General features: G+C 37.0%; 7 protein-coding genes and 1 long non-coding RNA gene across 14 annotated transcripts in view; 5 read left to right on the top strand and 3 right to left on the bottom strand.

Annotated features, from left to right (window-relative positions):
• The first annotated feature begins 11,422 nt into the window (after positions 1-11,422).
• On the top strand, positions 11,423-14,428 carry LOC117626251 (scarecrow-like transcription factor PAT1). Of its 3 annotated transcripts, none has more exons than XM_034357916.1 (3): positions 11,423-11,698; positions 12,469-12,567; positions 12,658-14,428. In XM_034357916.1, exon 3 carries the CDS (start codon positions 12,677-12,679, stop codon positions 14,291-14,293), a length of 1,617 nt encoding a protein of 538 aa, XP_034213807.1. In that variant the 5' UTR covers positions 11,423-11,698; positions 12,469-12,567; positions 12,658-12,676; the 3' UTR covers positions 14,294-14,428. The 3 variants fall into 3 exon arrangements, with proteins under 3 accessions (XP_034213807.1, XP_034213806.1, XP_034213808.1); XM_034357917.1 differs by having other exon boundaries at positions 11,426-11,698; positions 12,683-14,428; XM_034357915.1 differs by having other exon boundaries at positions 11,424-11,698; positions 12,469-14,428.
• A 5,170-nt stretch (positions 14,429-19,598) lies between these two features.
• On the bottom strand, positions 19,599-20,948 carry LOC117625480. Its single transcript, XM_034357030.1, has 2 exons — positions 20,741-20,948; positions 19,599-20,200 (listed from the first exon to the last, which is right to left on the bottom strand). The coding sequence occupies exons 1-2, from the start codon at positions 20,946-20,948 to the stop codon at positions 19,599-19,601; spliced, it is 810 nt and encodes a 269-aa protein (XP_034212921.1).
• Positions 20,949-22,968: 2,020 nt separating this feature from the next.
• On the bottom strand, positions 22,969-28,667 carry LOC117626250 (probable WRKY transcription factor 20). Of its 2 annotated transcripts, none has more exons than XM_034357914.1 (6): positions 28,179-28,667; positions 26,471-26,635; positions 25,377-25,914; positions 25,113-25,278; positions 24,872-25,030; positions 22,969-23,764 (listed from the first exon to the last, which is right to left on the bottom strand). In XM_034357914.1, exons 1-6 carry the CDS (start codon positions 28,419-28,421, stop codon positions 23,275-23,277), a joined length of 1,761 nt encoding a protein of 586 aa, XP_034213805.1. In that variant the 5' UTR covers positions 28,422-28,667; the 3' UTR covers positions 22,969-23,274. The 2 variants fall into 2 exon arrangements, with proteins under 2 accessions (XP_034213805.1, XP_034213804.1); XM_034357913.1 differs by having other exon boundaries at positions 24,872-25,033; positions 28,179-28,645.
• A 1,579-nt stretch (positions 28,668-30,246) lies between these two features.
• Positions 30,247-34,354, bottom strand: LOC117626249 (FRIGIDA-like protein 1). Of its 2 annotated transcripts, none has more exons than XM_034357911.1 (3): positions 33,207-34,354; positions 32,299-32,474; positions 30,247-32,209 (listed from the first exon to the last, which is right to left on the bottom strand). In XM_034357911.1, the coding sequence occupies exons 1-3, from the start codon at positions 34,255-34,257 to the stop codon at positions 31,670-31,672; spliced, it is 1,767 nt and encodes a 588-aa protein (XP_034213802.1). In that variant the 5' UTR covers positions 34,258-34,354; the 3' UTR covers positions 30,247-31,669. The 2 variants fall into 2 exon arrangements, with proteins under 2 accessions (XP_034213802.1, XP_034213803.1); XM_034357912.1 differs by having other exon boundaries at positions 32,299-32,384; positions 33,207-34,345.
• A 7,106-nt stretch (positions 34,355-41,460) lies between these two features.
• LOC117626257 lies at positions 41,461-44,126 on the top strand. Of its 3 annotated transcripts, none has more exons than XR_004585530.1 (4): positions 41,461-41,629; positions 42,531-42,612; positions 42,719-42,765; positions 42,906-44,126. It is a non-coding gene; the product is annotated as an uncharacterized LOC117626257 (long non-coding RNA). The 3 variants fall into 3 exon arrangements; XR_004585532.1 differs by having other exon boundaries at positions 42,719-42,808; XR_004585531.1 differs by lacking the exon at positions 41,461-41,629 and adding an exon at positions 41,787-41,845.
• An 8,125-nt stretch (positions 44,127-52,251) lies between these two features.
• LOC117625479 (receptor-like protein 6) lies at positions 52,252-54,899 on the top strand. Its single transcript, XM_034357029.1, has 3 exons — positions 52,252-53,056; positions 53,431-54,428; positions 54,630-54,899. Exons 1-3 carry the CDS (start codon positions 52,252-52,254, stop codon positions 54,897-54,899), a joined length of 2,073 nt encoding a protein of 690 aa, XP_034212920.1.
• A 3,116-nt stretch (positions 54,900-58,015) lies between these two features.
• LOC117625478 (putative receptor like protein 25) lies at positions 58,016-58,759 on the top strand. The gene has a single exon (XM_034357028.1). It carries the CDS (start codon positions 58,016-58,018, stop codon positions 58,757-58,759), a length of 744 nt encoding a protein of 247 aa, XP_034212919.1.
• A 10,914-nt stretch (positions 58,760-69,673) lies between these two features.
• LOC117626252 (probable serine/threonine-protein kinase WNK11) overlaps positions 69,674-70,349 on the top strand; it is a 1,632-nt gene continuing 956 nt past the window's right edge. Inside the window, exons 1-2 of the mRNA XM_034357919.1 lie at positions 69,674-69,873; positions 70,111-70,349. The exon at positions 70,111-70,349 is cut by the window's right edge and continues 259 nt beyond it. Of these exons, the coding sequence (XP_034213810.1) occupies positions 70,111-70,349 (239 nt within the window). The 5' untranslated portion in view covers positions 69,674-69,873. The remainder of the gene's footprint in view (positions 69,874-70,110) is intronic.

Raw genomic sequence — 70,349 nt, 5'->3', positions numbered from 1 at the left:
TTTATTTTTTATGCTTTGGTTGTGGGTTGTTTTTTTTTTATGCTTTGGTTGTGGTTTGTTTATTTTTTTATGCTTTGGTTGTGGTTTGTTTTTTATGTATGGAATGTTTTGAATAAAAAGGAATTTTGTTGAATATTTTCTTTATTGACTAAAAGAAAAGCAATACAACTAATAATAAAATAAAATACATGAATTAAACAAAACAAAAAATACAATGAAATCAAAGGTACATGAATTAAACAAAAAAAAAATACAATGAAATCAAAGGCAAGTAAACTAAGACATTAAAGGCAAACAAACTATTTTAATGGTTTCCATCATTTAACCAATCGGTGTTGCTAGGTCCATCGTCACGAAAAAGTCTTCGTCTCATAACATCCCTTCGTTCTAGCTTCCAAAATTGTTTTGTTTCGGGAGACATATGGCTTGTATCCATGGCCATGGTTTCCCGATCTTTTTTTTCAATGTTTTGTTCGCGTGCATACTCCCTTTCTTTGCGTGCATACTCCCTTTCTTTTGCATATTCTGCTTGAACTGCCATATCGTGCTCTTGTTGTTTCAAGTCCATTTCAATTCTCATGGCTTGGTGCTTTGAAAGTTCCTCCAAAAATTGAGATGCATTCTTGCTAGAATTACTCCCTCTCTTCGCCTTCGCCGCCTTCCTCCCAATAGGCCTTGGAATATTTTCAATGGGTGAGTCGGTACTCATCGGAGAATCCATAGGTGAATCCGATGCCGGCGTCTCATGAAGTGGAGTCTCGTTCAAGACTACCGTCGGACCGGTTGGAATAATTTGGAATCTCTTACAAGTCTTCACCACCTCCCAACAATGGGTATGGTTGAAACTTTTTTTCCCTTGGCCGGTAGCACCAAACCACATTTGTGCTTGTATAATCTATAAAAAAAAAAAAATGGAAATACAAGAGAATTTTTAAAATATTGGCAATACAACATGTAAAAAAAAAACTAATGGAAATTAAAGAAATAATAAAAAAAATGCAACATGTATTAAAAAAAAAATAGAGACATATTAACAAAATATATAAATTGCAAGAAACATTTAAATAAAAATTAATATGACATAGAAATTAATAGAAGAAAAATGACAAATAATTTACCTCATTGCTAAGATTTTCTCCGCTTCGTTGGTTGTCAATCGCTTTTGCTAAAGCATTTCTCCATTTCCCCAACTCTTTATTAAGAACTTTCCACCTACTGGATAATGCCATTTCTGTACGTGTAGAACCAATTGCCCTTTCACAAAATGCTTGATGAATTTTTTTTCCACATATGAGAAAATTTAATCTCATTGCCCGTTACTGGACAATGACTAACTTGGACCCAAGCCTCACACAAGCTAACATCTTCTATCATGCTCCATGCCCCTCCATTTTCATTAGAAGAACCCATAATATGCTAGAAAAAAATTACAACTTCAAAGTGAAAAAATATTGAATAGAAAGTGAAAAAATTTTGAGGAGAAAGTGAACAATAGTAGAAGGAGAAGAAAATATATGAGGATTTGGTGTTAAAAGTGAAGAGTATTGGTTGGTATTTATACACAAAAAATTCTGTAATTTTTGTGTATTTTTTAAAAAAAAAATTCGATTTTTTTTCAATTTTTTTGGGCAGAAAATTTCGCTGCCGTTGGATTTCAAAAAAAATTCCAATCGGAGCGACCAGAGGCCGCCACGTGTCAAAGAGCCGTTGGCGGCACTGTAGCGCTGCGTTGAAATTTTTTTTAACGTTGGCGCGTGCAATGCACGCGCCAACGGTAAAAAAAAATTCGAATTTTCAGGGTCTATTTTGTCCTGGACTTCGGTTTGGACCTCGGGCCATTTCCGCCTTCGGGCCTGCCCGTTTGGTGGCCCCCACGAATCGCCTGGGCTGGACTTTTGCTACTGGAAGCCCTTTTTTGACCCAAACCCCCCCCAGCCCGAGCTCGTCCAGCACTGCTGGACTTGCTCTAAGGATGGAAGCAAAATATGCAAGGGTTGCCACCAATCACGTAAATAGTGACAGCTCTTGCCTTGCCCTTGCCCATAGAGGTGGAAGTGCTTTTAGAAATTATTTTACATAGGGGCAAATTTGCCTTTAAAATTTTGAGAATAAAGTGGGTGGGGAAATAAAACAGAGAGTCTTTAGTATATTATTGTCTCACAATAGGAAAGGTCTTCATAGATGAAAAGTTTCTCAAAAGCCGAATTCAAAAAAATCATCCAATTTTGATCCTTTTGTTGACGGTATTTTTTGTATCATATCAGCAAATGCTCATGTTCCCTTGTAGCAAAATCCAATGAACATGCTTACGAATCATATGTTATTTTGCGGTAGACTGAGATCTCAAATAAGACTTTTAGTAGTTGATTATTTAACTCAATAACAGCTTTCACTCGTCCATACAATAATATAAGCGGAGCTAGCTAGGTCGTACAAAAAGCCATGTGTCTCTGTTCACAAGGAAAAAAAATTACCTATAACAGGGATAACACTGTTTTGCAATCCCCGACCAATAACATAATGATACGTGAAAAAGTTATCCTACGTGTCACTATCTACGTTCTTGGTCGGGAATAGTAAAAAATGCTATCCCGTTACATGAGAGTCTCTCCTTCAGAAGCTATCTTCTCTTACTTACACACCAATACAATATTGGGTTATCTTTTTCTTTCCTTTTGGCTCTGGTTGTTTTTGTGCTAATGCAGACAAAATATTACCCTTACAAACACTTCAAGCAACTCAACTGCAAACGAGATTCTTGCTTTTGCTCAGAAGAATGATTAATACGAATCCACTATCTGTACAATTCTACTTGCAAAATGATAAAGGTATGTTAACCAAAAATTAATTGCACAAAATACAATCTCAATCCCAGCATAATTATACAACCTTCAACACACAATCCCAAGAAGTCAGCCATGCGTGTTTCCTAGGTTAGAGACTTCCCTAACAAGCCTTGCCAACACTCCCCCTCATTGACGTATTTGAATCTTTCTCACAACTTTTTGACTGGCACTGTAGAACATCTTCGTTGGAAAAAATTCAGTTATCTTAACCTTCGCAACAATAGAGCTTCCAATTCTACCACCTTCCACATATTTCTTTTCCATATCAAACAATCAATTCACTAGAGAGATGCCTCCAGCCATTTGCAGCTTGAGTATCCTTCAAATCCTTGATTTGTCCAATAATAATTTGAGTGGTAAAATTCATTAATGCATAGGGAACTTCAGTAAGAGCCTCTCCGTTTTGGATCAATGGAAGAATAAATTTCATGGTGTGATTCCTAAGGCATTTTCTATGGAAAATGTTTTGAGAAATCTTGATCTTAATGGATATCATTTGGAATGGCCGTTACCGTCATCTTTGTTCACATATAGAGAGTTAGAAGTTCTAGACCTTGAAAACAACAAAATTCATGACACATTCCCAAGTTAGCTGGAATATCTTCCAAAGTTGCAAGTTCTTATCTTGAAGACCAACCAATTCCACGGTGAAATAGGCCATCCGAAAACTAAGCTTCCATTCCAAAAATTGCATATCATGAACCTCTCCCACAGTCAGTTTAGTGGTCCTTTGCCAACCAAATATTTTAAACATTTGAAGGCCATGATAAAATTATAAGAATAGAAATTGAAATATATGGGAGACTACTGTTATCAGGACACTGTAGTAGTGGCAATTAAAGGCTTCAAAATTGAAATGCTGAAGATCCAGACTTTCTTCACAACTATTGATTTTTCAAACAACACTTTCAAAGGAGAGATTCCAAACGTAAACGGTAGGCTTAAGTCATTGAAGGGGCTTAACTTTTCTCATAATGAGCTTACAGGTACAATTCCACCCTCGTTTGAGCAATCTTGAATGTTAGATCTTTCTTCAAACGGGCTTGTTGGTGATATTCCAACATATTTAGCAAATTTGACATCACTTGCAAAGTTCAACGTTTTAGAAAACCAACTTGTCAGACCCACACCTCATGGCAAGCAATTTGATACATTTGAAAATAATTTGTATAGTGGAAATGTCGAATTGTGTGGAAATGTCAAATGATTCGTATACATTTGAAAATGATTCCAGTTGCAAAAACATGTATTCCATATCCATCAATGCCATCATCATTACAACAAGAAGATGATTTGGAGCATGGGAGTTTATTTGATTGGAAGGTAGCGTTGATGGGTCCAGTGGGATATCTTGTACTTTCTAATGAAACACAAGATTGGCTTGTGAAAGTGGTTGAAAGAAAGCAATGGCTATCCAAATCGAGACCGATCGCACTAGGTCAGACCGGTCTCCGGTTCACCACCATCTTCTAAACCGATGGATTCAGCAAATGAATAGTAAGTTTTCCAGAGTTTATGAATTCATGTATGAGCAAATGAGTTTTTTTTTTTCCTTCCAATTAATGATTTATTTTAGTGTATAATATGGTATTGTTGATTATGCATATTAGATAGCTCAGAAAAGATGTGAGGTATGTGGAGGGTCAGGGCTTGTTTTGACCAATGAATACGTCAAATGTCCTGGATGTGTATGCTTCAGATACTTTGCTTTACCAAGTTATTTTTCAAGGGGCTGAAAAGCTCTGTTTCTTATTTTAATTTTAATTTTTTTTTTCTGCTTAGATCGAAAAACTCTCTGTTTTTTGTCAAGTTAATTGACATTATATTCTTCGTAAATTTTTATAGCAGGTGGATTTCTCCCTTGGAAATCATGGAAAATATTCTTTTCTGGCTAAGCCTAAGATACTGTTTTTTTTCCTAGCTTTAATACATTTTGCATACGGTTCAATTGGGGACGTTTTATTCCATTTTATGCTTCAACAACACCATCTGGTTCTTCAATTGGGTAGGCCAAGAGGAATGGAACAAACATTAACAATGGGATTTTGCAGCACAGGAAGAGGAATTCTATGTGCACTCAACTTTGGACATCCATTGAATTTTTATGTTATTTTATAAGAAAATAACAATTATATACTCATCTGTAAAATTACAACACTAGACTCAATGACTTCTATCAAAAAAAACTAAAAGTAAATATGTTGGTTACCCAAAAATGTACAACCACCAACTAACTCTCATTTCACCTCTTTGTCTAACTCTCTAACCATTAGGCATGTTTGGTAAGCCAGATGGAACTGAATTAGATTAACCTTTTTATATTATACTGGATTGATTGGAATATGATTGGATTTTAAACAGTTATTTAGTGCAATACAACACAGAAGTTGAGATTAGTTTGGACTACCATTTTTTCATTGAATGCTGCTACACCAACCCTAAAATTAACCGAGTACACCCTACTACCAAACTACTTATTGAATTACTAATTTACCATAATATAAAATGACCAAAAAGGATATAATGAATTGTGAAATAAATACAAATTTAATAAGTACACCCTACTAATGACCACATTCAACCTTAATCAAGGGAACGCTCATCACTTTAACCTAATGTATGTACCCTCACCACCCTTCTTAGAAATTGACATCCTTCTTCTCCTGGCCTTTTGGGTTCATATATGGATGGGCGTAAGATATAGATGACCACGAGGTTCCATCTTCTGCCCCATAAGTTTTGCAGAGAAGTGGAGAGGTATACCTCGTTGAAATGGGATTTGAGATCTAATCTCAAATGGCTCCAAGCGAGGGTTGCTACAATGATTAGTTGGATTTCTATATATATATATATATATATATATATATACAAGCTATGAAGGACTAAGACGAGCTTTGGCTAGATGTGCTGACTGTAACTAAGGACACCAATTACAATGGCCAAAAGGAAGCCATTAATTACATGATCTAGGGGCAAATTAGGGCTCATCAATGGGCCCGGCCCAAATTTAATGAGTTTGGGCTAGGCCGGGCTTGGCTTTAAAGAGGAGAGAGAAAATATCAGGCTGGGCTGGGCCAGATTTGTTTAGAAAATTCAAAGCTCAAGCCCGACTCATGAGCCGGGCTTGAGAAAGCCCATCGGGCCGGGCCGAGCTAAACCCAACGGGCCTGGCCTAAACGGGCCTCCTTCATTAAAAAAAATCATAAACTTAATCATAAGGGCATTTTAGTCCAAATTTGAGATTAAACTCACTTAATTCCAATATTTTTACATCAAACCAAATTCATAAAACACCCAATAAAGTCATACAACTTATAAGATTTTCTACAAAAATAATAAAACCAAGTATTATTTTTGAGGTTATTACATAATTAGATCGTAATACGTTTTAAGAAATAATTTTAAAAAATAATAAGTAAAAAAAAAAAATCTTTTTAAAGGATGGTATGAATAAATATGCAAATATTTGGTGATGTGTTCAAGAAAAGCATGATTATATTTGGTGGTACGATTATGTTTCGTGATATGATTATATTTGGTGATGTGATATGTTGTTCATCTTATATATATATATATATAATTGTTGAATTAATAATTGACACAAATTAATGTGCTAATCATCCAATTATAAACTAGGAATAAGTAAATAAAAGTAAATGAAATGAAACAAATTATATATGTGATTTAAGTGATATAATCATAAACCTAAACTCTTATTTATACATAATTATATATGTATGCGGGCCTAACGGGCCGGGTTTTTGTGGGCGGGCTGGGTCGGGCTTTCTTGGGCTTAATCGTGTCAGGCCTATGGGCCAGACCAGGCTTCAGACACCCAAGCCCAAGCCTAGCCCGGCCCAAAGCGGGCTGGGCCATCTCAAAGCCCATAAAGGGCCGGCACGGGCTTTTTTTCTATGGGCCGGGCGGGCCCCCATTGGCCCATGAACCCGCGGGCCAAATGATAAAGCCTAGGGCAAATTTTGTCCTTCGCCATTTGTATGGGGTTCTGGTGGAGATGGGTTGGTTTCAATTTCAGGATTTTGAGATTTTGGAGGTGGGTTTTCTCTATTTAGATGGGATTTTGAGGAGGATGGGTTGGTTTGGAGGGCAACAAGTTCAATCCAAAAAATAAGAAATAAATAAAGAAAATCACAAGAATTTACAAGAATCAAACTTCGAATTGAATGAGCTAGCAAGTCTATTCCCACAACAGCTTACGAATCAAAATCTGAATAAACAGCACGGATTCATGTAAAAAGAGAAACGTAGATTGGTATTAGGGTGTTGTGTGATAGAGTGTATTAGGGTGTACCAGGGGTATTTTTGGTAGTTAAATAGGGTGTACTTAGTTAATTTTATATTTTGATTTAAATATTAAAGTGTACTTAGATCATATGGTGTACTCAGTTAATTTTATGGTTTGTTTAGCAACACTCTTTTTATTTTTATTTTTATTTTTATTTTCATTTTCAATTTTTATATTTTCATTTCCAAATTGATTACAGCAAAATCTATTTTCAATCCCAAAAAAAAAAAAAAAAAAAAGATTTTCAAACTCTCAATAAGTCCTCGCTCATCTTTAGACCTCTTCTTGTCTGCTACCTCCCTTCATATCTAAAAGAAGAAGAAAAAAAATAGCCACAAAAATTGCAAAATTAAAAAATATATATAAATAAAAAGAGGCAGAAGTTTTGAATCTGCCTTTCACCATTTTGTTTCTTCCACCATATGTCTTTCATCCAAGATCTGAGGTCAAGATGTTACATTTTTTTAATGAAAAAACTGAAGCTTCTCATATCTGCATCAATGGTTTCAAGATTGAATTAGATATGACAGAGGGGAAGAGAGAGAGGAGAAGAGAAAACCGAGAAGAGAAAGAAGAAGAGAGTAGAGGAGAAGAAGAGAGAAGGCTGAGGAGGCGTGCTCTCTATTGATGGTCACTTCTAACGATGGGTTACGAAGCCCCGTTGTGCACTTAAAGCACACCAAACAACAGACTGGACCCATATTCATTTTAATTGATTTTATCCAATCCAGTCTAGCCCACAAAACAAACCAGCTTACCATTTTCTCTAACTCCATGACCCCCAACTGACGTATATATATCTACCTAAATTGTGTTGGAAGAGAATAATGGAGTAGTAAATTATCATCTAAAATAATTCTTATGAGAATAATACTTCTACGTTTTGTGTACATTTTTAGTTTGATTTCTTTACTTTGAAAAATTTATGGTTTCACGGCACATGCAATGAACTGGAACCACACCACACCCTCAAAAACTTGCGGCCACCTGAGACTGTACATCAAGGACAATTACACAAACTTCCGGTGTCTTTCCGAAATTTATAAACTTTTGGATGTCAAAGAATGTTGAAGCTTTATAATATAGGTGTCTAGGAACATGTATTTAGTGGTGACAGAAACAGAAACGTAAACGACATCAGAAGTTTAAGACACACTTCTAGACGGAGCTTTTGAAACGGCAATCAACTAAACACTGTTTTCATTGACATTGAGCCCAATTGACTTTTCCTTTTGGTTATTGGCTTGTGTGAAATAATCCTAATCAATGTTCCAAATTGATGTCTTTTGTCAACTTCCTTTACATAATGCGGGTGCTAAAAGTCGCCAACATGATCAGAGCTTTTGTCCTTTGGAGATATAGTGCACTGACTTTGAAGAGCTCCTCCCAAAAGCTCAAGCCATTAACAATCCAAAAATTCTATCAATCTGTGAAGAGTACGTCGCAGAAAGGTTTGATTTCTTGCTAAACATTCTATCTTATGTCACTTCATGCGCCAAGAAGAATGTTATTATTTTTACTTTCCTTTTGGCAGCATAGCTACTAGAATGTTTGATTAAGCAGAGTCCATTTGCAGTCATCAGCGCAGGAATTACTGATTTGACTTTCATATTAAACAAACAAGTAGTTGATGACGGCACCTACCCTTAAGACCACATTATTAATTCATGCTTAAACCAAGGGCTTTAATTAATACGATATTATGATAGTGATTTTGTGAGTGTATGTACTCGGTGCTAGAGAAGTTTATCCTTAGATGCACTATCAAAGAGCTCTCCATCTCAATCAATTTTTTTTTATTTTTTTACCCTCAGATGAATAGGTCAAGGTTTATTATATATTGGGAATTAATGCTCTAAAATAGAACATAAGGCCACTTAAAATGCTTTTTTGGTCATTGAGTTTTACATGAAAATTCAATTTGGTCACTGAGTAAAAAAATTAGCCAAATTAGTTATCGTGTTTTTCAAAGTTCACAATTATATACATTTTGTTATCTTCAGTTAAGTGCTGTTTTTATTTTTATTTTTTTAGGAAGCACCTGCAGTTTTCTTCCTCTAAGGGTTTAACACATTTGGGGAAATTTTAGAAAGAAGATAACGAAATGTCTATAAATTGTAAACTTTAGAAAACACGGTGACTAATTTGGCTAAAAAAAATTCTCAGTGACCAAATTGGATTTTCTTGAAAAACCCAATGACCAAAAAGGTATTTAACCATGCAATTTTAGAGCATTTTCATGTATGTGAATAAAGTTTGAAACATTTTCTACTTGGTAGCTTCTTCTCAGCCTAAATCCAAGACATTGTTGCAATTCCATGTGCAGCTTTTACGTTGTTTAAAAGATAAACACATAATTGTAACTTGTATTGTACACAACTGGACGAGGGATGAAGACGAGAAAAATTCATGTCATAGAAAATAGTAATAAATTAATAATGAAGGAAACACATTCCAGTTATATTGCAACAGCATGATGTTCTGCCGACGTGAAATATATATATTTGCAGTTTGAACGCTGTGAAAACATTTAGTCCGCAATCGAAACCGCAACGAGATAAAACAAATATGAAAATAGAACGCAGCATTCAGCCCACTTTCCCCAATCAGATGTGGTCCTTGCTTTCAAAAGGGCCATTGGTTTCCTTCCGCACGTACGTACGTTCATTGTCATGTAGTGCATAAAAATCAACGCAAGAGGTAGACAAATCCTTATCTTGACTTAACCTTATCAACACCACAATTATGTCAATCCTGCCTATTTTGTTTTTGCATGGAATCTGAAACGAACCGCCTTTGCTGTACAAAGTTAATTAATTAGTTGGTTAGCATACTCGTTGAGGCTATTAAATAAAATGGTTCGGTAGATAGCACTTCCATCACTGTCAAATTAATTTTTTGAGTTTGGACAAAATGATGCGATACAAAAGCCGTGTATGAAGCAAATTTAATGTATGTTTGATTAAAACGAAAAACACATTGTTGTATACAATCGGTGATTACGAACACATCTGTACGTATAATCGATGATAGTGAGCAGACGACTTTATTGGCTCGTGTGATAAATGGTTATCATCAAGATAAGCAATTATAACAAGTGTTTTAGATTGCAAAAGTATATATTAGGAAAGGTATATGATACACAAGACAAATTAAGAAGCGCTCCTCTGTCTATCTATTCCTTCTTTGCTGGCCTTGATCAACGTGATTACACCACACATTTATTTGGGTTTGACTTGTCAAAAACGTGGACAAAAGAAACGGTTTTAGTTGGATATATGTGCAATTAGTCAAAACAGGATATATAAAACAAAATTATTCCATTTTGTATAGCAAAGTTGACTCCCAATCATGGCTTCATTAATGGCTTTAACACCATGCGATTTCAATTTTGAAAATTTTAATCATTTTTAATGAAGGGGAGAGTTTTATGTAGACGCAATCAAGTTCTATATGACAAAGAAAAGATTGTTAAGAAAAATAGACGCAGTGGTTACGATTCGGGTTCGTTGCAAATATTTAAAAAGACAAAAATGCCCTCACACGTGGCGGTTATAATTTTAGCTCTAATTTCATCTTACACTTAGGACTTGATTGCAAACTAAACTAATTACATGACTAAAATTGACAAAATCAAAATAACAATGACCAAATTGAAAAATAAGTAGATATACAAAGACCAATATGCAATTCAGCTTTAATTTGTGTATAGGTTTAGTTTCAATTAAATGATGTTGTGTTTATTCCAACTTGCGATCATCGACTCACATATCCTAACTTTACTCTTATGCCACACAAAAGAAAAAATTAGTTCACTCCGATATGAATACCTCGTTCCGCCGACCATTGTATATATACACTTTAAATAAAAATCTCAAGGAAAAAAAAATTTTTTGAATAAATAAATAAATCACATACTCCTTCCTTCACGTGTGGGAGGTGTAAAGGTAACAATTTCCCAGCGACATGTTACCTCGAAAGAATCTTGCAGACATCATTCTTGTATGTTCCAAGTCAAACAAACATCATTGCTCCCTTTGCCTTTGGTCTTTAATTGTGACCAAAGCATATGACTAATTGAGGCACATAATTCCACGGAAAAGGATAACCATCAGGGACTCCAAAATTTCAGCATTTTCCAAGACATTAATGTTTCCTAATTTCCTTAGATGGTCTCTCACGTCACAAGTCAAACATGACCACAAGTAGGTCGTATATAATACAGGAGGATGATCAACAACAAGAAGAAGAAGAAATAGGATATGGAATATCTCCTAATATTAAAATAAATTTTTTGGGCTGTAATGTAGTATTGTCAGTGGCAGCAGAGTAATTGATGGAAAGATTGAGGTTTTGAATTAAGCAGCATTGCCGTACCTGTAAGAGTGAGATATTTTTTAGGTAGGAGACAATGTTGTAAAACCAACAAACTTTGGATCTTCATATGAACTCAAAAGAAGCAAAGGAGAAGACGAAAGCTGAAGGCTGCAATAATCATATACCATTCATATGTCAAAAACCCAACTGGGTTTTCACCAAATTCCTTGTGAGTCTTATTTTCAATCTTTTTGTGTTCTTCAAGTTGGATTTTTTACTATAATGTTTGCTGCACTTGCATATGTTTCTTCAGATTTTGTACGGATGAATGCATTTTGTGGATAACTTGGTGGTAAATTTTGTAGCTTTGAATTAGTTATTTAAAGCATGGATTTTTGTTCTGGGGTAGTAATTTATGGGTTTTTAAAAGGTGGTTTGTGGCTTGGCGTTTGAGTTGTGAATTCTTCTTATCTGTTTGTTCGAATGAAGATATGGTGACGGGTGATAGCTTCAGAATTCCAAGTGAAAGCCTTGTTGTGTGTTTTAAAGTTTCTCTGTTTCCAAAATCTTGAATGCTAAGGTTAAAATCCAAGGTCTAGACTATTTGTTCAAAATAGAAAACGAATTTCAATTCGGAGGGGATAAGTACCCTCACAATTCAGAGAAGAAAGTCATAAAGAGCTGGAATCATCAAAAGGCTCTCTCTCTCTCCCCCCTTATCTGGATATAAACTGAGAAAACTGTACAGTACATTCCTAGATATCTATAAGATTCTCCTCCTTTCCCACTTTACTTGTTTGAAAAGGATGAATATTTGTGGTATGAAAGCAGTTCTATACTTGGTATCGCAGATAGAAATTTTGTTCACAAAATGTAGGTAGAATGTGCTGCTATGATCTCACATGGGTTTTGCTTCAATATTTTTCACTACGAGTGTTAAAATATTCTTTTCTTTTTCCATCTTAATAACACTACTTGTCTTGTTACCTTTCTCTGCAGAACATGTACTCTCTTTAATACACCACCAAATCCAAGCACAGTTTTCTTTGAATTCTCTGAGATGATTATGATGCATCTGCATGATTTGAAGTAGCCAAGGTTCGCTCTATATGACAACAGAGTTTTCAGTTAAATTTGAGAAATTGTGTGCCATAACAATTTATTAGTATATACGTTGGTTGCAATCAGTCAAACGAATTGGCTGAAAATGCAGGAATCACAGAAACATATAATCCCAAATGTTTCTCACGGATGTGGAGAACAGCCTGTGGAAGAACCAGAGTCCTACTCTTGGCCTCCTATCCCCAGTGTTGACCACCAAGCATCCTCTGATGAGGTTATACAAGGAACACAGCTTTCAGTTCAACACTTGGCACAGTACTGCACCCATGAATCTTCGTCAGGAACCAGTACTTACCACCCTGTTCACAGTTCTCCATCTAGTATAGGTTTCTCAGCAAATGGAAGTCCAACATCACATCCAGATTTGCAGAACTACCAGTCTTGTGGCTCCCCTGTCAACCAGTCGTGCTTATCAAATGATACGGATGACTTGGGGCACAAAATGAGGGAACTGGAAAGTGTTTTGCTGGGAAATGATTTAGATGCCTTTGATATGTATGCCATCACAGATGAGCTTGGGCCTAACCAGCTTTCTTCAGAAGCAGAGAACTGGGAACAAATGATGGAGATGATCTCCAGAGGTGACTTGAAAGAGGTCCTTTGCGCTTGTGCGAAGGCATTGGCAAATAGTGATATGTCAACAACTGAATTGTTGATGTCAAACTTACGTCAGATGGTGTCAGTTTCAGGTGAGCCAATCCAACGATTAGGAGCTTACATGTTGGAAGGTCTTGTTGCAAGGTTGGCTTCTTCAGGAAGTTCTATCTATGCAGCCCTAAGATGCAAAGAGCCTGCCAGTGCGGAACTCCTCTCATACATGCACATACTTTATGAAATCTGCCCATACTTCAAGTTTGGGTATATGTCAGCCAATGGAGCGATTGCAGAAGCTATGAAGGATGAAAGTAGAGTTCATATAATTGATTTTCAGGTAGCTCAAGGCAGCCAGTGGATTACTTTAATCCAGGCTTTAGCTGCTCGGCCTGGAGGACCCCCACAGATTAGGATCACGGGCATTGATGATTCCACATCAGCTTATGCACGGGGAGGAGGACTTGGTCTTGTGGGACAGAGGTTGTCAAGGCTTGCAGAGTCATGTAATGTACCCTTTGAGTTCCATGCAGCTGGAATTTCTGCTTCTGAGGTTCAGCTTGAGAACATTGAGGTTCGACCAGGAGAGGCAATTGCAGTGAATTTTGCCTTCATGCTGCACCACATGCCAGATGAGAGTGTGAGTTGTCAAAATCATAGGGACCGGCTGTTGAGGCTGGTTAAGAGCTTGTCTCCCAAGGTGGTGACTCTTGTTGAGCAAGAATCGAACACCAATACAGCCCCTTTCCTTCCCCGTTTTGCTGAAACATTGAGCTATTTCAGGGCTGTCTTTGATTCAATTGATGTGGCTCTGCCAAGGGAGCATAAGGAGCGGATCAATGTTGAGCAGCATTGTCTGGCACGAGAAATTGTTAACATTATAGCTTGTGAAGGGATGGAAAGGGTAGAACGTTACGAGCTTCTCAGTAAGTGGAAGTCAAGATTTATTATGGCTGGCTTTTCACCTTATCCACTTAGCTCCTTAGTAAATGGCACTATCAAGACTCTACTGCAGAGTTATTCTGAAAAGTATACGCTTGAAGAGAGAGATGGAGCTTTATATCTTGGTTGGATGAATCGAGTACTGGTTGCCTCTTGTGCATGGAGGTAAAAGCACACATGAATATATGCGTGTCATGGTCCTATGGAACCCCGAGATAAAACTCTTCCTAAATTAGCTTTACAATGTTGTAAAATTATGCTTCCTCAGTAATAAACTTTTCACTAAACATCTTTAGACCTCCAATCTTAAAATCCCCCATAAAACTATTTTTTTTTTTTTTTAAAAAAAAAAATGCAAATCTAATACAAATCTGGTAAGCTAAACTTGATATACTGTTTTGTGCTACATAATGCCTACTGATGAAAACAAGAGCTGTGCTTACAAGCAACATATCAGGTGAAAACTATGACAAAACGGGGAAGCACAGCACAGGGTTTCCTCTCTGTCAAATATTCTGAGGTAGGATCCAGGTTTTGGCTTCCAGTTGAATCATACTCTTCAGTTTCCTTGTCTGTCATATTAACCATGCTCCCTGCAATTGTCCTGCAAACTATTACAGCCCTTTTTATCTTGTTCCTCCTAGTAATGGTAATGGTGCTTTCACCGAATTCCTTGCTATTTGTACTCAATTGAATCTCATTCTTCAGTCTATTTTCTGTGTCAAAGTTTGATTGAATTATCCTGCAAACTTGACAAGTCTGGCCCTTACAAAGCTCAGAGATTCGCTTCGACTCTCCATTGCGACGTACGAGCCGCTTCCATGGAGTTCCTCACCTGCAGGGCGCTTTTGATCCTACTTGATGGTTTTGAAGGATTCATAACTGCTCCTTGGACGGTCACCTCAAGGATATTCCCTGACGGGTTTCCAATGTCACCTTAGACACTAATTCCAAGCATTGGCAAATGCATAGTCGTAGGTGTATAGCTATCTAATCTAGATAGGACTTCAGTCATATGTAGCTGAAGGCCTCCAAATACTTCAGCATGTCCATAACTTGAAAGGTTGCAAAAATTTAACCTTCTTAAGTGCATGCAGAAGTTGACTAGTGTTAAAAACTAATTTCAAAAGCTTTAGAAATTTGAATATGGTACCGAAATACATACATAGGCTTTTTATCACAAATGGTCCTTCACGTTTACGAAATTATCACAATAGTCCATGAGGTTTTTTTGTGACACTAATAGTCCTTAACGTTTGGGTTTTTTTATCACAAATGGTCCCTACCGTTATAAATTCTGTTAAGCGTGATGTGGAAGATAAGTGGAGCCCATCTGTCCAATTACATTGTGACATGTGGATAAAAATAATTAAATAATTTTTTAATGAAAATTCCATTTTTTTGTCTGCAACTTTTCTCCCCCTCTGCCCTCTCTCTCCACCCTTTTCTCTCCATCTCCTCCCTGTCCTCTCCTTCTCCCTCTGTTTTTTTCTTTCCCACTGCCACCTGCAAGAAAAAAAATATAAGATATACAGTTGGTCTCCACCCTTCGCTCTCCATCTCTTCTCGCAACCCGCAACCCGCAACCCATGCCCAACGAATCTCTTCGTACAGTTGGTCTTCAACTTTATAATTTACAAGCTTACATGAGCTGTGTTGTCATTTTGCCCATATCTGATTGGTATTGCCATATTTAAGGGCACATGGTACTTGAAAGCCACATTATTTTCCTTCAAATACAGAAACCAAAACAAGAATTGAACAAGAATCGACAAATTCCTTAAATAAATAAAAATAGGTATTTACCAGGTGGAGAGATGGGATCATGCCCCAAAAAACTTCTGCAAAAGTTTCCATTCTGTCTTCTTGTATCTACCAAGGTGAGAAACAAAAATTTGAAGAGGCATGATATCAATACACAGCCTACTAAAAGAAAATTCCTAGCCAGAAAACAAAACAATATAGGAAAAGAGGTGACCGAGGCATAGTTTACATGATTGGTCTCATCTTCCTCTTGGATTCACTATTTGTGAAAAAACTGCACTTGTGTTTAAGTCTTCTACAGTAGCCTCACTTGCAGTGCTCTCTTCCTCGATGGTCAATGTGGAATTGTGAATTGCATAAGCATCATTTGCTTTATCTTGAGCAACAACTGCTTCTCCATCAGGGTTTTCATGCAGTTGAAGTGCGAACTCGTGGTTCCAAAGTACGTCACCCATTGAAGGACGTTCAAGTCCATGATCAGCTAAGCACTTCTCAGCTGTCTCTGAAAACTTGTTCGGACACTCAGGATTTATAGGGGGTCCTGCCTTAAGATGTGGATCAATAATTTCGCCGAGAATTCCCTTTTTTCGACAATGTATAGCCCAATCTGCAAGACTAACTTGTTCCTTTGGCAATGTAGCATTGAGCGCTGGCCTTGCACACAAGAAGAGATGCGATGGAGATGGGTTGCGGGTTGCGAGAAGAGATGGAGAGCAAAGGGTGGAGAGCAACTGTATATCTTATATATTTTCTTGCAGGTGGCAGTGGGAAAGAAAAAAACAGAGGGAGAAGGAGATAGGGAGAAGAGATGGAGAGCAAAGAGTGGAGAGCGAGGGCAGAGGAGGAGAGAAATGGAGTACGGAAGGGGGATGAAAAGTTGCAGAAAAAAAATAATATTGAATTTTCATTAAAAATTTATTTAATTATTTTTTATCCATATGTCACAATGTAATTGAACAGGTGGGCTCCACTTATCTTTCAGGTCACACTTAACAAAATTTATGAGGGGTGTCATTTTAGACTCAAAAACTGCATAAACCAACTGAGATATTATCACATTTGAACTAAACAAACGGGAAAACCAACCGCAATTTGCGAGTTGAGGAACCGCACTGCAAGTGCGATTGCGGTGGCGGTTTGGAAAATTCCAAGTTTGCGGTTACCGCAAACCACAAACATTTTTTAATTAATAATAAAAATATGTATTTTTAATTAATTGATAGCCGTTAGATGAATCTAATGGTTATGATCATACCTAATCTAATTGATAAATACATAATTATTACGTTATTTACCCTTTAAAATTTGTTTGCTAATAATTAATTTGGCTAAGTTGGTGTGTTTTAAGTTCTATTTATTTTATTCCAATATTCTCACTGCTTGGGCTTAGAACCATGGGAACCTTTATAGACCTTTAAATAGGCTATAAGCATGGCATGCAGGGTAACAGGAGATGAATCTAGCAATGTGACTGTATGACTTTCCTTTCAGTTATTTCCTAAAACGTTAATTGACTCTGTGGAAGATTGGACTCAAAAGGCTTCAAAAGAAGCTTCAAAGTTAGGCTTCAAAAGTATGGAAGATTGGATTTTTATAACACAAAAAGATCCAACTTAAAAGACTTAAAATTGTATAATTAAGGCACAAAATATCTCAATCGGTTTAAACCGTTAATTCACGGCAACCAACTGAAATTGTGGTTTTACCGCAAAACGTGGTCGATTTACTGTTTTAAAAAACACCAAACGTAAATAGTCGGTCGGTTTACAGTTCGGCCAAAAAATCGTGATAACCGAACCGCAACCACCCCTAGAATTTATAACGGCAGGGACCATTTGTGATAAAAAGACCAAACGTTAAGGACTATTAGTGTCACAAAAAAACCTCAATGACCATTCGTGATAATTTCGTAAACGTGAATGACCATTTGTGATAAAAAGCCTACATACATATAAATCAAAATGAGAGCAAAACATTTATTTACCATATAGCTGTGATGTGTAGCTTCTCTGGTATGCCGGTTACCGAGTCGGAATCTCTCTGCCATGAACAAGTAGTGCAGGAGGTTTACTATCAAATTTTACCTTCCCTAAAGTAGTGTTTTGCTTCTTTTGTTAGATCTTTCAGCTGGCCGGCCAATCTGCCACCTTGTTTCCAGTACACTTCGCATTCTACTTCAATGATACCCACATTGCATGCATTATTTCTGTGTGACTGAGCGAGAGAGTGTTGCACTATTTTATCCTTGCCAGTTGCAGATTTTTAAAGTTCTAATACGAACAAAATAACCCATAATTATACCTTGTACCATCCTGTTATTGTTAGTCACATTTATATTTTATACACATACTGATAACTGCGGACCTGAATCAATTTTGAGAAAGAAAAAAAAAAAACAAGAAAAATATATATTTTTTTTTATACAAGTGACAACGGGTGAGGGGGAAAAATTGAAGCTTAAACCTTACACGCAAAGGTAAATATTCTTAACCACTTGAACTACAAGCCGCTTGCAGAAAAGCCTATTTTGTTCTATTTAATATAAAATTGAATATAATAATAAGTGTTGATTTTCTCACTCCTATTTTGTCCACTTACGTACCGTATTTTCTTAAATTCTTAAAATACTATATTTTCCCAAAGCAAGATCTTGGAATCCAAACAGCATTGTGTCTTGTTTTGCTTGAAAATTAACTTGCACTAATGAAATATAGCAGTGGAGTTTTAGGCTACAAACGTGGCGGCATGCTGATACATTGTCCATTGTCCACTAAGCAAAAGACAAATGTGTGAATTAAGGAATGTTGTGTCTTATATGAAAAGACCAAATCTGGATGCTGCCGGCCAATCTTTGAAAGAAGCCAAAAACCCGGTTGCCCTACGTCCCTTTTTTGTCAAGAGTCCTGGTTTCTTGTGCAGTGATTTTTCATCTAGTTTTGGTAAATTCTTACATTTTTGCTCTGTTTGTATTTCGTTCTTTTGTATATTTGTTGGGTCCATATAATTGACCTAAAGGGACACTTTTGATTTGATCCGTGTGACTCATAGATAGCCTTGTAATTTGTTAATTGCTTCGTCAATTGTTTGTTTCTATGCAGTCTGCATGTATATGAGGATATTCAAAACCTATTGTGTGGTAATTAGATTACCAAGTTGCTTCACAGGCTTGTAAACAAGTAGCTGCAAATTTTTTGCTCCAAAACAAGCAGCTGCAGCAGGGTGCTTCACTTGTGGAAAAGGGCCTTCACTTGCAGACCAGTGAACTCATGTTCGAATCTCCATGACACTTTGAGAAAACCACCCTCCTCCTTGTAGTTTAAAATATCACTTGTATTATAAAAAAAAAATAAAAACACATGAACATTTGTGTCTTTTGGTCTTGTATATGGAACCCTGAGGAGGAACCTCTGGTCTTCTGCTCTAATTTGTATTCTTGTTTTTTCGTTTTCTTTTTCTTGGTTGGACAAGATATCTTTTGTAGAGTGACAGCTTTACTATGTTAGAAGATTATGCTTCATCAATAATACATGGAACTTTTTCCATATACATCTTCAGACCTTCAATATCAAAATCCCTGATAAAACTGATTAAAAATCTCGATGGAAGTTCAATACAAATCTGGTAAGCTAAACTTGATATACTGTTCTGTGCTACATAATGCCTACTGATGGAAATAAGGGTTGCGCTTACAACTTACAAGCAAATACATATCAGGTGAAAACTACGACAAAACAGGGAAGTACTGCAGAGGGATTCCTCACTATCAAATATTCTGAAGTGGAAAGCAGCTTTTGGCTTTCAATTGAATCAGACTCTTCATATTCCTTGTCTGTCATATTAACCATGCTCCCTGCAATTGTCCTGCAAACTATTACAGCCCTTTTTATCTTGTTCCTCCTTGTGATTATAATGCTGTTTTCACCGAATTTTTCACTACTTGTACTCAGTTGAATCCCATTGCTCAAGCTATATTCTGTGTAAAAGTTTGATTGAATTATCCTGCAAACTTGACAATTTGGAGCTTTACAAAGCTCAGAGACTCGCTTCAAGTTGCCACTGCAGCAGGCTACCGTTGTGCCATAGAACCTCAACAGCTCGTTTCCATCTACCGTGCTTCTTGGATGGCTCATATATCCCTCTTTGGCCATCTTCTTTACCATCTCTCTGTACTTCTCAAACCTTTCAAGCGTTTCTATGGAGTTCTGCACCCTCAGGACCCTTTTAATCCTGTTTGATGGCTCTGATGGATTTACCGTTGCTCTGCGGACAATCATCTCAATGACATTCCTCGATGGGTCTCCAATGTCTAGCTCTGATTAAAGAATTAAGACAAGAAGGACATGTACCTTAAGAAACAGTAATTACAAGCATTGAAAGGTAGTCCTAGGTTTATAGTATCTATATAGGATTTCATTCCAGTCTACATGAATAATTCCAGAAGAAGAGAGTAATAAAGCAAACACTGTAAAATATGATAATGGTGTTTGCTTTGCTTGTCATATATTTGTGGTCGTTACCTAACACGTTAAGCTTATGGGGTCTAGTGGTTGTCTAACAAGTGGAACTTAAAAATGGAGATGAAAAGCTACTTGATTACGTTGTATCTTGTTTAACGAGGTTTCATGAAAAATTATAAACAACATCTGTCTCCATCTAAAACCTCACTCTATGGACTCTTGCAGGGAGTAAGGAAGAATTTACGCCATTTATAGTTCTCCCTATCGCTTCGAAGATGGCTGCTGCTGCAACGATATGATGCAGCAGTTTACTGCTGAAAACTTAATTCAAAATCCTTAAAGATCTTTGTCATTGGTAATATAAAGCAAAACCAGAGCAAAGCTATGAGACTTACCATATAGCCGTGCTTGTGTGTAGCTTCCCCGGTGCATCAATTCTTGGGGCGGAGTCTCTTTGCCATGAACAATTTCACCACCAGAATTTGCCTTTCCTGAACTGCTGTTTCTTCTGTTACGTATTTCAGATGCCCGGCCAACTACATCTGCCACCTTGTTCCCATTGCACCTGACATTGTCCTTCAAAGACACCCACAAAGTATGCATCTCTGTTTGATTGACCGAGTGACTGAGTGAGAGTGTGTTTGTGTGAATTCTAGTTAACTCGTACTGATGCGGTATTTTATCTTTGCAAAGTTGCAGATCTTTCTGAGTTTAAATCAAACAAATGCACCCATAACTATACCTTATACTTGATACTGTTGCTGATGTATAAAAGAATATGCGACTTGTTACTATCTTTTTTCATTAACAAGAGGCAGGACTGGAGCCACGGTAATCGCAGTAAAAATTAAAATAGAATAAAACTGATAGTTTTTTGTTTTTTCCTTCTTTTGAAATAGATCACTTCTTTTATCCTCCGTTTGAATGGTTGATTTTTTGGGGGTGAATAGTGGAAAAGTTGACAGATAAGTCACTCTTACTGTCACTCTACAGAACCGTACATGAGATTTTCACCTCATACGGCTCCTCGTTCAATTCTTTTGAGAATGAAAGAATTTGGATCTGACAATAAGACTAAAATTGCTAAAAAACAATAACTGCTAAAAAACGATAATCACATTAAGTTGAATGTAATCGTAATCGAAATTACATTAATCACTCTTTTCTATAAGCCACTAACACGTTTTTCTCACTAATCTACCAAAAAAAGGGGGTCGCCTTCTTTTTCTTTTTTTATTTCTCTTCAACACATTGTCTCCCTGTTATTCTTTTTTCTCCCAAAATATTTCTTATCAATACAAACATGCTCTGGTGTACGGCTTTAAGCTCCAATTAAACATTCTATATTACACATCTACATCCATACTATTTTGAAGCCAGAAAAATGCATATACAAAAAAAGTTTAGTCCTTTATTTTCATGTCAAACAAATATCTACAGAGAACATTTTAATTTTCGTCCCGGGCATTCAAAAGTCGAGCACCAGCCATGCTGAAATGGATATTATACCAAAACAAAATACTAAATGACATATTCATAAATAAATATAAATTAATGATTAAGATGAAACAAGTCCTTAAGAAGAAAGAGCAAAATACTACCAAAATACTTTCTTTTTTTTTTTCTTTTTTTTGGGGAAGAAATTGAACTTGGACTGAGCATGGGTAAAACAAATTAATTGTGTACTTTGAAGGGGCCTTCAGGGCCTTCAGGGCCTTCAGGGAGTGGAGTTTTGGGCCACAACGTGGCTGCAAGAGTGCATGGTGCTACATTATCCACCAAGCAAAAAGACAAATTATGTATTTAAGGAATTTTGCATCCTATTAAACAAATACAAATGCATTTAAAGAGCAAGTTAAAATGCTGCCATGCCAGCCACCAGAACAAAACTACAAATAATTCTCCTCTCCACAATTTATCTTCTTCTGGCTTCATCTGTAATGATTTTTCTTTTTCTTTTTTTTCTTTTTTGTTACATTGGAGTTCGAACGGTTCAAACTGGGGTGGAATGGGGGAAAGGGGAAGCCACCACCACCGTGGTGGGAACCCATTGGCTGTGTTCACTGTTTTGGTAAACTTCTTACTTTTCACTGTTCTTTTTTCTTTTCTATTTAGAGTCCAGAATTTTTACCTCACAGATTTTGATCCATGTGATTTGTTGCCTTGGTCAATTAATAGATTCTATCTAGTCTAAACGTATGAGGAAATGAAAAACTACTTGTACTTCTGTGTGGTGGTTGGATTACCAAGTTACTTCACAGGCTCCAAAACAAGTAGCTGCAAATTTTTTACCCCACATTGAAAGGCCTATAGAGAACCGTTTGTCCTTCTCTCCTGGAGAATGGAACAATTAAAGCTCAAACCCCTCTACACAGCAGGACAAGAGTCCCAGCAGTTCACAGGGTCAGCATTGATCTTCACATTGGGACCATTCTACAATGACAGGCATGAGTACAATTTATCTTTTATCTCGTCGTTTTATTGCAGCAACAATTTCGCAATCGTCAGACGCCCCCGGCATCTACATTGCTCAAGCTTTAGCAACAGGGTTCACAATGCCAAGCAAATTTAAGACTCAGGAGCTCAATAAGCTCATCACACAGGCCAAGTAGAGAAACAAAACTTTCTTATAAATATTGTAAAATTTAAGCATTTGATCGAATTACAACACATGCGGTCAATGACTCTGAATATAGTATCAGTATTAATTCATATTTGTACATAGTATTCCCTGACAAGTAAATGTTGCACATACATTAATCGGACAGAGAAGGAATTTCGCAGCAGGCACCTATACCACATCTTTGAAATAGGCAAAGAAGAATACCTTTTGTTTCTTTCTTTCAAATTGAGATGCCCTTTGACCTTCACCCGTGGCCAAAAGAAGGGGAAAAGTAGCTTATTTCTGTTGGCTTCATCTTAAGCAATTCTATGGACCTGTTAGTACCCTTCCCATGTTCTGTGGATATGGATAAGAGGAATGATTTAAAGGTGGAATCTCGATGCTACGTGATTCACTTGGATTTTCTCTAGATCCGTACTGATTCATGCCACTATTTAAAACACCGTAGTATGTTGAAACAGGGGTAGTTTGAATGGCCTTAAAATTGGAACTAGTGTGAGATTGGCGTTCCATTAGTTCAGAGTGCAGTTGCAGGTGCTCGTTGGATTTATTTTCAGCAGCAGAGTTGATTCCAACACCAAGATCGAGGCTTATGGTGTCACTTTCTTCTGATCTAATCCTTGATGGGCCATTCACAGTTGTTGGTCCTGAAGTGTCATGGCTACTATTCCTTGCAGTTGGGACGTCATGGTTATGTTTCCCCTCATATGTAGTTATGACTGCTTTTGGATCATGGGATGCCCTCTCCACATGTTTTCTAACAGGGCATCCAGCATTGGTGCACTTGTAATAGCTCCTGCATAGCATGTGAGAACGATGAGAAACCCCATAAACCAGTTGGAAAAAAGTATCAGTTTAAAAAAGGCTAGAGCCAAATATTAGCCACACGATGAACATGCACATATGGGAGATACACGTAATAGAACCACTTCCTAGTTATTCAGAAGCAACATTGTAATTACAAAGTTAGCAGGGTACATTTACATATATGATAACCAAACACACTACACAAGCATGATGCAGGTTTATCTCTAACCCAACACAATCCAAAATAATGAGGTTACATTCCAAGGTAAATAATTTATAGGTCGGTTCAATTACAGAAAGAGATCTAGAATACATCTATAATTTATTCTTTTGTTCCTTTAAGTTTGACGTTTAATGCAATTACTGGGGTAAAACATCAGGCGAAATTAGCAATATTCCAAATACCCCAACCATCTGTGCTGAAGGTGCCACTTCTCAGGAGTCCTTTATGAATAAGCAGGGTCTGCACAGCCCTCTATTTTCTTACATGAAAATGGGAAAGTGGCTAAGGGAGATGGTGGAAAAGTTCCAGTTAAACTAAATGAGAAGAATTGCAACAGTAGCAAAAAAGAATTGCACAATTACCTACACTAAAACTTAATTTTGATGCAAACAGTCACTTAAAGAAAGAGAAAAAAAAAAGGAAAAGAATGGAAGGCTAAAAGTTCAAATTTGAAAGACATCAATTTTTCAAATCATAGCTATCAACTGTCAGACTAAGTTCTTATACTGGATTTAAGAACATCCGTATTTATTCCTTGAGTGTGAAACGGCCAGAGGGTGGGAGAGTGAACTACCAAAATCCGTCCTTACAATACCGTGTTCCATTGCAGAGAGATTGGGATTTAATTGTTTGAATAAATGTTATCATTAGCTCAATATTTTTCAGAATAATCCACTAACCGTCAGAGAAAAAAGCCCAACTTTTGTATGAGTATCAGAAAGTTATCAAATTCCATTAATGGTCAGAGAAGAACGCCCAGCAATTTTATGAGCATTCACTAAGTTATCAAAGAGGCACTAAAGCTACATGTTGAAACAGATGAAATGACTAAGAATTATTGTTGAAAACCATCTGCCTGATGATAAACTATACCTTGGATTAGGATTTCCCCTCACCACTTTCTGACCATATTTCCGCCAGCGATATCCATCATCCAATATATCAACCTCACTCAGAGTCTGAACAACAACTCGTGGTTCCCGGATAGGTTTAACAACTGGTGTGACATCAACCCCACCAACATCCATCCTCCTGCTTAACAAGTTTGACACTTTGTTAGTTAGGGAACATGAACAACACAGGAAAAACATAAGCATTTCTTGAATCTCTATACCTCCTTTTTGAGAATGGGTCATCGTCATCAATCTCCTCGGCCATCCTATTAGATAGTGAACCTGTGCCTTCTACACTATCATCATTTACTGTGACAGGAGATCGTTCAGGAGTACTATTTGGCTCATTAGTACTCGACATTTGCCCATATATGCTGGATGGCTTGTCTACAGAAAGGAACAAGATTATTGGTAGATATCTACTGATAAAAGATTATTGCCCATATATTCATAAAATAGCTAAAGAAAAATACTCCGATGCTTACCATCACGGCCGATCAAAGAGGAAGCCTTTTCAGATCTTTCTTCCTGGATAGGCATCATAGCACCAGTATTATATCGTCGACTAGGTTGAGGCTTAGGATGATCATGTGTACCCTTGTAGATAATTTCTGTTATCTGTCCATCATGAGATCGCTCAAACAGCTTCTTCACTTCACAACTAGGATGGGTACATTTATAATAACTGCGAGGAAATTCACTTCCTTTAACGTGTTTTTGTCCATATTTTCTCCAGTTATACCCATCATCAGAAGATATGACTGAAGGCCCACTTCCTTTATGATCAAACTGTGATGTTTGGACCCCAGGATTTGGATGTCCCCTCTGACTTAAGTCATCTGAATCACCTTCAGGAGGTGCACTAGCTCCTGAAGTGACCATGCAAACAGGTGCTGACAAACTCAATTCATTTGAGGAGACCGCCATCTCACTTTTAACCAAAGGTGGAGACACGAGTGATTGAGGCTGAGCTTGACCTTGGACTAACTGGTCATTTCTCTGGTGGTTATAATCTGTAGTAACCTTGAATAAATGTGAAGCATTAGGCAACTAGTACTTTACAACGACTTTGACACACTTTCAGATATATAATGAACTGAAATCAAGATATATCATTGTTCTATAATTCAAAAAGAAATATGAAAGTCCATCTCGACAAAGAGATTCATCTACCACCTTTTGTTTCAATTCTTCTTCCAGTTTCCTCAGAAAACATTGGTTCTCTATAAAGCATTTTCAGAAAACAACTGTAGAAAACTTAATAAAGTATTAGTTGACACAAGAAAACCAATCCAGTACTCATCATATAGCGCTTGAAGCACAGAGGAAGTATGGAAGCAATACCGTAGCAAATTAGTTAAGCTTTAGAACAGGGACTTAAAAGATTTTGAGGCATTAAGTAGACATCCACCGATATTGCAAGTTTAAGTTAGTGCACAAAATAGGCCAAAGACCAATCAGCTAAACTTTGGATCTAGGCCACCATTTAATCAGTATCTTTCACTACATAAATAAAACGTAGTCCTCATAGATGCAACTACTAAAAGGATAAATGACCAACAATTGATAAAGAAATTACCATAGTTGATCCAGCATGGGGCTTAAACTCGAAACTTCCATAATTTCTTTCATCAAAGGTATCGAAATCAGAGCATATTGTGGTTGCTGAATATGTAGTAGAACTCAGAGAACCGTACATCATTTGAGGCTTCAAAAAGGACCCAGTAGTTGGGGAAGGTTCTGCCTATAAAGATCAGAAACAATATATTTTCATTCAGGAATTCCTGATCCAGAAGACTTTTGATGGACCGAAGAGGCATGTACAGAAAAAAGAAAATTTGCGAAAGAACAAGAGAGAGAGATGGCCAAGAAGATTCAGAACAATTTCCAACCCCTTTTAATGTGGCAATACTTAAACATACTGTTACATATCTGTTCAATAACAGGAAACTCTGACAACTACTCAGGCATTCTTCTGATTGGCATCACTTAACAGAGATGTAATTTGTCCATCCATCCTAGACTACCAAAATAACTCTAACAAGTTCCTTCATTACCGATGCAAATGAAACAAATACTAGTAAATAAAAGATAAATTTCTTAAGTAAATCCACTAAAGATTGGAAGAGCAATATATTTATATGGATTACCCACATAACTGAAGTTATTGCAAACAGCTTTGAACAAGAACAATCATCTCTAATCACAATCAGCACAATGAAGGTCATATCCTCCATAAAACACATGCCAATGACGACTTATATCAACACCTTGACCCACAAACTTTCTAGCCTTCCTATTCCTTCCCTGCTGATGCATTTATTCCTTATTCTACATACACAAATGTAAACGTTTTTGTCGTACTTGCATCCACTGCCACCGTTAAACAAAGACAAACAAAAAGGCTAAAACCCACCACCAAAGCAAAAAGAAGAGAAGAAAGATTCATTATGTGAAAAAACAACACAGTCGATAGTAATAAAGAACAACAAAGTTCAAAGAGTTGTAAATGAAAGCCCCATATTCCCAAAGCATTGCTGTCGAACAATCCATACAGGCATAAAGAGAAAAGACCCAATAGGCCAATACTAGCATTACATTACTCTTAAACAGCAACAAAGCATCAGAACCTTCGGGTCCCATCCTAAGCACCCACATATAAAATCCCACTGGTTTATTGAAAAATAAAAAGAAATAAAACATTCGCAGCAAACCCATTTAATTAAATTCACTGTTATGCCACAAAACAAACGGAAATTGTAATCAGAATTTTCGAATTTGGCTGAAGGGAGGAGCATCTTTTTAGCTCACTCATCATCAACATCACATCAATTTTTTAAGTCCACAAAATTCCCTCCTACAGCATATACCACGGGGCAAAATCTCAGGCCGTTAGACCCAGTTCCCTATATACCCCATGTTTGGTCACCAAGAAAATGCCTGAGAAAAGTTCAAAATTAAAACTTTTTCACTGCAAAGTCAATCTCAGTTGCTCAGAGCAGTAGAATAACTTTAACACTCCAATTACCAACATTTCCTTTTCTCAGCAACCAAACAGAGCCTTACATTTAATTCAAACCCCAAAAAAAAAAAAAACTTCAAAATAAAAATTAGAAGATCATGTTTATTTTTTATGTATCTTCCCACTTCCCACACTTCACTGAGCAAGCCAAACACAGCATAAGATTCAAAAAGAGCATTTGCTTTTCCTCAGCAGCCAAAAAGAAAATAAAAATCAACAATAGAAAATAGAACAAGGATCGAAACAAAACGACGTCGAAGCAGACCTTCATGTTGGAGAGGAGGACGGGGGACTCGAGAAACGACGTCGGACTGAGGCCGGGAGGGATAGTGAGGCAGGGGGACCTCGAGATCGGAAGCTTGGCCGGGGACATGAGCTTGTACTTGGCCCCACCACCACCACCAGTAGAAGAAAAAAGGGTCGGGTCAGACCCGGGATTGAAGTCGGTTAGACCCGGATCGAAGTCATCGGAGGGTCCAGAGGGGTGGTCGAGTGTGGTTGCATCCATTGAAAGCCGGTGGGTTTGGGTGAGGGGCGAGTCAAAACACTGTCAAAGGGAAAAGGAGAGAGAGTGGGTTCGTTTTTGTTCAGAACAGGGGAAGAGGAGGGAAGGGCAGAATGGTAATCTTCGGGGTGTCTGTTGTGTTTTGGAAGGTTTTGTTGTCAGAGAGAGACGTGGGTTGACTTGTGGCAATGGATCTGAGTTTCATCTGCGGACTGAGCCACTCAGAGACTGAGTTTGAGTCATTGAAGACGTTTCCCCATTTCTCATGGTTAAAAATAATATTTAAAAAATCTTATAGCCATACGAGTTAAATTTAAACTTAACTAAAACATTCATACGAAAGTTAAGGAATGTTTACGTAATCTTAATTTTAGTCGTTGGATTATATTCATTAAATATATTAGTAGTTTTAAAATACAATTCAACAGTAAAGATTAGAAATCTATAACCAATCTTTAACTTAAATATAACTATTCAATTTCAAGATTGCATTGAGTTGGAATAAATTAAGTGGCTCCAAGTGTTGACTTGTGAGCCTATTAAGGAAATCTTATGAAGAGGCTCATCACAACTTGGAACCACTTTTGATTTATCTACTCAAATTGGTATTTTTACTGCCAGCATTGATTTTAGTCAAGACTACTATAGGAAAAGAAAAAAAAAAATGCAAAGATACTCTCATCAGATTTAATAGGTGAGAATTTATGTAACCAACTAAACACATTTGAGTTATTTGATTTTCATATCCCTAATCGTCAAAGAAATGGAGAATTTAAAAGCAAAGAGGGAAACTAGGAAAATTGAACCATCTATAAAGAGACTAATGATTTACGTTCTCAATGAGTTCTCAATTAGTCAAGGCTTAATGATTTTTAGTTTTCTTTTGATTTGCTAACAAGCAATAATTATTGAACATGCTACAAGACCTTTTTTACATGTTGATTTGCTAACACCCATATTTTACATTGATTTTAAAACTTCATTTAGATAAGACAATCGTTATATGGTCTTTTTTCCCATCAAAGTTAGAAAGGGGGAGAAGGATTTTCTCTCCCACACGCACTGCCAATCGTTATGTGGTCTACTAAACATTAGTTGAGCTCATAGACATGATTTAAGTTTCTTTTTCCCTTACTTTTTTTAAATAAAAAAAAAAAAAACCGATTAAGAGTCACCTGTAAGTTCGACTGATGATAGCATATCTAAAAGATACGAGTAACATCAATAGAGTAAAGTTTTAACTTCATTTCATTAGTCATTAAATTAGGCTGATACGAGACTTTAGAGGTTTGAATAACTCAACCCTTTCATGTAGTTTAATTGACTTCAATAAATTGGTTCGAAAGAGTATATAGTCTTAAAGAGGCAATCCAGAAGTTGTCCTTGTGCTTCCAACCATTGGAGTAAATTGTATTGTAACAAAAACAATGCATTTTGTATCATAACTGACCGAGCAGAAGAAGAACGAACCAAAAAGAATAGCCTAACTACATTATACATGTCACACCCCAAATTTAGCAAAACTTACCGTCTTCCAAAATTTAGGTGTGATTTTCTTTTGAAAATAAACAAGTTTATTAATTTTATTTTTGTAGAAATAAGTTATTTTACAACCAACACCACATACTATTTATTCCAGATTATAAAATTACATGAAAAACCTCAAATAATGAAATAAGGTTCACCAGAGTTGGTAGCCTAAATTTATAATTATACAGTATTTATTTTGATTATCTCACAATTTATACATTGTCAACAACCTAGAAGTTCATAAAATAATATAAAAAAACAAAAAAACCCTAGAAGAATAAAGGCAGGCAAAAATAAGTGCAGAAGAAGAATGCATATCTTGATCCCCAACCCTAAATAGAGCTTCGTTCAACCATAAGCTATACAAGTCCAACGGGTCAAATAAAATGAAATTAAAAATTGAATGAACAGATTTTCACTAGATGCAGGAAGAAGGGAACATCCATAAAGTGACCACATGTAGAAAACGAAAAGCTCCAATGGCGACTAAAGAAAAAATTGATAAAAGAAAAACATGAACGAAATAAGCCCCAGAAACAAGGTTTCTGGAAGAAATCCTAACTTTCCTTCCCTGGTACCCATTTAATATCTAATAGCAGAACAACTCCATTAGGAGTCGATAATGGAGCCTATCTGAAGACCCCTACTCATAGGAAGGAGTTGTTGCTATGCCGTTAGGCTGCACGCCATTGGCCAAAAAATCGTTACATCCAAATGGCAACGGTACACATAATAAATAAGAATGGAGGAGCAGCACAAAGCTTCCATTCTGTTTTACACCAGCTCTCGTGAAAAAAAAAGGAAGGAAAAAAAAAAAAATCTATCCAGAGATGGATGTTACACAAAGATGAATACTTAATAGGGCAACCAAACACTTTCCTTCTACTCAAACCTCAGAAACAGAAGACAGCCCCATTTTTTAGGCATATAGGGGGATTTATGCTTTCAACGAGCAGCATCTACTATTGAAGAGGAGCTAAAGTTTTGCAAGCTACCAAAGAGGTCAAGATGGGGACAAAACAAGTCCCTTCAAGCAAAATTAATGAAAAAAGACTTCCTATTTCTTAAAACCAAAGACAGGAAAAAAGACGATTACTTGTTCACCAACACTACTTGCTCTGCAACGATTTGTTGATCACAATGATCAACCTAAAACCAACATTAAGTTCCTATTCAATATAGGTAAAAGTCATCACCTCTTTCTGAGACAGAAAAAGGGAATGCACCTCAAGTTCCTTCGGTGAAAGGCAGAGTACTTCTGTTGTCCCTGTGAAATGGCAGCACAAGGAGGAGAACCCTAAAACAGGTAAAAACATGAGCATGTCTTTCCCATTTTAGGAAAAATGCTCCCGGGGAAAGAAAATGGATGAAAAGGTCCTAAAAGTAGACTGTTCACAAGAATTAGTGCTAAAAAATGATATAAAAATCAGCTTTTCTACTTTCAGGCTGATTAGTTTATTAAACACCCAGAAAAAGAAAAAAAAAAAAATTTTAATGGATGACGCAAACTACTCGGAAGCAAAAAATTTTGTTCACGGAAGTAGACATGTGATGCCATACATGCAACCACTGATCTTAATTACCAAGTCTTGTTGCTGAACTACAATTATGGTGAACAAAAAAGCAGACTTTGCTTTTTTGATAACCAGCATTGTAAAAAAAATGCAAAAGGCATCACACCATCCAAAAGTATACTATCACAGAACAAAGAGTAGCAAGCACTACTGAGGATAGTGAGATGGAGGATGGTACTCAGGGGGTACACCATATCCACCATAGGCAGTTTGCCTGTTATAATAGCCCGACGGCACATAATGGTCGGATGAGTATAAATGGTTACTAGCAGGGCCCGGGTTCCCAAGAAAACCCATCTGGCCTCCTGCAAAACCATACAGCCCAGCTGATGAACCCGCATAAGGGGGAATTGGAGGAGCAGTGCCTGACAAGGCATAGGCTGGCAACAAACCTGCTGCATTGATACTATTTGAGACTGTTGCAGGGCCAACTGGAGCAGTCATTCGAGGATGCTTGTTTTCATACTGCTGCTGCTTCAGTTTTTGCTGCTTTGCTGTCTGCTGTTTATGTTGCTGAGGCTTGACAGCAGGAGCTTCTGCATGGCGTTTTCTGTTTGCTTTCTCTTTCTCCAGCTGCTCAAGTCGCTTTTGAAGAACAGCCGGTGGATACTCAGATTCGAGCTTGAGGTCTTCAATAACTTTGATTACTGATTTCAAAGCACCGGTTTCTTTGGCTGTGGCCTCATTCTACAAAGAAACTTAATGAATTGTACGCCGCAGATGAACTATTAGATTTTAAGAGAAATTAGGTAACATATAAGAGAAAGTGAAATTACCATTGACTTGCGGGAGTTATTTCCATCCTTACAAACTTTCTTAGCGAGCTTCTTAGACTCTTTCAAATAGGACTTCAAGAGGGGAACTGGTGGGAACTTATCAGTCAGATCAAATTCAGAAATGAATTTAACAGCCAAAAGATGTTTTCCCTTACTTACAAGTTTCTGAATGAGATCTGCGAGCATAACATTTTACAGTTAAAATCAGAATCTACCCTAAGCAAAATAACCAAAAACTGTGCAATTGGGCAGTTAAATAGGTCCATCCAAAAGGCAAACAACAATCCTACCATACAATGCCCTCTATGGAAAGTATGATGCTAAGCATTGCCACTCCTCCCCCCCATAAAAATATGCGACGTGTTTACACATTGAGAAAAATAACTGGATCTGTAGCTCTCCCCAGCACATTTTTTTTCGCCTCATGCGTATAAAGTTCCATTAACCCTTCTAAGTAGTAAGACCATACAAGCTCTACTCTCTCTTCATACTTCTTACTCAGCCTTCTCCTACAGCTTATTCATAGAGGCTAAAAATCCCAAACCTTAGTTGTTCGCCATTATGTATAAACTGCCCTCAGTAACCAAAGTCATTATTTGAGCTTATTTATCACTCTGCCTCAAGTTTGTACACTACATGATTAACAATCAACTCAAGAATTCATTCTTCCCATGAATAATAATCTATATTTCAAACACAAATAGCTACTTAGTAACTAGCATCCATTACGAACTCTGACTGCAACATCAAAGCAATGCAATTTGATAATGCTAAATTGAAAGATACACCAAACACAATCCATTAGCTATGACTATGAACATTTGATAACACCAAAACTTATTTATCAACATCGAACATAAATTAAATAAAAAGCCAACTTGAATGTTTCCACTAACAGAGAACTCTACCTGCAATCTTATCTCCCAAACCAATTTTCTGGCACAATTCGATAGCTTGCCTATACCGCGCAATAATAACAAAATGATCAACAAGCTCATCCATCTTGAATTCAGACTGCAGTCCATAAGCTGCCACCAAATGCAAGAATCCCAACGCCTCAAACGGGTTTTCACCATCCATACTCACCTTCCCTTTCCAAGCCAACGCCAACTTCTTGGCTCTCTCTCTCACTTCGAATCCTACATCCGGTGAAACCCCCATTAGCACTTCCAATAACAGCACACCACTTCTCCTCACAGCAAACAATTCCGGGTCCTTATCTCCCTTATCCCTCCCGTTCTCACTATAAAAGTCATCTACTGCATCTAAAACCATCGCAGCAGGGTCCTTGGCGTACCGTATAGCTCCCAGGAGCTCGGCCCGGATGGTGTTTCGGTTATCCAAGGTCTCATTCATATACTTTCTCAACCCCATTGCATCCATTCGCTCACAAAATGCCACCAACTCTGGCCGAGGAGGAACTGAAACCGACTGAAGACTCGTACCAAGCTCAACCGTGTTCCGGGTCGGAGGGTTTGATAAAGAAGGCTCCTTTACCACCTCGGTCGACGAAATTGATGAAGAAGGTGGGTCCTTTTTTATCCGGGTTAGTGTTTTGGTGTCTTCCGTTATCTGGGCCAACGTCAACGATGACAAAGACGGGTCTCCTGCTATATGGGTCGGTAAATTCGACGAAGAAGAGGGGTCCTTTGGTATCTGACATGAAGAAGAAGAAGGGTCTTGTGGTTTCTGAGATGGAGGGTTTGATGAACAGGGGTCTTGGGGTATAGAAGAAGAAGGATTTGAGGATTGGGACTCGAGGGTTTGGAGGAGCTGGAGTTTTTGGTTAAGGGAGTCTTTGATGGAGGTGAAGTGGGAATCGAGGTCAGACCAGGTGAGATTGAAGGAGGAGAGGACGTTGTAGTGGGCTTGAAGCTCATCGAAGGCCTTCTTTAGGTTCTCTTTCTTTGTCTCGATCAGTTCAATGGCCGCTGACATTGTTTCCACTGTCGTAGCCATTGTTTCATGAAACTGAGTTCAGCCAAAACCCCTGTTGAGAAATTGCCAATGCACAATGGAAAACGCTAGTCGAAGAACTGAATGCCGAAATAACCCCAAAACCACATTTTGAAAAATAAATAAATAAATAAACAAATAAAATTTCAAAACAAAAACAAAACAAAGACAAAAAAGGAATAAAATTGAATCTGGATTTCCTTTGCTATGATTTGCTTGATTTCTCTTCTTCGCTTCCCACCTCATTTTTAAATTTCATTTATAATCACATCAAGTGGCTACAAAATTGGCATATCATCTATATATATAAAGCAAAAGGCAGAGAATGGTGAAACATTCAAAATGCCAGAAATTGCTCTTGGTTAATGCAAACATTAAGAATTGAAATTATTAATTAAATGAGGATAATATGGTAAATTCACACTTTTTTATATTTAAAAAAATTTAAATTAAAAGAAAAATCAGATAATGGATCCTATTTTTATGGAACACAACTACCCATTATCTTTTTTAATTCTAAAATAAATTTATTAAAAAATAAAGAATAAAAAAAAGAGCCTCTCGCACGCGCGAAAGCGCATGCGGATAGGCTAGTACATGAATTAAAAAAACTTTTAAAAAATCAATTAACTCACACTTAGCCTATGTTATATGTATACAAATGCGGGTACATTGATATGATAAAGTATAATACGTCAAATATCAAAAATCTAGAATACGATTAGACAAGAACACAACAATTAAAGTAATATACTATGAGTCTTTTAAGTTGGAACTGCCGAGGGCTTGGGAACCCTCGGACAGTTCAAGATTTACGATGTTTGGTCGTTGCAAAATATCCTATGGTTGTATTTCTTTGTGAAACTCGTTGTAAGCAGCGTAATTTTAATTCAATAAAAGAACAATTGGGTTTTGATTATTGCTTTGTTGTTGATGCTATAGGACTGTCTGGGGGCCTCTGTCTATTATGGAAATCTGAGTTGAACTTAGCTATTCGATCCTCTTCCACCCACCATATCGATGCTGAAGTAGGAGGTATTGGAGACTCACTACATTGGCATCTCACTGGCTTCTATGGCTATCCAGCTACTGAAGATAGACATCTCTCTTGGAACTTACTTCGTGATCTTGCTAGCGAATCCCGTCTCCCTTGGGTTTGCATGGGCGATTTTAATGAGCTTCTTTACGCCAATGAGAAAGAAGGGGGTCTTATACGCCCTGTCCGACAAATGTTGGCTTTTCGAAAAGCTATTTCGGATTGCCATCTTGATGACATGGGCTTTGAGGGGGCAACTTTTACTTGGTTTAGCACAAGAAATGGCGGAATAAAAGAAAGATTGGATAGGGTGCTAGCTAATTTTGAATGGTGATCACTCTTTCAGCAAGCGACAGTTCACCATCTCCCCATTCTCCTAGAAGCTTCGCCGACTATGAAGCCATGGCGAAGAAAGAGTTTTTTCCGCTTTGAGAGTATGTGGACACAACACGAGGACTGCAAAAGTATTATTGCCAATGCATGGAATACTTCTTTTACAGGCACGCTCATGTACCAAGTGTGTGAGAAGATTAAACCACCAGGATCCAACTTATGCAATGACAACGATCAATGTTTGGTACAACCAAGGCTGAAATCCAGCGGGTACGTAGCCAGTTAGATGTGGTGTGGAGACAACCCAATTCTGAGAACACAACAGCAACATACCATCTCCTCATGTCCCAACTTGATTCTCTTCTCTCTAGGGAGGAAGCTTTCTGGAAGCAGTGATCTAAAGTCTCTTGGCTAAAAGAAGGAGATAGAAACACACGTTTCTTCCATCAAAGAGCAAGAAATCGAAAGCAACGAAATTATGTTAAAGGCTTGAGGAATAATACTGGAAGATGGCGTGAGGATGAACATGGCCTTCAATATGTTGTGTTGGACTATTTCACACATCTCTTCACTTCATCTGCCTCTGGAAGTGAGGGGGAGATCATTGATGCTGTGGAATCGAGAGTCACACCGGATATGAATAATCTATTACTCACAGACTATTGTGATGCAGAGATTCACGAAGCAGTTTTTCAGATGTACTCAACCAAAGCGCCAGGTCTCGATGGGATGCCTCCAATTTTTTTCCAAAAATATTGGCATATTGTTGGATCAGATGTCACAAGAGCTATCAAGGACTTTCTTTCTTCAGGTCGCCTGCTTCAAAAAATAAATTTCACTCATGTTGTCTTCATACCAAAGGTGAAGCACCCAAAAGACATGTCCCAGCTGCGCCCGATCAGTTTATGCAATGTTTTGTTTAAAATCGCCACGAAGGTTTTAGCTAACAGATTAAAGCTTATCCTTGACAAAATCATATCTTCCAGTCATAGTGCATTCATTTCCGGAAGGCTTATCTCGGATAACACCATCCTTGCAGCTGAAATAATTCATTACCTTCGTAGATGTCGGCAAGGTAAGAAAGGATTCATGGCGCTAAAAATGGATATGAGCAAAGCTTATGATCGCATTGAATGGAGTTTTCTTGAAGCTATTATGCGAAAATTGGGTTTTGCAGAGCAGTGGATTCAGTTAATGCTTACTTGTATCTCAACTGTGAGCACAGGTGATACCAATCTATACAATGAGCTGTTTTTTATTACCTAAATATGTCTGCGAGGATCTCAACAAACTGGTTGCACAATTCTAGTGGAATAGCTCTACTGAAAACAAGAAAATTCATTGGATGGCTTGGGACAGGTTATGCACTCCAAAAGAAGAGGGAGGCCTGGGCTTTAGAAATTTGCACGCTTTTAATCTAGCTTTGTTGGCCAAACAGGGGTGGCGCCTTCTCCATAATCCGGACTCCCTGATCACGAGAGTACTTAAAGCCAACTATTTTTCAACTCGTTCTTTTCTTGAAATTGCGGTAAGTCCTCATGCCTCTGTTGTGTAGAAAAGTCTTTGTGAAGCAAGAACAGTTATTATTCAAGGCTCCAGATGGCAAGTGGGGAGCGGGGATACAATTGGCATATGGGAGGATCGATGGTTGCCACAACCCAATAGCTTTCGGATCTTCTCTCCCAAGCGTGAGCACAGTGCTATCACAAAAGTATCAGACTTGCTGCAAAATGTTTTCTTTCCAGAAGAAGTGATGCTCATTTGCTCTATCCTGCTAAGTCTGCGTTTGACACCCGATATGTTGGTGTGGCATTATGATAAAAAAGGTATGTTCACAGTTAAGAGTGCCTACCACGTAGCCAGATCTTTGTATTCCTCCACTGGCAGGGCATCCTCCTCAAATTCGGATGCAGTCGCTAGGAATTGGTCTCTACTTTGGAAAGCCATTGCGCCAGCCAGAGTCAAGACATTTTGGTGGCGTGTTATCTCTGGAATATTACCTACGAAAGCAAATTTGGCACGAAAAAAGGTGTCTCTAGATGAGGAATGTATGTTATGTGAGGGCCCAGTCGAATCTTCAATTCATATCCTTTGTGACTGCCCGTTTGCAATCTGTGCTTGGCGTAGTTCGACATTAAGTAGTAGCAGGTGGAACAATGACGCTCATTCACCCAAGGATTGGGTATTTCGCTGTGCAGAGCAACTAAGCTGTCATGACTTTGCAAATTTTCTCATGGTTGGTTGGGCAATTTGGGAAGCACGAAATGGATTGCTATGGAATAATAAGAAAAGTAGGCCTGAACAAGTCAGCTTGCATGCATCTCTGAGGCTACAAGATTTTTTGCGGGTTAATAATTGCTTAGGGTCTCAAAGTAGGCAAGGTCAAATAAAACAAATGTGGCAACCACCACATGATAAGAGTCTTTAAATAAATGTGGATGGTGCTTGGAAGCCAGGGACCACGGAGAGTGGCGTTGGTGTGGTTGTGAGAGACTCCATGGGCAAATTTGTGGCAAGTTGTGCAACTAAATTGACTAATGTTTTCTCTGCGCCACAAGTAGAGGGCTTGGCTGCAAGAACAGGTACAATATTGGCGATGGAAAGGGGTTATCAAAATGTTGTTTTTGAAAGGGATGCTCTCCAAATCGTTACAGCACTTCGAAATCACTCCATAGATAGGTCCGTCATAGGACCTGTGGTGGAGGATATCAAGAGCTTGCTGACACAGATCACTGGGGAAGGTTTTACTATATTCGTCGTAGTGCTAATGGTGTGGCTCATCGTTTAGCCTGTTTTACCTTGCATATTGGGGGTTCTTTATACTGGTTCAAGGAACCTCCTGATTTTATTTCTGATATATTGTACGAAGATTGTAATTCGTGACCAAGGAATTTCTTTTGCCCGTGATACGAGTTCAAACTTCTTGTATTGCCTTTTTTACATCAATAATATTCTATCGCTTATCATCAAAAACCCAAAAAAAAAAAAGAAAAAAAAAGTAATATATTTAATTAATTTTATATAAACTATTATTGAAATAACATATTAGTTCTATTAATTAAAGAGTGATGTTATTTCTACCGTTGTCTTATTTCCTCGTCCACTTTATTTTCAAAATTTTATGGACAAATTTACCCCTTTGTAAAATGACTTTTAAGGACTTAGGAAAAAAACATCAACCCTAAAATAAAAACTCAATTTCATAAGAATTTAAAAATAAAATAAAATTCCTTAATTAAACAAAGAAACGCTAAACTGCAGCTCTTTTTTTCATATTAATCAAGCCATGTCTTTTCCAATCCCGCAAATATGAACTTCCAAGACAATATAGACCAACCATAGACACCTTGGTTCCCACATGTACCTATTATTGTAGCAAGTTGTTCACTCGTTTTTGATCTGATCATGTGAAGGTAGGATGAAGTTCCCTATTGACTCGAAAACTATTGACTGGTCAACAAGCCAACTCTCTTTTTGTGTATGAGTGTGCCAATGCTAGCCATAAAAATCCTAGCAGACTTTGAAAATAGATAACTTGCGCCCCAAGTTACTGATTCTAAACAAGCGATTGTGAATTTGGGTAAGGAATATCTCCTAAGTAAGTTCTTTTCCTGCCTCAGACTGGTGAGGACTTTCACAATTTTTCACAGTACAAAAATTGGTAGTTCTAGCTAGAATAAATGATAAGAAAGTAAACTATTTTAGACAGAACTACCTATTACAAAGCTTAGAAAAATAAAGACCAACTCCAAAAAAGACAAAAAGAACGTTGGACTTCAATTTCTGCCTGGATAGCTGCTTTTGATCTGGACTAGACTGGATGTATTTGTGCTGGATTGGACCATCAACACCTTCAACTGACAAGTTTCAGCTGTAAATTAATACCAACGTTCGAGTTTGGCAGAGCCTTAATCTATTTCAAGCCCTGGAAGGCTTTTTGAATTGGCAAAATTGGAGCCTCTTCAGTCTGAAATGGGCAGAAGTGGCTGGATTTAACGATTACTGAGCTAGAGCTACACTATAGTACCTGTTTTTCTTGATTAGGGCTTTCCATAAATTTGTTGAGGTTTTCATGTTGTGAGAACCCACACTCTGCTTGATTTGGCCTTGTGCTAAACCAAATTTGTAACGAGAGAAATCTCGCTTTGTGAAATTGTTTATCTGAACTAAACTGAAACCAGAGATTTGAGTTCTAGCTGACTTGTTTCTTGTGGCTCAATGAGCTTTGGTTGCTTCAGTGTTTGAAGGTTTTTGAGATCAATGGATCTTTTTGAGTTTGTCAATTGTGACTTTGAGAGTTTTTGTCTTGATTGATTTTTTTGCTGTCTTTTGTTTGTTCACCTTCTATCTTATTTTGTAGGAAATGCTGGAATGGGGTTTTTAATCTTTGAATAATGGGCGGCAGATCCTTCTAAAAGATCTTTTCTTTTAAAATGCCACAAAAGTGGACGCTATCTATTCTGGCAGTGAAGAACCATCAGTAGCCGGTTCCCATGGTGACCTTTTTCCTTGCTTTTACCAAAAAAAGAAAATCAACTCCTTTTGCTCTCTATTTGTTCTTTGTAAAGAAGGAAAGACACAATCTGCCATGATGATCAGTTTGCTTTTTCTGTTTGAACAACTCCCTTACTTCTTACTTATCTCTTGAGAACATAGTTTGCTTATCTCTTGGACAGGTCACCTGTTTTGGTGCTGAGTTTCTTTGTATATAAAAAGGGATTTTGATCTTTTTGGCTGCAAAAATTTGGAGAAGTCTTCCTTTTATACCTGCCTTCATTAACTCTCTATCAACTCCTCTATGATAGTTGAAATTTTTGAATTTTCAAAGTTAGGTAGTCACGTGGGGCTCTTCTGGGAAAACGTTTTTTTAGTAAGAAAAGATCTGGTGACTTGCTTTCAAGATCAAGTGGTGAGAATTCTTCAGAAGCTGAGCTTAATCCAATTTCTTTAGAGGTTTTCGACCTGTTTGGTCATGAATTATCATTTAATTGGTAATTTTATTTATTATTATTTTTTTTGTGTTTTTTAAATCTCTGCAAAAACTTGGGCTTCTAATTGCTTTCTGGAGCCAATGCCCATTCTTCTTCCTTTTTTTGTTTTCTTTTTTGTTTTTTTTTGTTCATGGGCCTCTTCTTCAAAAATGGGCTGGCGTGTGGAATTCTTAGGCCCAAACACAAGTTATTTTGATTTTGCACCATTTATGCCTATAATCAAACTCAAATTAAACGAACTTGACCCCTAAAAAAAATAAAATTATTCGACAGTTAAATAAACACAACCAAAAAAAAGAAAAAAAAACTTCACTTTACAGTGACAAAACTACTCAATCAAAAGAATAATGTAAAGAAAATATAAATCCCATGTTTTTATTATGAGAAAAACCAAATGAAAGAGAATTTGTTTGAATTAATAATTAAAGGGTATTTTAGGAATAATGGTGGGTGAAAATATAAGATTGTATTTTTTTCAAACTTACATGGTGGGTAAGAAGATGATGTGGGTGGGGAAATAGGAGAAATTATACAATAATTTCTAGGGAAATAGAAAAAAAAGGTGGAAATAACAGCACTCTTAATTAAATATATATTTGTACTGGGTATGAGCTAAAATGTCAAAAGTGTTTTATTAGTTGTATATATTTTGATTTTCCCACTCCTCTTCTCTCCACTTATACCCCCATTTTACTTTTTAATTAATTATGTTCTTTTTTTATTTTATAATTTTATGTTAATTTTTCCTTTAAAGGTTAATGAATATTTTAAATCAATAAAAAAATAACTATAAATACAAGAAGTAAATTGACAGACACGGACTAAATTTTCCAAAGAGGTCAAACACAGGAACCAATGTGACAGATCCCGAGTCCCTGCATTTATAATCTATGCATTTTCTTGTATTTCGCTTAACACAGAAGCCATAGCCAAAACCAGGCAGGCGACCACCACCTCCTAGTCAAAGTATTTGCACAACTACCATTACCTTATAGACGAAAAAGGAAGAAACAGAGTGAGTTCTTTTTCTTATCTGTTTTCCTCTTCTCTTCCAAATTGTATCATGTCTATTTGAATATGCTGCTCTTGGTACGAATACTTTTACTGGATCTGGAAATTTCATTGCCACATTATTTATTTGTCATCTTTTTTCAATTTATGCTTTTGGGTGGTTTCAAATTCAGCTCTGGGTTTGTTTTATAGCTTTGGTATTGGGTTTCTAAGTCTGAAGGTTGGTTTCCTTTGTGGAATTATTTGAGGATTTATTTCGATAATATGTTTTGTTTATGGGTGCACATAACTGGGTGGTTTTCTGGGTAGGCTTTTGACATATTAGGTTCATTTATTGGCACCTTAAAGAACTGATAAGAGTATGGATTCTTTAAAGTTCCTTTTTTTCTTTCATTTCAGATTCATTCCTGATAAAAATTTGTAAAATTTCATTTCTGTACACTATATTATATTTGTTCCTTTTCTTTGAATGTTTTCAATCATGGCCTGCTGCTACCAGTAATTGAATCTGGTTCTGGTTGGTACTTGGCTGTCTGCTGCTGAGTATGTGATGTTAGGTTTTGTTTGAGTCCTCAGCCTTCTTTTCGTATTGTCTCATACTTCTGTAACTTTAGGATTCAGTCTTAAGGAAGTTTTTATGTGTAATTCTTTTCTTTATCTGTAGATGTTTACTTTTGATTGGACTCCTATCTTTTTTTGTATCTTAATAATCTTTGTTCTCCTTTCCATTGTAATCACAAAAGGTTCCTTCTTCACACAAACCACTTCTATGGAGTTCAATGCTTTTTGGGTCCATATTTTTGAATTAAATATTCATGTGTTTCCTTCTCTCAGCTCTTTGGCTTGTGCTTGTCTATTATAAAACCATCATCGTTTGAAACATTCAAATTGTTAAAATGTTTCAGGTATAAATATTTATAATATGGAAGGTATTGTAGTAAGAAGGGCTATTCCCTCAGACAATAGTTGCCTCTTCAATGCGGTTGGGTAAGCTCCAATACAACCTTCTATTCTATCCATTGTCTATTGCAATGAACTGAGCTGCATCATTTAAGGCCAATTTTTCTATTCAATAGTCACCCTTCATTTGTAGGTATGCTATCGACCATGACAAGAAAAAAAGCTCCTGAGTTGAGACAGGTATATGGACATTCAGGGATTATAAGTACACCAGTCATTTAAGGTCAGTTTTTGTGCATATATAGCTCCATGTTTGTATTAAGCATGCATAAGTGCGATACTTACTTCCTGATCATTTTGTGGTCATCCATGATGTGAAGGTTATAGCAGCAACAGTAGCAAGTGATCCAACTAAGTATTCTGAAGCATTTCTAGGTAAACCAAATGAAGAGTATTGTTCTTGGATTCTTGACTCTGAGAAGTGGGGAGGTTTGTTAAAAATAAATAAACTTTCCTTTTCCTACGTATATGAATATTGGTTATGAAACAAAATGCACAATGAAAAGCTTTTCTTGTGAAAGTTTTGGTTATTTCTGATAGCCAACTAAGTATCCGAACCTTAATTATACAATACTGACTTATGTCTTCTTTGACAGTATTGCACATTGTTGATATATTTGACAAAGTTTCTGCGCCTTGACTGTTCAAGAAATAGTGTGTGTAGCCACTTGTCTATAAGATTGACTGTTCAAGAAATAGCATTAGTAGTGAGTTCTCATGTATATTAATCTTGTCAGTTCCATTTCGGAATGTTTATGCTCATTTTCGTATGGGGTACTTTTGACAAGAGAAGTATTCCGAAAGGGCTCTGCTGATCCAAGATGGGCTTCATTACGATGCTTTAGCTGTATGTGGTTCTGATGATTTATGTTAATTTTCTGTTTATGAATTTTACTGGTTATCAGTGTGGACGGATAAGTAAGAAGTGGCTTCACTATGGCCTCAAGTAGGGCCAATTTTTTGGAAATATGTGGTTTCCTTGTTTTACCAAAATGCCCTTAAATAAATCCCAATTTTCAACACCCAACCAAGTTCTCCTATGTTTTTTGAGTTTTTAACGCCAAACATGTAAGCACATAGGACTCAAATCGCCTGAGAGCCACACCTCTGTATCTCCCTAACAAATCTAATGTTAATCTCTTTCACAACAACACAGACTGCTCAATGGCTATTGAATCTTCCCTTTTTCCCATGCTCTCTTTACCTATGTGCTGAGAGACTTTGCCTCGTAGGTCTTGGCTTTTGCTCTTTTCGAGTTGTACTTTTTCATGATTTATAATTGATGTGAATTAATTTTCAATATATGTTAAAACAAAGATAGTTACTGATATTTAAGCTATTTTATTTCTGGACATTTGCTCTCCTCTGTTTCTAATTAAGGTTAAATTTTCCCAGTTAATGGTCATTGGTTTCTGCATCATATTGTCTCAGATGTCACCCCTTGAGGGAGCTCCAGAGGAGTTTGATCAGACTATATTTGCAGTTAAGGACAGTACCATTGGGCCAGTTGAGGGGCTCGCTCTTAATCTTGTGAAAGAAGAACAAAGGTAGTGCTTATGGTTTCATGGTGGCTTCTATCCATAGTGCACATACAAACACTACTACACATAATATGTGAAAACATTAAATGTTCCTTGGGCTTTTAGTCTGGAATTAGCATGTTGAGATGATAAAAAATACAGAGCATGTGATTTAGGGGATTATTTCTGATACTTCCACTCTAAACATGTAGTTCAGTGTGCAGAAGTTTTCTAGTTCACTATACATCGATCAACCTAGTTTACAAACCTATACAAGTTGAAGAGACAATATTTTTTAACTTCTAGTACACTGTCTTGAAATTTTTTTCCAGATCTCTATGTACTGAGGGCATCCTAGTTGTTGAACCTGAATAGTACTAACAGTGCACGCTTATTACTCCGTGCATGCAAAATCTGGTTTTTGAACATTTCAAAATAATAATCAATAAATTTGTTCTCGACTTAAGATGATTGAGAACTATAGGACATGTTTGATGTGTTTAGTCTGTATGTAAAAGATGAATTTTGTTTGAACTTTTTTCCCATGTTTTGCCTACTATGTTATCAAAATGCTTGAGGTAATATGTGTTTCGTCACTCTTGGTTCCATTTTGTGCTCCTACTACTCGTATAGCTCAGGTATACCAAAATTATGCCTTAATACCATGATTCTGCTTCTCAGTAAAAGGAGATACACTGAGACTGCCAACTTCACTTTGCGCTGTGGGGTGTGCTAACTTGAACTAGGCGGCCAGAAGGTTATTTCTTAACTTGCCTCTTTTGATTTTCTAAATTTGTGGTTGTGCGCATGAGATTTCCATTAGTCTTAGTATACTGAATAAATTTCGATGGATATTCAGGAGGCTGTGGGGCATGCACGAGCGCAAGGCATGTCAACTTTCAAGAATACAGATAACATAGATATAGTCCCAATTTCATTGCAGTGTAATAATACCTTTGTATTCACTTATTGTTTCATGGTCCGTCAAATAATTATAAGTAACGTTGGATTATTAAAAGGACAATGTTGTGATTCTATGTAGTCTGGGAAACGTTGTACTGTACCAACAAAAAACAAAAAGAAAAGTACTGTTGTAGCAGTTTTCCCATCATTTTATGGATCAAGTGGAATCTGGTGAATCGATCGAATACCCTTTACCTTCTTTTTTATTGCCATTCATAATGTTGCAGTTGTTCCATCTTTTACTACAAGTTAGTACCTTCTTTTTTTTCTCTCTGTTTTTCGTTTATAAATTTTCTCTGAAAGTTCGTTCACAGATTGGACTAAAGGACTAAGGCCTACCAAATGCTTAAGGGTAGGGGCAGATAGTGGAAAGATAACCAAAACCGTATAGAAGCACGTGAGCAGAAAGGACGTAAGGAAGGGGATAAAATAAAGGCTTATTTACTGTATCGCCCCCACTTTCTTATTCAAGCCCCAAACATGGCTACGCATATGCTTCCGAGCCTCTGCCTTATCTGGCTTCTTCATGAACATTCCATAAAGATTTTGATTTCTCTTAAGCTCTTTCCCTTCCCACAAAATTTATGAGAAAGCGAAACAGAGCTTGAAGTTGAGAAACCTTGATGGGTCTTTTTTATTTTTTTCATGAATTATTAGTTTTAATTTAATTGAAAGTTAACACTGTTAACTTAGAGTACATATAATGAATTCATATTACAGTAATTTTGATTGAGATCTGTTATCCACTAGTCCACAGGACTTAGGAAGGAAGAAAGGATTTGGTTGGTTTGACTCTGAGCTAGGCATTCATGGATCATGGATCAATGGAGTATTCCAGACAACGTTATTGGGTGTTAGAAATTAAACTCATGTTGTGCAAAGATATGATGACAGGACCCGATCCAATTTCCACTTAGGAATTCGAGTCGAATCCTGTGCGTGTCCGACATCTGGCGAATGTCGGGCACAAAAGACCCTTTTTTTTTTTTTTTTTTTTTTACCCTTCTCGTCTTAAATTCTTTTCAGATTTCCCTTAGACTTCTGCCGAAATTTCGGCAGAGCCTCCCCTGTATTTTGACCAATCCCAAAATTTTTCACCTGTTAAACAATCAATAAATTCACACAAACTGCCAGAATATCTCAAATAACCCATCTCAACTCTAGTTTCACAGTTTCAACTTGATATCAGAGCATTTTCTAAGTTTCAGAGTTTCAAGGATTTTCTACAAAACTCTACCTTACAAGGTGACGCGGAAGCTTTGAATGGCCCGGTGGTGGATCCCGCGTACTTCTATGGCCTGGGGGCGAAAAACAAGTTGAAAAGGCGAGTGGACAAAAATAATGTTCTTGAAAACAATTTTATAAACATAATAACCCCCATTTAAAAATAAGAAGAAGTCTAAATTGAGGGTTTGTCTAGATTTCAATATAGAGTATTCAAATAAGCATGTAAAAACCTACTGATGACTGTACTTGTATAACTGAACCAATATGTAAAGATATAAATGCACGAATATCAAGAAACTGATATAAAATAACTGAAAGTCATACTTGAATAAAAGAAAACTCAAATCCTCTGAAAAATACCACCTATTTGTACCCCTGTCATGTCCGTCAATTCCCCTGGCAGGTCTCGGGCTTCACACAGTCTACCCGAGCCGCAAACTGGCGAAATCAGGGGACTATGATCAGCCTGATCCGCCGGCAGATTCCTCGATGACACCAAGTCAGCTCGAGTCGCTCTGGCAGGATTAGGCGTGGCAATGGGTCGTGTCGTGTCGAGTTCGTGTCGTGTCGAGATTTTAAACAGGTCAGAAATAGTCAACCCGAACACGACCCGTTTAATAAATGGGTCAGAAATTGTCAACCCGAACACGACCCGTTTATAAACGGGTTGACACGACCCAACCCATGTAACCCGCCACCTGTTCATTTTTTATTATAACTAAATTAATAATTTTAACAGTTTGATAAAACTTCCCCCAAATACAACCTAAGTAAATAATTAAATACAAATATATATTCATTAGTTCAAGTTCAACTCCAAATTGAATAGAAAAGTTCAAGTTCAACTCCAAATTGAACAGAAAAGTTCATATCACTTGCAAATAAAACGGGTTAATGGGTTCGATGCGGGTTGACACGACCCGTGACACGACCCGTTAAATAAACGGGTTAGATAGGTATTATAGCGGGTTAGCAGGTTGACCCAAAACCCACCCGTTTATTAAACGGGTCAGGACGGGTTGACCCGAAATTGACCTGTTTTTTTATCGTACGGGTTGAACTCGCTAATTTCTCGTGCGGGTTTCGAGTCGTGTATCGGGTCGTATCCGAAATTGCCACCCCTAATGTCAGTAGACATCGGTCCAACTCTGGGTAATCACCAAAGAAAATGGGTACGAGGTGGTTTTAAAACAAATTCCTTTAGAAAAATCTGATTTATAACTGAAATCTCAAATTGTGTTGCTATTTCATCTGCCATAAGCCTCAAACTCTGTTTTCTATAACTCTTTAGCATGTGTAAGTAAGCAGCACAAAACTATGGAACTATTTCTGTACTAATCATGCTCGGAAACATAATAAAGCTTACTCAAGATCAAATAAAGAAATTTATTCAAATAAACTCATTTATAAAAACTCATTTATATAAAATCAATATAAAATCACTTATGAAATCTTATTTATAGAAATCCTTTATATAACTCATTTATATAAAATAATTCATGAAAGAAAGTCCACTCACTGCTGGTTCGAGCTAACTGGACCCTTCGAAGGTCCCTCCTGTGGGTTAGCTGGACTCCTGGTGCCTGATTATCCAAGAATAATAAATTAATAAACTGCTGGACAAAAAGAATTTAACTTAAACACCCTGCCCCCGGCTCTTAGAAATACGTGCATCTCATCCCAAGTTACTTCTATGCCCACATTAGCCCTTTCAAACACTTGGACCAGTTTTGGAAGGTCCGACGCTCAGCTAAGCGATAAACTGCCAGATCCGCTGACCCGAGACCCCGTGGATCCACGATCTCCGATGGCCAATCTGGGCTTCCCTGAAGGTTCCTTACATAGAGGGAACCATGTTCTGCGAGTTTGGTCCAAAACGGACGGTCGGATTGGCCAAAATCGCGTTATTGTTTAAAATCCAAACCTTAGCCCCAGGGTTCGCGATTTCGGAGTATCCGGGACTCCGATTCGCAATCCATCGAATCCTACACGATCCTGAGGCCATGTAGACCGACATATCCGAAATCAAGCGCGATCCGATTATTTGACGACACTGCACCCACGGATCGCGCGATATGGAAAATCAGTTCGGGGCTCAAACGGACTCCGAATCGAGATCCGCGAAATCCTACGCGCTCGTGACGACACGAGGGTCACAAAAATCACCACCCTCGCCCACGAGCCCCAGCACGCGCGGGCAGATTTGGGTGTCTTAAGCGATTTCGGGTGGCCGAAAAATCTCGGAACCAAGACTCCAAACTCCTATCCTAGGTAAAAAACCCCATTTGGAGTCACTTTTGTTCTTGGACATACCCCAAAAAGTGACCAGAAACAGTAGTTTTTGGCGGCCGAAGTTTTGGCCAGAATTCAAGTCGAAAATTGATCGCTTTAGAGCTAAAATCATCGAAACTCATACATCCATCAGCTAGAACGTGAAAAATAGCTGAGAAACCATACCTTACTCGATCGATTTGGTGGAGAATTGAAGGAGAAATTCGAGCTGGAAGTTCCGGTGGATTCGGACGAACATCCGTCGGAAAACATGGTTTTCCGATCAGCTCCCGGCGGCCCGGTGGAGGTCGGTCAGGTTTTGACGGCGAGAGGGAGGCGGACCCGATGGTACCCACGGCGGAGATCAGCTCGGCCTGTGGTGGTCGGGCCATCGCCGAGAAGGTGAAGGGTCGCAATGATCGGGTGCGACGGGAGAGAAAGAGAGAAGAGAGAGAAAGTGACGGGGGAGAGGAGAGAGAAGGGATAAAAATCTGACTTTTTGGCCAAATTACCATTTTGCCCTTCGCGATTTTTAGACCATATCTTCTTCGTTACATACAAACTGATTCGGTCTACCTCCGCGGTTTACGAAATCGCTTTCACACGCTTCTATGCAATGACGCAGTTTAAATCGCAATGCGCTTCGACAAAAGTCAAATTTTCTCCCATTAAAATATGCGAGGGCAAACTTGTCTTTTTGCTAAAAGATATTTTCCTTACTTTTTAGATATTTTCTTTCTTTTTAGATATTTTGTTTTGGGTTATTACATATGAAAGCCTTCAACTTGATTTAGAAATTCTCAGTTAAAATCTAGTTCTATTTTACAATTGTTAATTGACGTATATAATAGATGATTCCTAAATTATTTTCTGATTGCACAATTCTTATTAGTGATTAGCATTAGTGTTTTTTTTTTTTTTTTGTAGAAATGTCACCTGAATTTGTAACTCAGTTTCAATTTGTCACCTTAAAGAAAAATTTAAGAGAAATGTCACCTTTATTTTACAAAATCCAATTTTTCATCCATTTTTAAGGGTATTTTAGTCTTTTCATTTTTAAAGAAATAAAAGAGAGAAAAAAGAGACATCTCTCTACCCCTTTCTCCCCTGCCCCAATCCCACGCTAGAGTGATAAACACTTCATGTGCAAGTAATAACGTTGAAGTTGTTCCACCTTTTCCTGCAAAGAAAAGTTGGTACCTTTTTTTTCTTTCTTTTTCGTTTATGAATTTTCTCTAAAAGTTCATTCACAAATTGGACTAAAGGACTGAGGCCTACCAAATGCTTATTTCCATCATTAGGAGGCACAATTCTCCGAATAAATACAAAGCTGCAAATGGCTTTATGTAAAGTTAAAGTCGGAGAAAGTAGTGTCCATTAATTTGTTGATAACGTAATAATATATGGACAAGAAAGATTCATATTTCGACAACTTGACTATCAAAATTAACACGCAGAAATGAAATGAGCATAAAAAGACGACCAAATATCAAAGACTTGGTGCAAAGTTTTCCAATTAGCTGAATAGATGTTGAATTAATGTTGCTATACACAAGCACACTTTTCTCATGCACTACTTGCCTGATTAAATAGCCAAAGAAGACAAAGAATAATGCAAAGCATTATTCAATCACCAACGCACCAAGTATAATGTCTGCCGACATATTGAGACTCATGTTAAAATGAAGATTACTTTGAGGTCACCATATTAAGACTCATGTTTTCCCTTTCTCCTCTTATGCTGTAGGCTTTGCCAACTCTTTCCAAATTCAAATTACATGGTACTTATTCAAATTAATTGTTGTATATATTTCTTTAATAATGAACTCCTAACTATACAACTAAGGTTAATAAATACTCGAATCCAAAAAGAAGTAGAACAGCTTTTTCTGGACCTTCCTAAAACGTCATTGAAGGGACTTAACTTGTCTCATAATGATCTTACAGGTCCAATTCCACCCTCATTTGGCAATTTTAGCAATCTTGAATGGTTAGATCTCTCTTCAAACATGCTTGTTGGTGAGATTTCTGGGCAATTGACAGATTTGACAACACTTGAAAATTCAACGTTGCGGAAAACCAACTTGTAGGGCCCATACCTCATGACAAACAATGTTGCGGAAACGTTCAATGAGGTAATGAAATTAATGTAACATTAACATGTTTTAGTGCTGTAATTTCTTCTTCGAAGTTAGTAATGATACATGTTTAGGAATTTGGTAGCTGATGAATGAAAGGCACAAGAAACTCTAGCATGTTAATGTGAGAGAGAGCATCAAAGAAAATGTGAAAGATTGAGCAAGATTCAAAGAAACTGTGGCCGAGAGGTTGTAGTAGCTAGCTTTATATTGGATTTAATTACTATATTATTTAGATTTTATCTAAAGGATTGTTTTAATTTTTATGTTGATGACTTTATTTATTAACTCCTTTCTTTTCTTTAGCCCTAGAGAAATATAATGGATTTTCATAAATGAAAATTTAAAAGAAATTTTTGTTTATGAATTTGTTCTGAATGTTCATTCAGAGATTGGACTAAAGGCCTAAGGCCTATCAAATGCTTAAGAGTGGAGACAGAAAGTGCAAAGACAAGTAAAATCATGAAGAATTAAGGAGAGCTTGAATAAAGGGGCAAAAGTCAAGAATGATTTTGATGGTCAATTTATGAATACTCGGTTCGGCTTCTTCAATACGCAAATTCGAATCATATGTGGACCACTTGATTAGTACATGTTGCAGGACCCCCAACTATGTGAAAAGACAAGCAAAACCATGGAGAAGCAGATGATAAGAATTAGTGAGAGTGTGAAGAAGGGGGCAAAAGTCACTAGTGACTACTAGTGAAGACAAGAACGATTTTGATGGTCAATTATAAACCCAGATTAGCAAGTCAATAAAAATTAAAGTGCCCATTTTAACACGCAGAAATGTTACATACTAAGACGAAAGACAACCAAATATCGAAGACTTGGGGCAAATTTTTTCCAAATAGATGAATAGACGTAGGCCTTCATCCTCAATAATGTCAATTATCAACAATTCAAATTGATGTAGCAGCTAACAATGGGACCTACACCTGTGTGACAATGGGACAACCTTATTGTCAAACTTCACCAAAAAGGGCCACAAATCAAAGACTTGGTGCAAATTTTTTCCAATTCCATGAACATATTACCCAAAAAAAAAAAATTAAATAAAGCCAGCTAACATTGGTGTAGCAGGCCTTCACCCTCAATGTCAATTATCAGCACTTCAAATTGGGACCTACACCGGTGTGATAATGGGATCCAATCGTTACAATGGGCACAATGATACTTGATTATCTTTAAAGATGATAAATTACTATTCATTAAGCTTGTTATAAATATCAACATATCCAGTATAGAATTGCTCACAATAACTATATCCTTTAGATTTTTAAAGAAAGATGGGTTGGTTGTCATGGTTCTGCCTCCTCTTCCTGCTCTCTACTACTTGTCAATTCAACTCTACTTGTTCATCATCAAACTCTTCCTCTTCTCTTTCTTCAAGGCATTTATGCCATCCTGAAGACAGCTCCGCTTTGCTTCAATTCAAAAACTCCTTTTCTATTATTGATACCTTTTATTACTCCAATTCTAATAGGACAATTTCTTGGCAGAAAGGCAAGGATTGTTGCGCATGGAGTGGAGTCACTTGTGAAAAGATGACTGGTCATGTGATCGGTCTCAACCTTGGTTCGGGTGGGCTTCAAGGCAATATCCATTCCAATAGCAGCTTATTCTCCCTCGGCCATCTCAAGAGGCTAGACCTCTCTGAAAATGATTTCAGAGGTTCCCCAATTCCATCCAAATTTGGTGGCTTTGTAAGTATGACTCACCTTGACCTCTCTTACTCCAATTTCAGTGGCCCAATCCCTTCCGAAATTCCCCACCTTTCCACCTTGGTTTCACTCAATCTTTCGCAATATTCATTTCCAGTTGTGCCACATGTTGATACTCTTACTTTTAACAGAATTGTTCAAAACCTAACCAATCTTAGGGAGCTTGTTCTAAACGAAGTTGATATGTCATCAGTTGTACCTAATTCATTCAAAAATCTGTCTTCTTCTTTGAAAACTCTTGAACTCTCTGATTGCCACTTGCAAGGAAAATTCCCAGAAAGCATTTTCCACCGACCAAATCTTCGACTCTTATATTTAGGCAACAACTATAACCTCACAGGTTATTTCCCCGAGTCTAACTGGAGCAGTCCCCTTGAGATGCTGGATCTTTCTTATACAAGAATCTTAGTAGATTGGCATCATCTGACAAGAAATTTCAAGTCTTTGAGAGATTTGTATCTCAACAATTGCAGTTTTGTAGGATCATATCCTGCATTTCTTGGTAACCTCACACAAATCATGCGGTTGGACCTCTCGTCTAACAGTTTTGGTGGCCAAATCCCATGGTCGTTCTTTTTAAACCTTGAGAGCCTTGTTTCCTTAAATCTCGGTGGCAATAACTATGTCGGTCAGTTTCTAGAAGTGTATAGCAACTCGACATCGAACTCTTCTTTATATGATTTTTCAAAACAACAACTGGTGGGTCATATTCCTCGACACTTAACCGAGCTCATTTTATATGAGAACCAACTCAACGGAACAATACCATCTTGGTTAGGTAGTTTGCCATCATTGGAGTATTTAGACCTCAGAAGTAACCAACTCAGCGGTAATATCATTGAGTTCCAATCTCGCTCTTTGTCATTGCTTTCTTTAATGATAACAAGCTGGATGGCCTGATCCCAAGATCAATCTTTGAGCTTGAGAAACTTCAGTCGCTTGTTCTATCATCCAACCAACTCAGCGGTAATATCATTGAGTTCCAATCTCGTTCTTTGTTAGGGCTTTATTTAAGGAATAACAAGCTGGATGGCCAGATTCCAAGATCAATCTTTGAACTTGAGAATCTTCATTACCTTGATCTATCATCCAACCAACTCAGCGGTAATATCATTGAGTTCCAATCTCGTTCTTTGTCAAGGCTTGGTTTAAGTGATAACAAGCTGGATGGCCAGATTCCAAGATCAATCTTTGAACTTGAGAAGGTTACGGATCTTGATCTATCATCCAATAACTTGAGTGGCACTGTGGAGTTTGAAAAGTTTTCCAAACTCCAAAGTCTCATGTGGCTTAATCTTTCCTTTAATCATCTATCCTTGAGCTTCAACCATTTGAGAAACAACACCTGGCCTCAACTTCAGTTACTAGATTTGTCGTCTTGTAACATAAGTGAGTTCCCATACTTTCTAAGGGCCGCACCAAATTTGCACACGTTATCCCTTTCCCACAACCGAATCCAAGCCAACATTCCCAAATGGTTGTTGGATTTGGGGAAAGATTCATTGGGTTATTTGGATCTTTCTCACAACTCTTTGACTGGCACTGTAGGACCGCTTCGGTGGAAAAATCTTTACTATCTTGACCTTCGCAACAATTCTCTCCAAGGAGAGCTTCCAATTCCATCACCTTCCACATCTTACTTTTTCATATCAAATAATCAATTCACTGGAGAGATACCTCCAAGGATCTGCAGCCTGAGTAGCCTTCAAATCCTTGATTTGTCTAATAATAAATTGAGTGGCAAAATTCATCAATGCATAGGGAATTTCAGTCAGAGCCTCTCTGTTTTGAATCTACGGAATAATAAATTTCATGGCGTGATTCCTGGCACATTTTCTAAGGGAAACGTTTTGAGAAATCTTGATCTTAATGGAAATCAGTTGGAAGGGTCGTTGCCGCAATCTTTGCTCACATGTAGAGAGTTGGAAGTTCTAGACCTTGGAAACAACAAAATTCAAGACACATTCCCAAATTGGCTGGAATCTCTTCCGAAGTTGCAGGTTCTTATCTTGAGGTCTAACAAATTCTCTGGTGAAATATGCTTTCCAAAAACTAAGTTTCCATTCCAAAAAATTGCATATCATAGACCTCTCCAACAATCGGTTTAGCGGTCTCTTGCCAACAAAATATTTTGAAAATTTGACGGCCATGATAAACTCGCAAGAACATGGACTGAAATATATGGGAGGGCCTACTATCAGGATACTGTGGTTGTGACAATTAAAGGCTTCGAAATTGAAATGAAGAAGATCCTGACGTACTTCACAATTATTGATTTCTCAAACAACACTTTTAGAGGAGAGATTTCAAGTGTAATTAGTAAGCTTAAATCATTGAAGGGGCTTAACTTTTCTCATAATGAGCTTACAGGTACAATTCCACCATCATTTGGCGAAATGAGCAATCTTGAATGGTTAGATCTGTCTTCAAACAAACTTGTTGGGGATATTCCGGAGCAACTGGCAAATTAGACGTCACTATCAAAGTTCAATGTTTCAAAAAATCAACTTGTGGGGCCCATACCTCATGGCAAGCAATTTGATACATTTGATAATGATTCATATAGTGGAAATACAGGATTGTGTGGATTGCCACTTTCTAAAACATGTGGTCCACATCAATCATCGCCACAGAGCACGAGAATGGATTTGATTGGAAGGTAGTGTTGATGGGGTATGCATCTGGGGTGGTAATTGGAATATCTGTGGGCTATCTTGTACTCTCTAACAGAACACCCGATTGGCTTGTGAAAGTGGCCGGCATAAAGTGATGGCGTAAAATTGTGAAAATCACACAGCGACGTGCTTGAAGGTTCCATTCCAAAAGTTTATCTATTTTCATATTGTATATCATTTCTTATGAATATTGTATTATGTCAAAGCACCAATAAATATGCATGAATTCGAAAAGAGGATCCTCTTTACTTTTGTTAAAGTAGAGTAATTGCCAATGCATCTTGTAATTGTCAAACACAGCTGACAAATCAATTCAATGAGTACACGCAATTTGGCTTAACTATGTTATATACTCCTATAAATCTTCTCATTCCAAAAAATACAAAGAAATGAAAAGAATTAAATCAGTAAATAGCATGCATAATTAAGTAATATTTGCCCACAAAATTGAGGGTACAAAACTTAAAAATTGATTATGACCATATAATTGATAATTAATTAATCAATTTTGGTTGAGGAGTGTACGTGGCTGCAAGTTCTCGGTTCGTATTCTTCCCACCTGACAAAACAACTATTGTTACCAACGATTGGCACTGAAGGATTAAAACACATGGCTTGTAGCTGTAGTTTGTAAAGTTTAGGCATTTTGGAATATCGCAAAAGATTGACATGTAGAGCACTTGTGCCCCTGTTATATGAAATTTATGAATTACCTCATCCATGTGTACCACAATTGCAATGGATATTTTTGAAAGATTCATCCACAAGCTCAAGGAAGTACCAAAAATGGGGAGAATCTATAAGAGTCATGAATTAGTAAATTCGAGGAAAGCAGAAGATGACATTTAATCATAATGCTGCAGTTAATACCTACCATAGAGATAAATGGGTAAAAGAGTAGGGAATAACTCAAAATTAGCTTAAACAGTAAATGACTACTGTGTTGCTACCCTCACTCCTATCTAATATGCGAATCCCTCCTATTCATTGGTTTTGGCCAACATATTTGCATTTTCAGGCTCAAAGAAGCATCTTCGTACCAGATTATTTGTTGCAAAAACTGCCTGATTCCTTCATTTGAATGAATGTGTTAACTAATTAATTAATCTGCTTAAAAAAGAGGGGGTGAAAAAAAAAAACACAAGGAATTCAATCCTTAGGAAAATGTAGCAAATCTTCAAACCTTCCAAAAGTTATGAAATAATAATATGCAGATCAAATTACAAAAAGAAGAGGAGAAAAGAAACAACTATACCTTTCGCCTTTGAGCGAAGGAGGCAGCGGTCTGAGTTTGGTTTATGGGTAAAATTTGGGGGTTTTTCGTCTGGGTTTCGGGGGGGTCATTCGATGGTGCAAGAGGCAATTAACGGGATTGAGAGGGTGAGAGAGTGGCTGACGGAAGACTGCAATGTGAGAATAAGATGGAGAAGCGACGTGTCAATTGCCGAAGACCAACGGACATCGTCATAAAGGTTATCGAAAAAACTGAAACCTGTGAAGCCACGACAAACGATCCGAGAGAACGGAGGATCTGAGTCAGATGGAGAGGTTGAGAGAGGAGGGAGGGAGGAGGAGGAGGTGGTTCAACAGTTGTGAGAGAGAGAGAGAGAGAGCTCTGCTTGCCTGAAAAAAGCACACCTAAAATATGAGGGGTAAAAGAAAGAAGGAAGGGTGTAGACGATGACGTGTACTTACAAGTTTTGTTGGTACAATGACACGGTGGAGGGCTTTTAGGCATGGTTTTTAAGTTGTTCGTGCCTTTAGTGAAGATGGTGGAGGGCTTTTAGACACGGTTATTAGTTATCTGTTCCTTATTTGGTAACCAATTCAAATAATTAGTCACAAAATTTAGTAATCCGTCACTAATAGTATTTTATCGACTGTTTGCATTATCAGTATCTAATGACATTCAACAGATGATACTTTTTTATTAGTGTCTCTAAGACATCGATGACAGTTTTGTAATTTAAATAAATTTCAAAGCCTCTTTGTTATGTTGTAAATGAATTTTGGGTGTGTATTTAATATAGGTTTTTTAATTTTATTTTATATAATAATTTGAGTCCATACATTGAGTATAATATTGAAGTTTTCGTCAAGCTGACGGAAATTTGTTAAAACCATCCATTCTTCCACCATCATCTTCTTCCTCTCTCTTTCATAACCACATCTAGAGAGAGCAAGCATCACCTCTCACCACTGGAACCCTTCGATTTCAAGCTTTATGATTCCATTTCTTCCCCTTTTCTCTTCTGGCAAAACACCAAAGAGTGTGATGAAGCTTTCGTCAAGCTGCTGAAAGAGTTACTCAAGCCACCCATTCTTCCATTCTCCATCTTCTTCCTCTCTCTCTCTCTCTCTCTCTCTCTCTCTCTCTCTCTCTCTCTCAGCCACATCCAGGGAGAGCAAGCATCCCCGAAACCCTTTGATTTCAAGCTATGTTCTTCCATTTCTTCCCCATTTTCTCTTCTAGCAAACCATCCAAGAGCTTGATGAAGCTTTCGTCAAGCTGCTGAAAATTTGCTAAAGCCACCCATTCTTCCACCTTCATTTATCCCTCTCTTTTCCTTAACATATCCTTCTAAAACTCCCTCTCCCCTTGCTTTGAACCTCTCTTTCTCATAGATAATCCAGGCTTTCTTTCTCTCATGCTAAACTCATGAATGCTCAGCTCCTATGACACAAGCTTCTCAAGCCAAGCCAAAGTATTTATCTGTAAGCAACTATTGGTTTCGTTGGTGAAGGAAACCAAGGTGTTTCCTAAGGCTCCATGAACCTTTCGAAGCACTTTTGGGGCCTAATTCTTGAAATCAGACACAGAGACAACTTCATCTATTTGCTCTTTACAGCAGCCCAGGGCCATCTGTAATTCCTGGAACAAAAAAGCCCCCACAAAAGGTATCCACGCTATCATGGACCTCTCAAACAATCGGTTTAGCGATCTCTTGGCAACCAAATATTTTGAACATTTGACAGCCATGATAAACTCGCAAGAACATGGACTGAAATATATGGGAGGGTGCTACTATCAGGATATTGTGGTAGTGACAATTAAAGGCTTCGAAATTGAAATGAAGAAGATCCTAATGTTCTTCACAACTATTGATTTCTCATATAACACTTTCAGAGGAGAGATTTCAAGTGTAATCAGTAAGCTTAAATCATTGGAGGGGCTTAACTTTTCTCATAATGAGCTTAAAGGTACAATTCCACCATCATTTGGCAATATGTGCAATCTTGAATGGTTAAATCTGTCTTCAAACAAACTTGTTGGTGATATTCCTCAGCAATTGGTAAATCTAACATCACTTGAAAAGTTCAATGTTTCAGAAAATCGACTTGTGGGGCCTATACCTCATGGCAAGCAATTTGATACATTTGAAAATGACTCATATAGTGGAAATATAGGATTGTGTGGATTGCCACTTTCTAAAACATGCAGTGCACATCAATCACCGCCATCGTCATTCCAACAAGAGGATGATTTGGAGCATGGGAATGGTTTTGATTGGAAGGTAGTGTTGATGGGGTATGCATTTGGTGTGGTAATTGGAATATCTGTGGGATATCTTGTAATCTCTAATGGAACAGCAAATTGGCTTGTTAAAGTGGTAGGAAGAAAGCAACGTCGTAGAATTATGAAAATCACAAAATGACGTGCTTGAAGAAACTATTCCGAAAGTTTATACATTTTCATATTGTATATCATTTTTCATGAATATTTTAGTATATCAAAGCGCCAATAAATATGCATGAATTTGAAAAGAGGATCCTCTTTACTTTTGTTAAAGTAGAATAATTGCTTGTGCATCTTGTAATTTGTCAAACACAATTGACAAATCAATTGAATCAATACACGTAATTTGGCTCAATTATGTTATATACTCCTATAATTCTTCTCATTTCAAAAAATACGAGGAAATGAAAAAAATTAAATCACTAAATAGCATGGATAATTAAGTAGTACTTGCCCACAAAACTGAGGGTACAATACGAATCAACTTAAAAATTGATATGACCATGCAATTGACAATTAATTAATCAATTCTGATTGAGGAGTGTACGTGGCATGCCCTTTGGGAGTGCAAGTACAACTACAAGTTGTAGCGGCGTACATGTTTCTCAGCTCGATCGTTTGGATAAGGTGCGATGCTTTTTGGCTGATTTTTTTGAGCAGGCAATGAAAAACAAATAACGAAAGTTTTGATACCTCTTTAAAAATCCAAACAATTTTTTTTCTCCTTATCCAAACTTTTTTTCGCATATTTGGACAAGTATTGACCAAAGATACTTACCAAGAACAAAGACCAAAAATCAAATCAAAGCCTGGTAACTAACTAGTTACAATAATTTCCTAGTTACACCCATCTGACAAGTATTGACCAAAGATGCTTCACCCTCGATGTCAAAAGATGCTTGCTTGCTGATTTTGCAGGAAACAAATGTGGAACTCGTGACATTGTGCAGAACATATGACATTTTTGAACAGTTCAAAAGTTTTAAAAAGAAAAATACAAAAATTAATCCACAACAAGTGATTGTATGAGTGATATGTTTTGACAGCAAATTGGATAAACTTTATAAAAAAAAAATGGCTTAAATGCTAAAATGGTCTCTGTGTTTTACTACATTGGCTAATTTAATCCATATATTTTCAATTTAGCCAATTTGCAAAACCATGAAGAATTAATGAGAGCGTGATGAAGGGAGCAAAAGTCAAGAACGATTTTGATGGTGAATTTATGATATAGTGTTCCCGGCTTCTTCAATACACAATTTAGCCAATTTGGTCCTTGTGCTCATGACTGTTAGTTAATCTGATCCATTCTGTTAAATTTCAGTTAGATTTTTTTTAAAATTATTTAAATATTCATTAAAAAAAATTAAGAACTAAACAAAAATAGAAAAATCCGCCTTTCTCAGCCACTACAACCCTTCTCTCTTCCTTCTTTCTCCCTAGCAACAACCCACAACCTTGTCTATCCCTACCCCAACCGCTTTCTCCCCATCCAAAGGCCCAACTCTAATCTATCCCACCCCTAATCTCTCTCTCTCTCTCAAATGCAAAAAGCAAAAGGCCATTACCCCCCGACCAGCTCCCAGCGACATCTTCCCTAACCCAACCATTGCGTAGCCATTTCTCCACTACTCAACTCCACTTGCTAAGCAGCACTTACCCTCCCTGACTATGCCCATCCTTTTTTTTTTTTTTTCCATGTTTTTTTTTTTATTTCTCTAGTGTTATGTTATTGATATATTTTTAAATCAATTCAATTTTTTTAATTAAAAAAGCTTTATAGGTTTTCAAAAGAAAAAAAAAGAAGAGATTATTATGTTCATATATAACGGCAATTTTAGTGGAATGACCAAATTGAATAACGGTCCTAAACACAGGGACCAAATTTGCCAAATTAAAAACATAGGAACTAAATTATCCAACGTAGTAAAACACGGGAACCATTTTAGTATCTAAGCCTAAAAATATTGAACTCATTACTTTCATATAATTGAAGTCTTTAATTTAGTCAAAACAAATATGGGTAATAAATCTGTGAAATATGTTACGGAGAAAAATGAATGCTTACCCTTAATTCGGACTTAATTGCTAAAATTATAAAACTATAAGATTATAATTATCAAAATAGAAATGACATTGAGGGAATTTTTTTAAGGGCGAAAATGAGGGAAAAAGTAGGGCTGACAATGGGTCGTGTCGTGTCGGGATAATAAATGTGTCAAGAATGCTCAACCCGAACCCAACCCATTTAATAAACGTGTCGTGTCGGGTTCAGGTCGTCTTTTATCTTGCGGGTTTCGAGTCGTGTAACGGATTCATAAATAATAACATGCATGTTACGAAACTCACAACTGAAAAAAAAAAATTTAAAAAATAGAGAGAGTAGAGAAAATATAAGGAAAAGAAAGAAAAAAAAGATAGAGAGAGGAGAGAAGAGAGAAGGAAAAGAAAGAAAAAAAAATAGAAAGAGAGAGAGGAGAGAAGATTGAAGGAAAGGAAGAAAGAAAAAAGAGAGATGAGAGAAAACTAAAGAGAAGGAAAAGAAAGAAAAAAAAAGAGGAGAGGAGGAAAGGAAAAGAGAGAAAGAAAAAAAAGGAGAAAGAGAGAGAGGAGAAAGAAGGAAAAGGAAAAAAAAAGAGGAGAAGAGAGACGGAAAAGAAAGAAAAACACAAAAGAAAAAGAAACATTAAAAATATCAAAAGGCATACTATAAATCACAAAGTTGTTTGTAGCATGGTGGATAAGATGTTTGAGAGAAATAAGGGTAGTAGGGGTTTGAAACCCCTTGTGTATGTGCTGAAGTCTCCATTTGTCTTCATTTTTTTAGAGTTAAAACGTGTTAAGTTTGACAATTTTTTTTAGTTTAATTTTTAAATAAAAATTAAAAATTTCATTAAAAAATTGGGTTGACTTGGGTTGTTTTCTAGAAAACAAAAAACTTTTTTTTTATCTTGCAGATTAAACCCGCTAATTTCTCGTATAACTTTCGAGTCGTATCTGAAATTTCCACCCCTAAGAAAAAGGCACAAGCATTCGCAAATATATATGTGATCCACATTGCCTAATGAGTGGGTGAGTGCGTAGCGGTGGTGACCATTCAAAAACTCCTTTTCTATTGATACCCTTCACTCCTATTCTAATAGGACAATTTCTTGGCAGAAAGGCAAGGATTGTTGCACGTGGAATGGAGTTACTTGTGAAAAGATGACTGGTTATGTGATCGGTCTCAACCTTGGTTCTGGCAGGCTTCAAGGCAATATCCATTTCAATAGCAGCTTATTCTCTCTTGGCCATCTCAAGAGGCCAGACCTCTCTGAAAATGATTTCAGAGGTTCCTCAATTTCGTCCAAATTTGGTGGCTTTGTAAGTATGACTCACCTTGACCTCTTTGACTCCAATTTCAGTGGCCTAATCCCTTTCGAAATTTCCAACCTTTCTAGTTTCACTCAATCTGTCCCTAGCTGATGGCTTGAACAGAATTGTTCAAAACCTAACCAATCTTAAGGAGCTTCAACTGTCCGATGTTGACATTTCTTCAGTGGCACCTGATTCCTTCAAGAATATCTCTTCTTCTCTGCCAACTCTTGGACTCTTTGATTGCCACTTGCAAGGAAAATCCCCAGAGAGCATTTCCACCGCCAAATCTTCGTCTCGTAGATTTAAATTATAAGTGTTTTCAAAAACATGCCTAAGCGCGCTTCGGAGCGTGCGTCGGAGTGAGGCGGAGGGAAATCGCCTTAGGCTTATGAATGTTTAACTTGTTGCACGCTTAGCGTAGCAAGCCGTGGTGAGGCGTGGCGAGGCATGCTTGGCGAGGGATGGAAGGCGAGAAGAAGGGCCGCTGTCTGCAAGCCAGAGCGAGAGGAAGAAGACAACCTCGCTTGAATTATTTTTTGGAAGGGTTTGTTTTAACGAAACAACGTTGTTTCATCTAGTTACTTAAATTTTTTTTAACGAAACGCACATTTTGGGTGTTTTTTCTTATAAAGCAAACATCATGCCTTTTAACCCCCCATTGAAACAAACAATACTTCCCTTTTATTTTTTCTTCTAAATAAATACATTAACGGATAATCTGCATCACTTTTAATTCTCTCCATCAATTTTAATGGACCTATCTGTATATCTCTGTATGTAATTCTCTTTGTACTAGATTCATGTATATATGCATACATACATATATATATATATGTTAGTTTTTTATTTTATTTTATTTCCAAACAACACAATATTCATAAAATCCACTAAAAATAATACTCAAGTCCACACATAAATGCCAAATATTATAGCATTTGATGTTTTCATGATGAGGAGTGGGATGCATGAATTGAGTTTTTCTTTTGATGTTGAATAAGTATTTTATGTTTTGGGATTGATTTTTACACTTGAATGATAATTAATACTTATATTTGATAGAATAGTTTGGCTTAATAAGAATTAGTAGTACAATTTATCCATATTCTATTATTTATAATTTTTTTATTAAATTAAATTAATGTTCAAAAACTTACACCTCATATAGCGGATTAAAAACGCTTTGCCTTTTAAAACATAACCTCACAGGTTATTTCGCCAATTCTAACTGGAGTAGTCCACGGTTCATAAGGAACTTGCTAGTCTTTCGACGATTCTCTCTCGGAGCATTTGGAATCCCCATCTTGGTCAGTCCGTAGCTCTCTCTTTAGAGGGCTGGTGACGTGTTTCGAGCTTCACCTGCTCGTTTCTGTGGTTGATAAGCTTATCTTTTGTTTGTTGCTCAATTGTGCATTTTGCTGTTTTATTTCAATTTGTATTTATGTTTTTAACTTCTGTTTATCTGTTGGTATCAACATCTGGGACAATCGTTCATGTGATATCACAGATTAGTTATTCTGTTGTGCCTCCTTACTGGATTGCTGGTGTTGTAATTCGAACACCATAAACTTATTTGATTCTTCGTCGTTCGAACATCTTTATACCTCAACTTTGAGATGGTCCCCGTCCGTTGGTTGTTTGAAATCGACAAATTGGGAAGCATTTTAAGGCCAGTAATGGCTGAAGAGCTGAACTCACCAACCAGGCCAGCATCATTTACAGTGATTGATGTCAAACAGCCATTACTACAAGCTATCCTAAACCAATTCAGGGGGGCATCCATTGGAGTCAAAGGTCTTTGAATCCATGAAACAAGAACTTTCCCATAAGGGTCTGCATTACTCCTTCTCTGTATAATGTATTGACGTATATGGCCAAAATTTACATGGAAAGTAATAGTCTATGCAGGAACCAACTTCCTCAAACACAGAAAATATAGAGCCAGAAACAAATTCGAATTAGAGAACAAACAGAAATAGAAACTTCAATAATATCATTCGACTTGGAAAAAATTTGTTAATTCAGAATCACATCCTCAATTTCTTTATTCTTAGCAATTAAAGAATTGGTAATCAATTAATTACAAAGTGGAAACTCTAACCTATACATCATATCATATACAACAAATAACAGAGCCAAGGTGGCCTATAACCTATGCTCAGTTTCTATACTTCAAGAACAAATCTCGCCTTCCTCCCACCAGATTTCTCCTTCCTCCCAATCTCCATTCAAAAAGGCTTCCTCATCTTGACCTTGCAACTCATCATCTTGCTTGAGGTACACATCCAATTTCTTAAGAGGCAATCCGAGGCTGACCTCTTGACTGCCACAGCCGCACAGCATCTCCAGTTGTTTGAGATCCTGTAAAGGGTCCTCAAATTGCACTGACTTCCCCATATTCGAAATGGTATAGCTGTTAGAATTCACAGACTATGATCTGTTTTTTTAGGTTTTGGATTATTGATAGATGGAGCTCATGTAGGAAGAGAGAAAACACAGAGAGAAAACTTGGAGAAGAAGAAGATGAAAATTGAGTCTGTTATCTCGCTTAGTCATGCACAAGCTGCGCAGTACAATATAACCGTTAGGAATTGAATATTCCCTTTTACATCATCCAATCTAACCATTGATTAAACTATCCTATGAGATAGCTACACCTGGCACAATTCTACTACAACTAAGAATACATCTCAGCTATCCATTGGACTGTGATCCAATGGTTCACAATTAAACAACAAACACACTCAGTTAAAAACACTTATACTTTAACACTCCCTTCTAAGTGTTTAGCTGAAATGACTCCAAGCTTGCTCCTTAGATATTCAAACCGATCCCTTGCCAATGCCTTCGTAAAGATATCTGCATTCTGCTCTCCAGTTCTGCAGTATAACAGATCAATCTCACCATTTTGCAAAGCATCACGAATGAAATGAAATCTTCTACTTATATGTCTTGTCCTGTGATGATGCACAGGGTTCTTTGTTATAACAATTGCTGAAGTGTTGTCACATAGAATTGGAGTAGCCTTAACTTGTTCCTCACCAAAATCAGATAGAACAAATCTTAACCAGACTGCTTGAGCTGTAGCTTCAGCTGCACTAACATATTCTGCCTCTGCGGTAGATAGTGCTACACTGCTCTGCTTAACTGATGCCCAAGAGAAAACACCTGATCCAAGATGGAAAGCATAGCCAGAAGTACTCCTCATATCATCTTCACAACCTGGCCAATCACTGTCACAATATCCAACCAACATTGCCTCTTTTCCTTTCTCATATGCTATGCCATAGTCTAGAGTACCTTGAATGTATCTAAGTACTCTCTTGGCAGTTCCCATGTGCTTCTTTGTAGGTCCATGCATATATCTAGCCAAGAGACTTGCAGCAAACATGATATCTGGCCTTGTTGCTGTCAGATGTAGCAAGCTTCCAACTATCTTTGATGTTATTGGCATTGCTGGAAAACTTGTTTTCCTTAGATCCATCACATGTTCTGCAATTGCTTGAAGGCTAGATGCAGTGGGTTTAACAGCGGTGCTTCTTCAAGTGGTGGTTGTAGTATTCATTTAGGCTTATGGGTAGTTTTATAGGGTTTTGGTTGTTTTGGTTGTTTTGGTTTGTGGGCTCTACTTGATATCATGCTCAATCATAGTGATGTGTGCTATGTAGTGTGGCTTTTGTCTTTTTACCATGTTAGTTTTATTGTTCAGGTGGGGTTCAAATTTTGGATGTTTTGTTTATGTCTTAGTTTTATTATTGAAAATGATTTAATAAAGTTACTCTTTCATTAAAAAAAATTTAAAAATTATAGTGACCAAAAATATAATTTAGCCCATTTAACTTGTTGCATTATTAGAACAACTATCTTTGCACTTAGGGCCAAAAGTTGAGAGAGAGAAAAAACCTTAGCCACTAGGAAAAACTCCATGGAGGGAGGAGGAGGAAGAAACGTCACTATCTCTCCTCCCCTTCTTCTCTTCTCGTCTTTTCCTTTTAGGTTAGTGAATAAGTCCACTGGGGCATTTTGAATAAGAAGTCCTTTATGGTAATTCTTCTGAGCCATCCTTAGATTGAAGTTCTCCATCACCCATTTTAGACTATGTTCTCAATCAAATCCTTCTCCCAAAATCCATTTTCTAAGACTGTTCATGTTCTCTTTTGGTTTTATGTCTTCTTTGACGGAGGATGATGTAAATCATTCAATTCTTCTTTGGCAAGGTTATTGTTTTTGTTCATTTGTTCGCTATTATGCATAGATAGATCATTGGAAACCATCTTTTCCCTATATATGTTACGGATGCGGTGGTGGATGTGGTCGTGAGGGCCAACGCTTCTTCAGGTGATGGTGGTAGGATTTATTTAGGCTCATAGGTTGCTTTATGGTTTCGGTCATGTTGGGTTTGTGGACTTTGTTTGGCTTTATGGTTAATTGTAGTGATGTGGGCTAGTAATTTTAGTGTGGCTTTTGTCTACTCTAGTTTTGTCTTTCACATGTTAGTTTGTTGTCCTCTTGGGACTGGTACTTTAGATTTCTTGTTGCAGCTTATTTAATGAAATTTACTTTGATAAAGAAAAATAAAAATAAAATTTTAAAACTTAAAAACTTAAAAACTTCTTGTATTATTTTCCTTGCCACTACATATCCTTGTGAATCTACCAATCTCGTGGAGCTCTCAGGGGCTGCATTATTTGCTAGAAAAAAATGAGTAGCTTCTATATATTTCTTAAACAAGCTTGAACATAATGAAAATTGAAGGAACCAGTTGTGATTTCACATGCATAGCAGTAGAGTGAGTGGATGCCGTCAACTTGCAGGATCAATCACATGTTTCTTCATGTGTTTCATAATTCTGTATATGCAAAAGATTTATATCACAAGAAAACACAAACCTACAAGGGCTACTAATTAAAGTTTATATATGTTTCCAAGATTTGTGATTAATCTTCCTAATATTGCTCCACGTGACCTCAATTAGTTTTAGCTCAGTGAGAAGGTTTTGTTTCGACTTGAAGTGGAAGTAAAGAAAATCGATTCCTAGAGCTTAGTTGTTAGAATGCAGTCAACACCTTTGAAAATTCGTCGGAAAGAAACTACCCATCTCACATCTCTGCATGAATTTCTTCTGTTCTGTTTTTGTAATATTCTTTTTGTTCTTTTTTTAAAAAAGAAAAGCAATTATTGTATTCATAAATTAGACACAAAAATCATAAGAAAGAAGGGCCAGTACAAATATACACAATGGGTTAATACAAAGATAGAAGCATAATAATCTTAATCGAGATACATAAAAATACACTGACAACATCAAGCACACAAGATGTATCTCTACTAATAACCTCATAATAGGGAAATGAAACTTTAATTTGATCCGGTAGTTTTACCTTAATTTTAATTCAGTTGTTTGAATCTAAGTCCCACATAATTTCAATTGGGTCAAAATCTATGATTCCGGCAATATGACTGTGAAATCATGTGCAATTTTGTCAATTTCTCATTACAAATGATCGTTGTACTAATTTGTTTGAAAGAGTTAACAACGCACATGATTTAAACGTGATTCTGCACCACATAAAGATAAATAAAATTTTAATTAAAATTTTCCGTAAACATTTGCTTTTATAATACTAGGAGAAAATTGGTCGGACTTGTTTATTAATGAACAAGTTTGATCAGCAGAACACTTTATAAAGCCACAAAATTATATCAGAATACTGTCAACAACATGAAGATTTTGAACCATTCACACAAGGAAGGGGATTTCTATTGACCCCTCGCAGATTTTCTCTACATCCCTAAATGCTTTTTTTTGTTGTTTGATAATATAGGTTGGATGGATGGTAGGGCGTATTTAACAGGATGTCAATAGAATTCTTCAACAAAGAATGATCTTCTAGCACCTAACCGGAGCATTAATAGAAAAATATGACTTCATCTAATTATATAGAATATTTTTATGAGGCATTCCAAGATGAATTTTTTAATGTGATATATAACAATGTCATTTAGTGTTATCGATCCATTAATATTATAACATGCGTATATGTGTTAATACTATATTGTAAAAAATACATCATCATTTACATACTTACGACACATGAATTAATAAATATATGAAGATTTATTAATACTATAAATCAAAGTCCACAATGTTATGTGAATTAGATTTATTTCTTTGTCACTTCGATTCTAAATACATAAGCATGCTATAGTACTATATAAAACTCAATGCAATCTTTGCAAAATTATTCTATGTACCAGCAAAAAGCATCATGGTGAGGGTAAATTTTATTTTATTTTATTTTTTTTTTGTTTGGGTAAAAAACTATGGTGAAGGTGATCAGGGACAGACCCAGGATTTCAAAATGGGGTGAGCTAGATTTTAAGTCTGGCTAAACTTTATAAGGAGACTTATGGAATTAATCATAATATTATATAAATTTAATTTAAAGACATATCATTTTTATTTTATTTATTTAAAGAGTCCAATTTTACACCAACAATGTCATCAACAATTGATTATGTATGCTTAAAATTAACATTAGTTGACAACTCACAACTCATATTGCATCTTATCAGTCCTGATCTCTTGGACCCCTGTAGTCCAAGATATTTATGGTCACTCACCGTTGGATGTAAATTCAACGGTTCACTCATTTATGACTTGAATCGGGTAATACTCATTTATGTCATATTGCATTTATATATATCATTTTGAACCATTGGATTAATATCCAACGGTGGGTGACCACAATCTCTTGGACTCCTGTGGTCCAAGAGATCGGGACTGATGTTTAAAATTAACATTAGTTGACAACTCACAACTCATATTGCATCTTATTTAGTATATGTGTTTTACAGTCCCGATCTCTTGGACCACAGGAGAAAAAGAGATTGTGGTCACCCACCGTTGGATATTAATCCAATGGTTCAAAATGATATATATAAATGCAATATGGCATAAATGATTATTACCCGATTCAAGTCAACCGTTGAATTTACATCCAACGGTGAGTGACCATAAATCTCTTGGACTATAAGGGTCCAAAAGATCAGGACTGATGTGTTTTATACTAACAATAACAAAAGAAAAACACTTGACTGGGCTATAGCCCAGTTTGTACACACTGCAGGTCCGTCCCCGAGGGTGATACACCATTCTTTCTAAGTCTAAATTGTTCGTAAAAGCTATTGTGGGTTATTTTGAGAGAATCTCGACGGTATAAGGAAAACTTTATTAATAAAATGAAGAATTCAACGGGATTTTTAACATTATTAACAAAGCTTGTGAGTTATTTTCTTAACTTTCTATCATCTTTTTCTTTTTCTTTTTGGTCTTTAATTTCCACCTCGTGAGCGTGACAATTAAATTAAGCACATGTGATTTGATTTACTGCTAGAAACATCCAGACCGTCAATGTCGACTTATGTGGAAGATTATCAGATCCTCAAACCCTGATGTATCAAATTTGACTTCGGATTGAATACAAAATACAAAAACAAAATGGAAACCAATTCTGAGTTAATAATGATAAGATCTATATTCCATAACCAATTGGAGTAACTTTCATTTTAGAAATTTACTATCACTTCACTTCGATCTATATCTATGTGGAGGAGGCTTATCTTTCCGAATCCAAGCTAATCAACAATTACCTAATTATCCTTAAACGGCTCAATCTTGTTTATTATCTCAATTAATCAGGATTAACCCCCCTATACATACCTACCTACTCCTTCATTCACTTTTAACCGCGGCTCGCCTCCTATATATACACACACCTCTCTTCAACCCTATTTCTTTTCATCACTTTGCTTTCGTTGTTTTGTGCTTACTTGTTTTTTTGTTCCCTTACGTTTTCTTTTTTTGCAGAAAAATATTTGCTTCTTCTAGCCTACAAGGTAAACCACCTTTCTCTTTCCTCTCAACTATTTCTTATGTGCTGAAATATATGCTTGAAGCTCTAATCTTTGACTTTTATTTTCTGGGGTGATCCGAGATTGTATATATTTTCTTTGTTAATTTGTATTTATAATTGAGTTTCCAAAATAAGTATTTTCATTGGTTTTTGAGGCCTTTCCAAACTTTTTTTTATATTTTCATCTTCTTCTTCTGGGACTAATATTTATTTCTTGCAGATGCCGAGTGAAAACCAAGAGCAATCTGACAAAGAACAGTTCGTCGAAATCGACCCCTCGGGGCGATACGGGCGGTACAACGAGCTCCTAGGGTGCGGTGCAGTGAAGAAGGTGTACCGGGCGTTTGATCAAGAAGAGGGCATAGAGGTGGCATGGAACCAAGTCAAGCTACGTAACTTCACCAATGACCCTGCCATGATCGAACGGCTCTACGCCGAGGTTGGGTTGCTGAGATCCCT

The sequence above is a fragment of the Prunus dulcis genome, chromosome 4 (assembly GCF_902201215.1).
Source record: "Prunus dulcis chromosome 4, ALMONDv2, whole genome shotgun sequence".
Lineage (NCBI taxonomy): Eukaryota > Viridiplantae > Streptophyta > Magnoliopsida > Rosales > Rosaceae > Prunus > Prunus dulcis.
This window is presented reverse-complemented; position numbering and strand designations above follow the sequence as displayed.

What these genes read in the sequence shown, in the direction of transcription:
- LOC117626249 (XM_034357911.1), bottom strand. Translation starts at nt 34,257, where the DNA reads ATGGCTACGACAGTGGAAACAATGTCAGCGGCCATTGAACTGATCGAG. An exon ending in TTTGGGAGATAAGATTGCAG is followed by an intron (nt 32,475 to 33,206) that starts GTAGAGTTCTCT and finishes TTATGCTCGCAG; the next exon opens with ATCTCATTCAGAAACTTGTA. An exon ending in ATAACTCCCGCAAGTCAATG is followed by an intron (nt 32,210 to 32,298) that starts GTAATTTCACTT and finishes GTTTCTTTGTAG; the next exon opens with AATGAGGCCACAGCCAAAGA.
- LOC117625479 (XM_034357029.1), top strand. Translation starts at nt 52,252, where the DNA reads ATGACTGGTCATGTGATCGGTCTCAACCTTGGTTCGGGTGGGCTTCAA. An exon ending in CGGTGGCAATAACTATGTCG is followed by an intron (nt 53,057 to 53,430) that starts GTCAGTTTCTAG and finishes GTTCTTTGTTAG; the next exon opens with GGCTTTATTTAAGGAATAAC. An exon ending in AATCTCTTCCGAAGTTGCAG is followed by an intron (nt 54,429 to 54,629) that starts GTTCTTATCTTG and finishes GCCTACTATCAG; the next exon opens with GATACTGTGGTTGTGACAAT.
- LOC117625480 (XM_034357030.1), bottom strand. Translation starts at nt 20,948, where the DNA reads ATGCATACTTTGTGGGTGTCTTTGAAGGACAATGTCAGGTGCAATGGG. An exon ending in CACACAAGCACGGCTATATG is followed by an intron (nt 20,201 to 20,740) that starts GTAAGTCTCATA and finishes TTCTTTAATCAG; the next exon opens with AGCTAGACATTGGAGACCCA.
- LOC117626250 (XM_034357913.1), bottom strand. Translation starts at nt 28,421, where the DNA reads ATGGATGCAACCACACTCGACCACCCCTCTGGACCCTCCGATGACTTC. An exon ending in CTCTTTGATCGGCCGTGATG is followed by an intron (nt 25,279 to 25,376) that starts GTAAGCATCGGA and finishes TCCTTTCTGTAG; the next exon opens with ACAAGCCATCCAGCATATAT. An exon ending in GACCCATTCTCAAAAAGGAG is followed by an intron (nt 25,034 to 25,112) that starts GTATAGAGATTC and finishes AAACTTGTTAAG; the next exon opens with CAGGAGGATGGATGTTGGTG.
- LOC117625478 (XM_034357028.1), top strand. Translation starts at nt 58,016, where the DNA reads ATGGACCTCTCAAACAATCGGTTTAGCGATCTCTTGGCAACCAAATAT.
- LOC117626251 (XM_034357916.1), top strand. Translation starts at nt 12,677, where the DNA reads ATGCAGGAATCACAGAAACATATAATCCCAAATGTTTCTCACGGATGT.